General features: G+C 35.6%; 5 protein-coding genes and 1 pseudogene across 5 annotated transcripts; 4 read left to right on the plus strand and 2 right to left on the minus strand.

Moving 5' to 3' along the window:
* Nucleotides 1-906: 906 nt before the first annotated feature.
* On the plus strand, nucleotides 907-4,453 carry LOC130711074 (NF-X1-type zinc finger protein NFXL1-like). The gene is made up of 2 exons (XM_057560531.1): nucleotides 907-1,037; nucleotides 1,294-4,453. The coding sequence occupies exon 2, from the start codon at nucleotides 1,305-1,307 to the stop codon at nucleotides 4,182-4,184; it is 2,880 nt and encodes a 959-aa protein (XP_057416514.1). The 5' UTR covers nucleotides 907-1,037; nucleotides 1,294-1,304; the 3' UTR covers nucleotides 4,185-4,453.
* A 4,208-nt stretch (nucleotides 4,454-8,661) lies between these two features.
* On the plus strand, nucleotides 8,662-9,555 carry LOC130710555 (uncharacterized; annotated as a pseudogene).
* Nucleotides 9,556-15,537: 5,982 nt separating this feature from the next.
* LOC130713056 (potassium transporter 25-like) lies at nucleotides 15,538-19,868 on the plus strand. The gene is made up of 10 exons (XM_057562858.1): nucleotides 15,538-15,691; nucleotides 15,945-16,004; nucleotides 16,249-16,474; nucleotides 16,579-16,827; nucleotides 16,963-17,016; nucleotides 17,268-17,318; nucleotides 17,670-17,983; nucleotides 18,113-18,233; nucleotides 18,339-18,596; nucleotides 18,695-19,868. Exons 1-10 carry the CDS (start codon nucleotides 15,632-15,634, stop codon nucleotides 19,768-19,770), a joined length of 2,469 nt encoding a protein of 822 aa, XP_057418841.1. The 5' UTR covers nucleotides 15,538-15,631; the 3' UTR covers nucleotides 19,771-19,868.
* A 4,053-nt stretch (nucleotides 19,869-23,921) lies between these two features.
* LOC130713058 (UV-B-induced protein At3g17800, chloroplastic) lies at nucleotides 23,922-26,126 on the plus strand. Its single transcript, XM_057562859.1, has 3 exons — nucleotides 23,922-24,165; nucleotides 24,264-24,574; nucleotides 25,104-26,126. The coding sequence occupies exons 1-3, from the start codon at nucleotides 24,058-24,060 to the stop codon at nucleotides 25,921-25,923; spliced, it is 1,239 nt and encodes a 412-aa protein (XP_057418842.1). The 5' UTR covers nucleotides 23,922-24,057; the 3' UTR covers nucleotides 25,924-26,126.
* Nucleotides 26,127-29,509: 3,383 nt separating this feature from the next.
* LOC130713059 (purple acid phosphatase 3-like) lies at nucleotides 29,510-31,534 on the minus strand. Its single transcript, XM_057562860.1, has 7 exons — nucleotides 31,253-31,534; nucleotides 31,028-31,184; nucleotides 30,596-30,703; nucleotides 30,374-30,501; nucleotides 30,173-30,301; nucleotides 30,017-30,084; nucleotides 29,510-29,924 (listed from the first exon to the last, which is right to left on the minus strand). Exons 1-7 carry the CDS (start codon nucleotides 31,433-31,435, stop codon nucleotides 29,708-29,710), a joined length of 990 nt encoding a protein of 329 aa, XP_057418843.1. The 5' UTR covers nucleotides 31,436-31,534; the 3' UTR covers nucleotides 29,510-29,707.
* Nucleotides 31,535-32,223: 689 nt separating this feature from the next.
* Nucleotides 32,224-35,406, minus strand: LOC130713060 (annexin D5-like). Its single transcript, XM_057562861.1, has 6 exons — nucleotides 35,198-35,406; nucleotides 34,651-34,796; nucleotides 34,275-34,490; nucleotides 33,874-34,089; nucleotides 33,700-33,789; nucleotides 32,224-32,613 (listed from the first exon to the last, which is right to left on the minus strand). Exons 1-6 carry the CDS (start codon nucleotides 35,271-35,273, stop codon nucleotides 32,410-32,412), a joined length of 948 nt encoding a protein of 315 aa, XP_057418844.1. The 5' UTR covers nucleotides 35,274-35,406; the 3' UTR covers nucleotides 32,224-32,409.
* Between the last annotated feature and the right edge of the window lie 21,294 nt (nucleotides 35,407-56,700).

Genomic DNA, 56,700 nt, shown 5'->3' on the forward strand with positions numbered 1-56,700 from the left:
CTTATTTCTTATTATAATTGTTTTCAGTATCTCAACTTTTTCATAATCAAAGTATTGATTAATATCTCAAATAAAATAACAAATTTCGCCGTGCAACGCACGGGTAAAAAACTCTAGTATAATATAAATAGATAGATAGATAGATAGATAGATAGATAGATAGATAGATAGATAGATATGCTTAATTAAACTGTTCACTAAAACTCACCCTTAATCTTATTTTAATATTTATGCATTGTCAAGATTATTATTCTCGTAGTGCTTTCGTCGTCGACACCAGAGAGATTTGGGTGATGGACGTTTTTCATACATGAGGCCTGGTATTTCATGTTACTTGAAATATCAAGAATGTGACGAAACTATAACCACTTATTAATTACAAATAGTTTTGTTTCAATAAACTCTTGAAGAATTGCTGATGCATTATTTGGCATGACGCTGCCACTTAGATTTACAATTAGGTGTTTCGCAACTTGTTCCAATGTTCAACTCTATCTTCATGTTCCCTTGGCTCTAATTAGATAAGATATCATAGGTGTAGCTTTATCTTTTTTTTTCCTTCTTGTTTCTCTTCCATCTCATTCACACTTCATTTTATTTCCACACATTTCTTTTAGTATTTTTTTTTTCTATTCCTATCACACCATTTACTATATCTCTAACTTCTCATTCATTTATTCCTTATCTCACCACTTTGAGATGAATTTAATTATGTGAATGAAACACTATTCTTATAAGTATCATATGCGATGACGGCCAGGAATTAAGGCGTGAGGGGCACGCAGGAAGGAATGGAGTGGGGCCTAGTGTTTTACTTGAGCTCCAAGGAGTGGACACGCAGGAAGGAATGGAGTGGGGCCTAGTGTTTTACTTGAGCTCCAAGGAGTGGACTAAGGGTCCTCTTTCTTTGTTTTGGTATAAATAAATAAACCTTCGCTTCTCTTCTCCTATCTCACCTCAGTCAGTCCTCAATCTCATCCTTCTTAATTTCATTCTTCAAAGGATCGATCACACCCACTCTCACTGCAACCAATCAGGTTTTGAGTTTGACAGACTTGATTTCTTATTTCTTTATTTATTTGTTCAACTAATTTTATTTAATTTTCCTTCACTCCGATAACCTACATCTGTTATATGATTAACAATCAATAATTAATATAGACATACATGGTTTTTGAAAGTAATTGATCTTACTCAATTTGCTTTATGAATATTTACCTTTCCCATCTATATGTATATTAGGACGAAGCTAGCAATGATTTCTTTAAATTAAACTTTTTTAATTTTGTATAGTTGGAGGGCGGATGAGTTTGCAGAGGAGGGATGATAGGTACAGGAGGGTGCAACGAGTTCGTAATCCAGCATCCACCAAAAACAACCACTGCCAAACACAATTACATGAAAATGGTGATGTTGGTTGCTCAAATCCACCTAGAAGTCGTTGTGAAGAGGAGGAGAATTTACCTCACCTGCTTCAAGAGATTCAGGACAAGCTCACCAAAGACGATGTGGAATGCATGATTTGCTATGACAAGGTTTGCAGGTCTGCTCCAGTCTGGTCATGCTCCAGTTGCTACTCCATATTTCACCTACATTGTGTAAAGAAGTGGGCTCGAGCACCTTCTTCCATTGATTTGTCCGTAGAGATAAAGATTAACTGGCGCTGCCCTGGTTGCCAGTCCGTGCAACTCACATCATCCAAGGAGATCAGCTATGTTTGCTTCTGTGGAAAGATACCAGACCCACCATGTGACTTTTATCTCACACCGCATTCATGTGGAGAACCATGTGGGAAGCCTCTTAGTGATCTTAAGTTCAAGAATAAGGAGGAGGAGGATCATCTTTGCCCTCATCTTTGCGTCTTGCAATGCCACCCCGGTCCATGCCCTCCTTGCAAGGCATTTGCTTCACCATGTTTGTGTCCTTGCGGGAAGCAAACCATCACCACTCGTTGCTCTGACCGCCCCACCTGTGGCCACCGTTGCAATAAGCTTCTTCAATGCGCCCGTCATTGTTGTCAGCAAATTTGCCATTTGGGTCCTTGTGGCCCCTGCCGTTTTCCAATCAACGCCTCTTGCTTTTGCAACAAAAAGATGGAGGTTATTCTTTGCGGGGACTTGACAGTGAAAGGTGAATTTGAAGCACAAGGTGGAGCTTTTTCTTGCAGTTCCACGTGTGGAAAGAAACTTGCTTGTGGCAATCATGCCTGTACTGAGACTTGTCACCCAGGAAGTTGTGCAGAGTGTATCTCGTCAATAACTCATGTTAAAACATGTTGTTGTGGGAAAGCTAAATTGGAGGAGCAACGACATAGTTGTTTAGACCAAATTCCCACGTGTTCACAAGCATGTGGCAAGTCCTTGCCTTGCGGGATGCATCAATGTAAACAGGCTTGTCATGCATGGGATTGTGCTCCTTGTTTGGTTCTAGTCTCCCAAAGGTGTCGATGTGGCTCAATTTCCCGAGCCGTGGAGTGTTGTAAGACAACATCAGAGAATGAGAAATTCACTTGTGAAAAGCCTTGTGGGCAGAAAAAGAGTTGTGGAAGACACCGATGCAATGAACAATGTTGTCTTCTTTCCAATCCAAATGCAAATTGGGATCCACACCTCTGTTCTGTGCCATGTGGAAAGAAGCTAAGATGCGGCCAGCATGTATGTGAATCCTTATGTCACCGCGGCTATTGTCCACCTTGTGTTGAAACTATATTCACTGATCTGACATGTGCATGTGGAAAGACTTCAATCCCTCCTCCGTTGCCTTGCGGAACAACGCTTCCTTCATGCCAGCTTCCATGCTCTGTTCCTCAGCCTTGCCACCATCCAACCTCCCATAACTGCCATTGTGGAGATTGTCCTCCTTGCACAGTGCTAGTAGCAAAAGAATGTGTTGGTGGGCACGTAGTTGTCAGGAACATGCCTTGTGGTTCAAAAGATATTAGGTGCAATGAGCTCTGTGGGAAGACCAGAAAGTGTGGTTTACATGCTTGTGGCAGAGCATGCCACCCTCCACCTTGTGATGATCACTCTACCGTGGAAGGTGTCCATGGTTCTTGTGGGCAAACATGTGGTGCCCCTAGGAAGGACTGTCGGCACATGTGTATAGCTCCATGTCACCCTTCATCTCCATGTCCAGATATCATATGCCAATTTCAGGTCACAATTGCTTGTTCTTGTGGCCGAATAACAGCAAATGTTCCTTGTGACGCGGGTGGTAGTCGTAGTCGTGCCTTACATGAAGCTTCAATTATTCAAAAATTGCTACTTCAACCATTGGATGACAATGACAAAAAAAGTCCACTGGGACAAAGAAAACTTATGTGCAATGATGAGTGTTCTAAGTGGGAGCGTAAAAGAGTTCTTGCACGTGCTTTTGAGATTACCTCACAAAAGTTGGATTCTCTCCAGTTCGGTGAAAATTATGAATCGCTGGCTTATTTGTTGAGACGTGATTCAAAATGGGTTTTATCAATTGAGGAGAGATGCAAGTTTTTAGTACTTGGAAAGAGTAGAGGAACTACAACACGAGGTTTAAAAGCCCACATTTTCTGCCCCATGCTAAAGGATAAGAGAGATGTAGTGAAGTTGATTGCTGAAAGATGGAAGCTTTCAGTGAGTACATGTGGTTGGGAGGCAAAGAGTTTCATCGTGGTTCATGTTACCAAAAAATCAAGACCTCCAACACGAGTGCTAGGGGTAAAAGGTGTCTATGCGTCTCTTGACTCTCTTCCTCCAGCATTTGATCATTTGGTAGACATGGACCCTCGACTTGTTGTCTCTTTTCTAGAGTTACCGAGGGATGCAGATATTAGTGCACTGGTGTTGAGATTTGGTGGTGAGTGTGAACTTGTTTGGTTAAATAACAAGAATGCATTGGCTGTTTTTAATGATCATGCCCGAGCGGCAACTGCAATTAGGAGGTTGGATCATGGAACTGTATTCCAAGGTGCTGTTGTGATTGTTGGAAAATCTTCAGTTGTTAAGAATGCATGGGGAGGATCTGGTGGTGCAATGAATGGAGGAGAAACAAAGGGTAATTCATGGAAAAATGTTGTTGGTTGGGGTGAAGATGAGGATTTGGTTACTAATATCCAACCAACTATGTGGAAGAAATTAGAAGCCCCAATATCTGCTTCATTGAATCCTTGGAGTGTCTTAGATCAAGTATCGTCTTCAAGTTCATGAGTTGAAGCTGAAGTTTCTAGGAAACACACTGAAAGTAATGTCATCACTCATGATGGTGGTTCGTATCTGGAAGTGTTGCATGGTGGAAACTTTGACGCATAGGAAGTTTATGATGTTATAGATGATTGGGAGAAAACTTTTGATTGTGAATAATTGGTGCATTCCCATGTTTTGGAAACTTTGAGTTTTGATTGATTCACACCTACCTTTTTTATCTATCTTATTTTAAAATAACATTTTTTTAATATTACTAGTTTCTTTTCCTACCACATCACACATTATACATTTGATCTCTCTCTTCTCTTCTTATATCTCTTTAGATGTGGACAACCCATCCTTTCCCATGATTGTCCACAATAATTGATTTTTTCAAAGAAAATTAATTAATCAATGGTTTAAATATGTTATAGTCCCTTGCAATATAAGGTCTTATCTAAATTTGTCATTTCTATAGGTTTTGGTCCTAATTTTTAATTAATCAATGATTTTGCATCGAGTCAGCACTCACACGGTGGATCTAGGCATCTAGCTAAGAGAGTTTAAGTAGACTTTTAGTATCAGTTTTGTACCTCCAAAATTTCTTTCACGTCATCCTATTTCCTCAACTTACATGAAACCATTCTCCCTCTCCACCACACCAGCCACCCCTAACATCCTCTTTCTCACCTCATTCCACCCTTGATTTTAGCCACCAACAACCGCGCTTGATCACCGCAAAACCTTTCATCCCACCTCGACGACCACCACATCCCCAACCTGTATTTCTCTCTCCACCCCCTTTCTCATCCCTTCCTCAATTGGGAAAAAAATTTAATGGGCCATGTAAGCATTATAACTTCGTTGTCCTAATTTCAAATATTTTTTATTCTTTCATGTTGCATCAGAAGAAGTCATGGTGGTTGCCTCTTAAAAGAGATAAATGTAAGTGTTAGATGAGATAAAAAATAAAAAAAGTTGTCAGAAAAATAAAATTAAAATAATTACCAAGGTATTGAGTAATCTTAGCAATTGTCCAATTGATTAGCTCTTGTTTATTAGGACCCTACATATGCTTGTAAGGGGTTTTCAATTTTTATCTCCGTGATGGTTTTGTTGCCATCCACCCCTCTTCCCAAGGCATCCGATAACCTTACACCCAATCTTGTAAGAAATGATTTAAAGATGAGTTTATGTTTATCAAAAGTTGCTCAGGTATAACCCCCTCCCTCTCTTCTGGAAGATAGGAGATGATACTAATACATTTCATGTTGGGTAGATGAACATTCTAAATTTGTGATCGAAGAATAAGTCATGGAGCATATATGGACACCACAAACACTACAACATTTTTTACTTTTAACAACACTGAATTATGAAAATTTGTTGCCTAAAAATGCATCAAGAAACACTTTGTGTATGTTGCTATAAAGAATTCGTTAGGCAACACATTTTTCACAATAGTAAATAAAGTGTTATATGTTCCATATATAATAAGAATCAATTATTATGTGAATATTGTTGTAGGTCTTGTTCATACAATACGTTTCATTTTCTAACAATGTTACCAAAAGAGTACGAGAAAATATTATCAAAAATAATAAGTAACGTTGGAACATGAAACCGTGGAAAACTGTTTCATAATGTTTAGGATAATTTTCCGTAATTATGGCTATGCTTTTGAACTCTTGCGAAACCAAAACAAATGTTATAGTGAGAGAATCTATTTAGTTTCAGTGTTTTTTTATGTCTTAACGTCTTATACACACATTCTCATTCTCACACATACAAAAAAATATAGTTATCTTTTAAAAATAACTTTTTTTACAAATTCAAACTTCACTTCTCATCTGCAAGTATCACTAATCTTTTTTTGTCTTGACCAAGGTATCCCTACAGCTGACAGTCGTGAGACTAATTCCTCGCCCGCGGTCAGTGCACTAAGTGGTAGGGACTGACCAATGAGTTTTCTCTATTCGCGAGAGTTGAGATTCGAACCTCAACTACTTGCTTAAAGGATGAAGTGTTGAACCACTACATAACCCACTTGGTTCAAATATCACTAATATAACGGGTTGGTATCGTAAAAAGAAAAAACTAACACGTTGGTGTTATTTATAACAATAAATTAATAATTATACTCAATTTTATTTGAAACAAAATTAATAATTATAGTACGGGTTGTCTAAATGACCCATGATAAAGTTTGGGTTAAATAACCCATTATCCAATCACATTTGAGATAAATGAGTTGAAAATAAATTAATAAATAAAATATAGAAATTCCAACTCACTTATCTCCAATGTGATTGGATGATGGGTTATTTAACCCAAACTTTATCATGGGTCATTTAGACAACCCCATTATAGTACATGTTACTTCTGTTTCAGTTTCTCTACGGGGTTCAATATCTTTGGGCGTAGCCAACACATTTCATTAATTGTTTCCATTTCCTGTCCATAGAATCACAGTCAGAAATAGAAATCAGGAAATAAAAAAGCGGAAATTATTAAGAAACCATGTGATATGATTTGTCAATCATTTAATTAATAATTGAGAAAAAATGACAGTAACTATAGAAGATGCTCCAATCCAAAGTACTCTGATTTTGGCAATTGCGTGCATGTGCGCTTGTTCTTGTTTCATCCACTATCCTATGATTTCTATCCTTGACGGAAATCCATGTGATTCGATGTAAATTTTGTCCATCTCCCCCTTTATTAAGTTTTCCTAAAATATTTTGTTTGATTAAAGACAAGTCTATTTTTTTTTTCAAATAATCCAACAATGTTTTCAAGGACAAGTCTAAATTTATTTTTTTGAAGCAAACAAAAAAGTTAATTTTTTTCTAAGCAAGTTTGATATTTTCAATTAAACAGTAGCATAATTTTTTAAAAAACATAAGTAAAAGCTTATTCTTAGAAAAGAAGTTTTGCATATCATTTGAACTTTTCTTCTTCTTCTAGATCTTAACAAAATTATGGTCTGCACCATTTATATATTAAATTTGAGTACTCAATTTCAAATCTCAATTGTTTTCTCACTGAGCCATGAGCCACAAACTTCCATTTAAAAAATATCATATTAATATTATTTTTACATAAATATTCACAAAAATAATTTGCTAGTTTCTATAATTTTGAATACATTAAATTAAGTTTATTCAAGAAATCCAAATAATTAGTATTTATTATATTTTCAAACATTAAAAAAGTTACATTTTCAAAAATGTATTCAATTGAATATTTTCTTTCCATAATTAATATTAAATAAATTGAGATATTTATAAATGATCATTAAATTAAATATTTAAACAGTAGTATTCTTTGAAATAAAATTTCAAATTATTATAATATTTTACATTCAATAAAATCTTTTGCTAAAAAAATAAAATACTCGTACAATATTGCACGAGATACTTACTACTAGTTAAGGAATATTTAATGTTGATTGTTCTTCAAAAGGCAAGCTAAGCGCAAGTGGCATAGGCAAAGGTTCTTACTTCTTAGGAATCAAAACTGGAAGGTGGCTGGCTTTTTTTTAGGCCAATGGGAATTAAATGAGCTTATGAGGCTAGGGTGTTGGCTATTAGGCATGCTCTATTATTTTGTTAGCAGTTTAATTTCTATAATGTCGTTATTGAGAGCGACTCAATTTTAACTTTGCATGGGTGAAAAGGGCGGATCAGCGACCATGAAAGCTAATTAATAATTAAGCTTAACCTCATAAGTTACTTGATGTCAGTTGTGGGTTGTTAGAGCATCTCTAATGTTAGTTCTTATTTTTTAGTTTTTAGTACTATTCATGTGAGCTCGTATTGCCACATGTGCTTAAACAACTCTCAAGCAATTTTGCTTCAACCATGAGTTCTTACCACTATTTATTTGGTCCCACCAACCACATTATTTATCATTTTTATTTTCATAAAGTAAAAAACAAAACTCATAAAGTAATAAAGTAATTTGGATGAGAGAGAAATAATTAATATTTTAAGCTAAGAACTCAAAAAGTAAAACTCTTATATAAGAACTGAGTTCTTATTTTTAAGAACTAAGAGCTCCATGTCAGCACCTCCAATGGTAAAGTTCGTAGTTCTTAGTTCTTAACTCAAAAATAAGAACTAAGAACCTTGTATTGGAGATGCTCTTATGAGGTTAAGCATGTTTATTGGTAGGCTAATTGATGCTCTTATGCGTATCTGTGATGTTTGGGACAATGGAGTGTGGTGGTTTGAGCGGTTGTGGACTGTTATTCCAGAGCCTATTATTGATTGTATCAAGGGTTTTCCGGTGAGAATAAACTCTCACGTTGTAGATGGGACTCGTTGGAAGGGCCATGTTTCTGGTATCTACTCCACTGCATCTGGTTATGATTGGATGATTCAGCAGCGAGTTTTTCAAGACCCTGGTGATGTGGCAACTGTGGTATCTTGGGGATGGATCTGGCGGCTGAAGGTTCCTTTGAAGTGCATTGTTTTTGTGTGGCTAGCGTATCAAGAGGCGCTTCCTACGAATGCTTGTCGATTCCGTCGAGGGATGGCGCTTAATGCTACTTGTGTAATGTGTAATGCTGGGGAGGAGAACGTGCTTCACTGCCTTAGAGATTGCCAGCAAGCTCGTCGTGTTTGGCGTCATATGGGATTTGACACTGCAGGAAGCTCTTTTGCGTTTGCGGACTCGAAAGCTTGGCTTCGTGAGGTACTGAAGGAGAATTCTCCTTTGGTTATGTCGACGTTATGGTGGGTGTGGTGGCTGCGTAATGTCTGGTGCATGGAGGGTAAGTTGATTCCTTGGCAGGTGTTGAGAGGTGATATTTTAGCTATGTTTGATGATATAGCTCGTTGTTATGCAGTCGATGTTGATGCGCCTATGCATACTCCTCGGTTAGTTAGATGGACGGTGGGTCTGGCTGATTGTGTTGTGCTAAATGTAGATGGTAGCGTTCATGGGACTCCTCAGTGTGGTGGCTTTGGGGGGGTGCTTCAGAACTATACACGGGAATTGGCTTAGGGGGTTCTTTGGCTACCTGGATGAGTGTTGCATTCTGCATTTGGAGCTTCTTGGCATGTTCCATGGTTTATCTCTTGCTTGGGAGCAGGGGTATCGAATTGTGGAGTGTCAATCTGACTCTCAAGACGCAGTGACTCTCGTCAAGTCCACGCCGTCTTCGTGTCATCGTTATGCCGCTTTAGTGTGGGATATTAAAGATCTCCTGAGCAGGGACTGGATTGTGGAGCTTCGTCATACTTTACGTGAGGGGAATGCTTGTGCGGATTTGTTGGCTAAGCATGGGGCGGATCAGAATGATGACTTAGTTATAAATGAGAACCCAATTGCGGGGTTAGGAGTGCTTTTGTTGGCTGATGCGTGTGGTGTCTCCTTTGTGAGACCGTAGTTTTTGTTTTCTTTAAGGCAATGTACCAAAAAAAAACTTGTGATCGAGTCGATCCTCTTTGGGTACTCCTTTAACTTAATGTAAATATTTTTTTTTTTGAGGGAGATTACTTTTAATTCTCATCAAATAAAGTTGCGTTTTAAAAAATATATATGTGGCATTTTTTTCGTTATATCTGAAAGCTAAATTATACTCTCCAGGAATTGATTCCTAGACCTCTCCCGCCCCAACTCATATGTCTCATAGGTCTTATCATGCATTTAAGCTATCATTCGAGGACATGTGACATTAAATATTTGTACGTACTTATTTTATTTTTTTTTGGAAAATAAGTACATGTAAGTTGTAACTACTTTCAAAACTTATTTGCATAAAAGATTATTTGCATTTAATATATTGCATTAAACTTATTTTGTATTGTTTTTTTATAGGAAAATGTATGCTAGTTGTTCGTAAATTAATACAAATCATTTCTCCTCATGATTCAAACCCTGACCCTTTATTTTGTACTAGTATTTTTTACCCGTGCGATGCACGGGGGATATTCATTTTTTTATGGCGTAAAATTTTAAAATATGTGTTATTATTGTTATATGTATTAAAAGATAATGGACAATGATATTAATATCACCCACACCTATCATTATCCTCCCCCATGTGTATCACACTTTAAAGTGTGTTACATTTTCTACCGTTACACATTAGGGTGGTTGGTATTAATAAGAGTGTGTGTAGTACTTTTAACAATGACCAAAGATAATTTACAGATTAATAAAGGATATAGTTTAATTTTAGATGTAAGAACATATTAATTTGTAAATACTTTTTCATGATAAATGTGTTGGTTTTTGTCTTGCAGAAAAGAAACTATTATATATATATATATTTATTTATATGTGTTTTTATCTTATTTATGTTAATCAATAAACATATAAAATAAAATCTAAGAAATAAAAGGGAGTAAAAAAAGAGAGAAAAAATGAAAATATATAAGAGTTTTAAGCTAGGCAAATTTGATGTGAATTTAGATAATTTTCATATAGATTTTTATTTTTTGTTTCATGTAGAATGAAAGTAACCTTCCCCTAAGAGAGATAAACTCATAATGATATGAATGTTCTCGACTCGAATCCTTCAAAGAAAGACGTCTTACCCAAAAAGAAAGTAATTTTCATTTTTCTCTGTGGAGGTAACAGTAGTTTTCATATAGAGTAATTGTTTATTGAGCACAAAAACATTAAAAAATGGAAAATATAAATAGGTTCTGACTCGGGAAGTTTTAATTCAATTCCTAGTATTGTGATCCGTGAAATACATGGAGATATTCATTTTTGTTTATAATGTGTATTTTTTCATATTCTTAGTTATTTTTATAGATTTACTAAAAGAAGAATCATGAATTAAAAGAATACAATTCATTTTAAATATAAAAATTGTTGAATCTGCTTCACATTGGTGCTGTCATGCCTGAAGCCGATGAGTTTAGTGGATGTTCTTGGAAGTTTATGCATCTTGGAGTTCTGGCGGATTTGTTTTGCGTTTTTTTAAGGCAGGAAAAGGTTTTTACTTAGATATCCAAATAACTTTACTATGGAGTATGTATATGAATCTCACATAGAAAAGAAGAACTTACCTAGAACAAATTGGCGCCCTTGACTGACTAAATCCCAAAATAATTTGTGCACTTGGTATTTTCATCATTGCACCTTGAATTAATCTCAGTTGCAAGGTCTTCAGAACTTACACTTAAGCTACTTAACGCTCAATTCCTAATATGCTTCCACCAAACATGGTTCCTTTCAACTGTGTACCCAACCTCGAACTCCATCATCAACATCGCAAGTTTTTGGTCTTACACGGATGAACTATCACAACTAAAATTTCTTCGTTATTTTCTTGGCTTAAGTACACCACCATCTGGTCTGCGTATAAGCCTCAAAGTGTACACACCAGTTGATTGCCTCTGCAATTTTTATTCTTATTTTAACAAAATAAACCTAATGATTTAGGGGAGTCTAAAAAATTTAATATAATCAATCAATGTATGAAAAAGACTCACGCCGAATCGTGTAGCGCAACATTTATATGCATATTTGTCTTCCCATCCTTTTCACTTTCTATTAATCCACCTTTTTTCAACCAAATGCCCATTAACATCTAACATAAGAAAAGATAAAGATTAATAATAAACTACAATGTGGAGCATGCAATTGCTGTTGTATGAGAAGTAACCTAGCAAGTATTAGTCATTAGCAAAACCCGTTTTGCTAGATTTTTTTAACCGTTTGGTTAGGTTTTGGTTAGGTCTGCAGAATCCTAGAGGGTATTTTTGGCTGGTTTTGCTTTTTGGATCCCCTTTGAGGAGGGTGAATATCATGTATATCTCCTCATCTTTATTTCAATACATTTTCACTTTTAAAAAAAGTATTAGTCATTAGCGGTTGTCTGAATTTTAGGAAGTGGTAATTATCATATTTTGCTCCATAAATTGTGTCACTTGTAGTCTCTTTAACTTTAGAGATGTCCATTAAAGTAATCTTGTATTTATACTTTGTGACTCTACATTTTTTAGCAGATGTTTGAACCATAAAATTCTGAATCATATAAATTTGTCCTTCACACAATGTGTCACTAAACTGTGCTATTTGAATCCGGCCAAAGGTTTCATGGATCTTCGGGTGCTGTTTTATTTTCAAAATGAAAATTTCCAATTATAAAAATTCATGGTTTTGTATGGTAAAAATAAATAGTTTGAATTAGGTACCATGAGAATGGGAAAAACTATTAAAACAGAATACATGTTCATGGATTAAGAGCAACTTAATACTATTAACAACTTGAGGTTTTTTGAAATCTCTTATTTCCCACACATGGAGCACACAAACTCTGAAATATCGGATACCTCATACAAAGTTTGGGCCATCAAAAAGAAAATATTTTGTTAGGTGTTTCAATTTTACATGATGAAATCAAGTTGAAAATCATCATGAAAAAAAAAACATGTTAGAACACATATAAACATTATAGGCTAGTACATCAATAGTTACCCCTTGAATATATATACCTGAGAAAAGGGCTTGAACCTTGAGCCTTTGAAAAAACAAAAACAAATACATAAACAAAGATTATGTGAATAGCACATGTTGAATGAGTATTGACACTTATTTATATACTTTTAGAGAGAAGGGTTATCGTATTATTTTGGTTAGATGTTATTTAATATTAAGTTTGTCTTTTTGAATTTCATAACTCATAAGAAATAAATAATAATAAATTTATTTAAAATATTTTTGAAGTTAATAGTAGAACTCTATAGAATGACATTGATGAAGGAAGTTCAAGAGGAAGAGATATGAGAATTTTTTTTATTGAATGACCTTTAACTTTTAAAGTTTAGTATTACTATTAATTATCAGTTGATTAGAGCTTAAACAAATCTAAACTAATAAAATGTATCTTATGGAATGCCCTATATTTTTTAGTGATATCATATTTAATATTAATTTTGTCTTAAGAAATTTCATAACCAATATGAATTAAATAGTAATAAATGTTTTTAAAATAATATTGAGATTAATAGTAGAAAGTTATAGACTAACATTGATAGAGGAAGTTCAAGGGGAAATGGATAGGGATGTTTTTTTTTTCTTTTTCTATCATATGTTTGGGATATTTATTTTTATAATTATGTATATTTTTATTTAATATTAAATTTGTCTTTTTAAATTTCATAACTCATAAACAATAATAAATTTACTTAAAATAATTGTGAAGGTAATAGTAGAAGTCCATAGAATGACATTGATGAAGGAAGTTCAAGAGGAAGGAGTATATGAGTGTTTTTATTTATTGAATGACCTTTAACTTTTGAGGTTTATTATTAATATTAATTATTAGTTGATTAATGTTTCAACAAATATAAACTAATAATATGTGTCTCATAGAATTCCTACTCTCAAGCGGTTAAAACTATAAAGACGAAGAAATGAATTGAACTTGAAACCGAAAGTTAGTATTTAAATAACATTTAATATACTTATATTATGGTTGAGTTATAACATAAAAAATTAAGATTCAAATAATTTAACTTGAATGTCATTGGTCCTTCAATTTCAGTCAAAAAATTAAGGATTTCATTTCAATAGGGAAATGAACAAAAACAATGAAGTACACTCAACCAATATAGTTGATATTTATAAAAAAAAAAACCAATAGAGTTGATAGATAAAAGAAATAAGAAGGCAGACCAAAACCAAAAATTGAAAAAATAATGTAAAATTAGTGCATTTGTAGTGTAAGTGACACCTAAAAATGACAAAATAAATTAAACCTAATGTATTCGAAGAGAAGAAGGACGATGAAGATGACAATACTGTATAAAGTGAAATAAAATAAAGATGACTCTCATTCAGTAGACCAAGTTGACAATCAAACAATTAAAAAGTACAAAAGATGCAAGAAACTTACATATTTTCAAGATAGTATATTGGAAGAACGGTAACAATAGCAGTAAAACCTAAAAGAAGAAAAAATTGAAATGAAATCAATTAAATGTAAAATAAGAACAAAGACTTCATTGTTTTAGATTAGAAGAAAAGAAAATCAGTTAGTTGATTTAGTTGATAATGAAAATGAAAAGAAAAGCAAGAAACTTACATTAACTAAAGATTGAACTGTCAAAGAAATGGGAATAACATCATAAAATTGTGCATGAAAAAAAATGAAACACAATAAGAGAAATGATAAAGAAGAAAACATAATAGAAATTAAGAAAATATCATAGTAATTTTGTTAATCCATAGAAAACTCTTACCGGATGGACGATGATGATGGAGAAGAACATCAATGCCTAAAGAATGAAAACTGATGAAGAAGAAGAAGTGACTGATAAAAAAGAAGAGATGAAGTAGAAAATTTTCTAACCTGACAGAAGATCTTCTTATGTAGGGGATGATGCTTTTGGAGAATTCAAATGAGAGGGATTTCTTCCATAGAAATAGAGGTTCTGGAGATCAAGATGGGAAAGATGAAAGGAATATGAAAGTGGAATGAAAATGTGTTTCATATATGGGAGAAAAAGAAAGAGACTCTTGCTATTTTTGTCACCACATTCAAGAGTTACAAAAGCAATAAAGAAAACAACCAAGAATGTCAAAAGGTTTCTCAAAGGGTTTTGTAAGAAAATGATGCACGGTTAGGATTAGAAGCAATCAACGGTCAAGATTGATTTTATAATTAATTATTCACAAATTTACATATATGCCCATGAAAAAATATTCACTCATGTGCATTGATTTATTGAATTACTATCTTACCCTCAAAGTTGCAAAAACTCTCCTTTTATATAGTTTATAGATAGATAGATAGATAGATAGATTGTGTACTACTACATTATAAACAAGGCACTAATTAGGGGTGACAATATAGGTTGGCGGGGCGGGCCTGGGCAAACCCTTTTTGCGATTTGGATTCAAAGTTTCAACCCAACCTATATTTTGGCGGGACGGCGGGTTAGCCCCCTTATAAAATATAGTGAAATGAAAAAAATGTGCAATAAGAAATTTTAAAAGATCTTTCACTTTTCGTATGTTAGCACATGAAAATAAATTAGAATTATATTTGTTCGGAAGAATAGAGTCAATTGACGAAAAAACTAAAAAGTAGAAAGTGAGCCAGCTTGTTTAATGGTCTTTAAAGGGTGTGAGTTCAACATTAACTTTAATTAAAAAAAAAACCATTAACTTTTCAAAGGAGAAAGTCAATGGACGAAAAAACTAAAAAGTAACGGGTTCTTTAATGGTCTTTATGACTATGACTATGACTATGACTATGACTATGACTATGAGTTAGCCCGTTTGAATGCTTGTTAGAAAGAATAAAACCGAGAAAATATCATTTTTTTTGTTAAAATAATAGAGTTGTTTGTGTTATCTTTGTGTTTGACACTTGATAGAAATCCAAATGGGTCTAAATGTGGGTGTCTATGTCACCCTTTGCATTTCCTCACTACTATCTCCAATGAATTAATAAAATATGTAGCAAAGAGTGTTCGTAGCGTAGCGTGTTGGATATTCAGATGATATATTTATCACGGGATGAGAATAATAACAAGCCGGTGATTCGTGAAGATTACTATGTATCGTATACTAATTGTGTATTGAGCTGCTTCTGTTTCTGACACTGCAGTGTGTGTGTGTGTGTGTGTGTGTGTGACATACATACGTGTAGCCAGCTCCCTCATGATCTTCTTTGTGTGCTCCGTCTCTTATCTACTCTTCCCTCTTGCTCTTGCATTGCTTGAATCGCTCACTCTCATTCATCTTTCTCTCACCTCATAACTAATTAACTCTTTTTCCAACTTTACCTTTTGCTTTTACCTTCCTTCCCAGGGCATTGAAATGGCTTCTCCACTGCATTCCGATCATGCTATCTTTGAAGACGAGTTTAAGGTATAATAAAGTTATTTGATTTTCCACATTTTCTTAATTTGCATGCTAAATCGAATCCACTCCGTTAAATTTCCCACCCTGTTCTCTACTGTGTCTTACTGATTCAACATTAAAATTGATCTTGCATTTTAATTAATTAGATACCTGTCCTGGATAATTAGAACTACTTGATATGTCGTTGCTGTTTTGATTTGAATTTTGAATCTCATCATATCATATCATATATATATATATATATATTCAGAAAAAAACATGGAAGCAAACAATTCTGGTCTCATTTCAAATAGTTGGAGTAGTTTATGGTCAGCTGAGCACTGCACCCTTATATGTATTTGGGACAATGCAAACGGGAGATCTTACATCAGAGGAGGTTGTTTATGAACTCTTCTCCTTCATTTTTTGGACCCTCACAATTATCTCTTTGCTCAAATATGCCGTTATAGTGCTCCAAGCAGATGATAAAGGAGAGGGTAATTAATTATTTGTTAATATGTACTACTACTCTATCTGTCTGGACTGTAACTATATATGAATAATTAAGTTTTGAACTGAAGGATTAACTTTTCAATTGTAGGTGGTACTTTTGCTTTATATTCACTGTTGTGTAGAAATGCAAAAGTTGGTCTGTTCCCATGTGATAAAACTGCCAATGAGGTGATGCTTTGTGAGGAGAACTCTAAGATCAGTAGTGTCATTAATGTTGATTCAAGAGCACGAAGGACCATTGAGAAACACAAGATCTGTCACTATTTAATACTCTTCACAGCCCTCTTTGGTTCGTGCATCACAATTGGGGTTGCAGTGCTCACTCCAGCCCTTTCAGGTGACCGCCTGACTGCACAATTTTAATTTTAATTTTCTTACAAGTAATTGCAAATGTAATTAACATATACTCCTTTGTGTGGTTATACTATTCAGCTTCAATAACTTCTTTGTATATTTTGTGGTTGCTTACCAGTGTTATCAGCTTCATATGGTGTTCAGAGATCCTTGTCAGACATGGCTCACATGTGTAAGACCTTGCTCTGAGATTACAAATAAAACTCATAGTTTCTTTTAGACTCCTGCTGCGGATAAATATTCTGACGGGAATTCAATTTTAAAATCCTCTTAATTACTTAAGATTTTTTTTTGTATTTTTTTTATTATTATTTCCTGAATCGGTACCTAAAAAGTATTTTTTTGTATTTTGAATGTAATAAATATATTTTTTCTTAAACTTTCATTTTTTAAAAGAACTGGTTTCATGTTGTTTATAACCAGTTTCCTCGTCGCAACATACTAAGGATTCCGTGTCAGAGGCTCTAAAAAGATGTAAGTACTAGTATACTACTTTGCTCTTAATTTGTGTGTGATTAGATTAAAAGAAAAAGCATGTGACCTAATAGGCCTCTCACTATCACTTGCCATTAAGCACTATACATTCAAGTTGTATCCATAAATTGTCAAGCTAAGTTCATTCTACTTTAATATATATGTATAATTTCCATGCCATTACTGAATGTAGAATCAGGAATGTAACATGATATAAGATTTTCAATACTTACTATGTTGCATATTTGATTTGATAAGCTTATGTAAGTATATTTCTTCTATCCATAAAAATGGTGTTATTTGGAATTAATCTCTCTTTTAACTTTTTGTCTCTATATGAATTAATTGCAGATGTACCTGTTCCCTGTGCGTGTGCTATATTGGTTGGGCTGTTCATGTTGCAGCCCTGCGGTACACGGAAAATTGGGTTCATGTTTGCTCCAATTATTGCTTTTTGGCTGGTGTTTGTTGGTGCGGTGGAAACGTATAATATTTTCTACTGGGATGCAAAAATTATGTATAAAATATCCCCAGTATACTTGATCAGATTTATCACAAACATTGACACCAGCAGATGGAGGTTGTTAGGGAGCGTCATTCTATGCGCAGCAGGATCAGAGGCAATGTTTGCAGGCCTAGGCCATTTCTCCAAGAAATCAATTAAGGTACGTACACAAGTAACACAGCACAACTTGTCAGATGACCCCTGATAATTAATTACTCTCTAGCTAATGCATTATTGATTGTAATATAATTAGAACTAATTAACTTCGTAATGTGTCTTGTTTGTGTAGATAACATTTATATGCTTGATCTATCCTCTTCTCGTTTTATGCTATGCTGGCCAGGCTGCATATATCTCCAAAAATTTACACACTCATGATGATTTTAATCATCTCAGTGAATCCATGCCGCGTAAGTTTTGAAGATTATTTTCTATTATATAACCAGCAAATTCACTAATTGACTAGCTAATAAATTAAGTACTGAACTACTGATGGTTCGTGATTGATCCTGCAGGTCATTTTAAACATTTGTTCCTTGTATTGTCTCTGCTTTCTTCTGCTGTGGGAAGCCAAGCAACCATAACAGCATGCTTCTCCATCATTAACCAGTGCCTGGCCCTCAATTGCTTTCCAAGAGTAAAAGTTATTCACACATCAAAAACCACACATGGCCAGATTTACATCCCTGATGTCAACTGGTTATTGATGTTTTTCAGCCTCACTGTCACTGTTACTTTCGGAGGAGATTTGGTCAAGATTGGCAATGCCACAGGTATGAATTAATATTATTCCATTCTTCAAATATTGATCCATCATGGCACTCAGACTCAGTTATAAACTTAAAATCAAACTTTTGTTCTGGCATGGCAGGTTTGGCTATAGATTGTGGAATGCTGGTGACAACTAGCCTGATGTCAATTATCATTGCTTTGTACTGGGAAAAGAATTTGATTCTATCAGCTTGCTTTCTTGTATTCTTTGGCTTTCTTGAGGCTGCATATCTTTCAGCCTGCATGCTGCAATTTCACAGGGGAGCTTGGTATCTGGTTGTCCTTTTGGCTGTATCGATGACAATCATGATTTCATGGCATTATGGAACTATGAAGAAGTATGAATTTGATTTGCATAACAAGGTCTCAACTGAATGGCTAATAGATGTTAGTCCAGGCCTTGGAATTTCCAGAGTACCTGGAATTGGCTTCATTTACACTGACATAGTGGCAGGAATCCCAGCTTTCTTTTCACATTTCATCACTAATCTCCCTGCATTTCATCAAGTGCTCATCTTGGTGTCCTTCAAGTCTATACCGGTGCCTCACATCCCGGAAAGTGAAAGGTACCTCATAGGAAGGATTGGGCCGAAAGATTATAAAATTTATCGTTGTATTGTCAGGTGTGGATATTGTGATAATGTCAGGGATACAGATGATTTTGAGGAGCAGATTATTCGTTCTATAGGGGAATTCATTTCCATTGATCAAAGTGACATTGAATCCATGGTTTCCCAACACGAAAGAATGATAGTTGTGGGAAATTCTGCACCAGAAGAAAATGCTTTAGTTCCTCTGGATGAAATTGTTCCATGTATGGGCCCGAACAAGGAATCTCAGATTAGCCCCGTTGGTGGGGATGCAGCATTGCCATTGGAGAGTAGTAGTAGTGGTGCTTGCAAGAGAAAAAAGGTTCGATTCATGTTGCCTGCTAATAGTCCTAAAATGCAGGTATCTGTTAGGAAAGAGCTGTTGGAACTAATTGAAGCAAGGGAGAGTGGCAGTGCCTATTTCTTGGGCCAGTCACATTTGGTGGTGAGTGAAGGCTCAAACATTCTCAAGAAATTCTTAATCATGGCCTATAGTTTCAGTGAAAAGAATTGTCGAGAACCTCCTGTGGCTCTTAAAATCCCTCATGCTGCCCTTGTAGAAGTTGGTATGGTATGTAGCATATAACTAGTTTTGCTGTTTCAGACAGTAATTTAAGGTTAAGAAAATTAAACAGAATCAAGGAATGGTATACACTGCAAATTAAGCAAAGAAAGCATTATATCCTGTCTATAGAGTATAGTCTATAGAGGTATTTCTTATTGGTGCTAATTGAAATTGGTACCAAAGAACAAGAGAATATGAATTGGGGTGTTATAGTCCCCTTTAGATGATAATAGACATCATATTGAGTTAATGACCATATAAAATGTGATCTATAATTGTGTATCTGCATTTCAATTTGACTATTCTGTTTTCTCGTTTTGTCCTTTTTTTCTTTCTCCTTCCTCCGTAGCATTTTTTTTCTGGTTATTGACCCAAATCATGGATAGAGGAGAAATAAAGTAATTTTTGCATGGTTTGTTACTTTGTTTTGATGAATGAAATTTTTTAGGGACTAAATGTCACATGAAAAGAAGAAATGGTTCGAGGCCAAGCAGTTGTGAAAATTCCACGTAAAAGCTTATGTGAACGGGTGATTGGGTAAAAGAATTGTCACAAACTTTATGACATCATAAGGATAGAGAATTTTTTTTATGTATCATTTTTTTGTCAAAATTTTATGTATCATTTTAGATTCAGGCGTTGGAGACAAAAAAAAACCATACTCCTTTCAACACTTCATTTTAGGCTTAAAAGCATTTATTGCCCCTGATGTTTCATGTTTGTGCAACTGACAACCCCCATCTATTTTTGTCCATGTTTGTACCCTCAATGTTATAAAGAAGTGTAGCGAGTACCCCTCCGTTAGAGTGACGTTAAAAAGTTAACGGAAGGGGCTGACGTGGCTTTTATTTTTATTTTTTAGACCTGCCACGTGGAAATAACGTTTAAAATTGGGAAAAAATTGTGAGAGAGATTCGAACCCAAGCTCTGGAAGTGGCAAAACCAACACTAAACCAGTTGAGCTACATAAATAATTGTTGTATTTTGCAACACAATTTTATTTATATCATTTAGCCTCCTCTAAACCTATACCCAGATCTTCTTCCCACTGCTAACCAAAGCTCCAAACCTCATATTCTGGCAACAGACATAACCAAAGTAAACAAGAAGAGCCTAAGTGGGATGTGCAAATTTCTTCTCCCCCTTTCCTTTTCACAAATACCTGAAGCAACCCATAATCAAGCCCGTGTGAAGATCCAAGTTGCGATGTGCAAAGATCTCAGATCATCCTTCCCCCTCTCTCTCTCTCTCTCCTTCTCTTCATCTTTCACCCCCAATTTATGGTAAAACTCCCTTTGAGTGGTTACCGATTGGGTTTCTGGGAAGGGGGTGGGGTGGGTTGCGGTGGTGCTTGGAGGTGAGTGGGTTTCTGGTTTTTGGGGTGGAGGTGGGGTGGGATGCGGTGGTGGCCAGCAGTCGGTGGTGGGGGTTGGGTGATGGCGGTGGAGCAGAGCGGCGCGACGGTGAGGCTGTGGATTAGGTTTCCGATATGGGGGTGGGGTTTGAGAAGGTTTGCAGTTGTGGGTTGCGGTAGGGATGAAGTGAGGTTGGGTGTGGGTGGCTGTTTGAGAAGGTTTGTCGTAGGGATGAAGTGAGGTTGGGCTGCGGTGGCTGTTTGAGAAGGTTTGATTTTGCAGAAAAATGAGATCTATGAGTTTGTTTTTTAGTTCGATTTCTGGTTTTGTTTCCAGATCTGAGAAGAGAAGCACAAATTGATGGAGCGTTGGAGGATCACTTCAAGAGCTCAATGAGTGCCTGAGGTTGTTCCCTGGTTCTTCACTGTATCTGCTAGCTGTTCAAAATCAATCCCTTTTGAGTTTTGTAATTTTGGCTTCACTCTCATGTTAAATTACTGGCTGGTACCATTGTTAAATTACGCCATCGAGAGTGTTCCAGACCTGAAGGCTTACCTAGGTTCCAGGTTCTCCTTGAAGTCTAGCATGAAGCCTCACGAGCTTAAATTCTAGAGGGAAAAGAGTTAGAATTGTTTTTAGAAATTGGGTTTGAGTCTGTGGGTTTTTGAACGGTGTTTTTGGCTGGGTTGTTGGAATCTCATTTCATGGGGTTGTTGTTTATTTTGCTTTTTCGTGTTGCTAAGGAGAGGTAGAAGATTGGAGAAGGAGATGGTTTGGACTATGGAGGTTGGTTCTGATTTTGGGTTTAGTTGGCTATGATGAAGAAGAAGAGCAAGATGTTGAAATCTGGGTTTCAATGTGGTTGGGGATGGAGATGGTAAACACAATGATGAGATAAAGCAGATGATGAAGAATTGAGAAGAACAAGGGGAATAATGATATAAATAAATTTTTGTTCATAATATAACTAATTGATTGTGCAGCTCAAATGGTAAAGTGTGTGTTTTGCAAGTTTGAGGTCTTGGGTTCGAATCCCTTAACCATTTTTCCAAGTTTTGAGTTTTATTTAATGACGTGTCAAATAGGAAAAAAAAAAAAAACCACGTCAGCCCCCTCCGTTAGTTTTCTAACGTCAAACTAACGGAGGGGTACTCGTTACACTGTTCTGTTTCATTGAGGGTACAAACATTGACAAAAATAGATGGGGGGTGTCATTTACACGAACCTGAAACATCAGGGACACCAAATGCATTTAAGCCTTCATTTTATTTAGTAAAATATCAATGCTTTAGAAGTCGCACCGGTCATTGAACCAATGAACTGGTACATGGTTCAATGGATCAAATGTGATTCAACAAATAAGAAATTTAGTCAAATTAAATTTTAAAATTGACATTAGATCATCATATTATATATTCTATAAGATAATAATGAATAATAAAAGATAAAATAAAAATATTAGGGATATTCCAACTTGACATGATAGACATTTATTTGAATAAAATATATATTTTACTAAATCTTAAATAAAAAATAGAAAAATGATTTTTTGATGTATAGTCGAATGTGACTGGTTCGATACCATTAGTTTTGACTTGGTTTGTGTGGAGTAATGGTAGTTGAATCGTGTATCGAAAGATCTATTTTTCGTATCGCGTATCGTATCATATTATGTATCGTACGATACAAACACAAATAAAAATAAGTCATAAATGAAAAATATATGATATATATAATATAATTAATCAAAATATGACAAATGCAAGTCTTCATCTCCTTCAAAATCATCAATAACATGATAAATGCAAAGCACTTCCATACTTGCTAAACTATGCTTTGATCCTAAAAGGCTACAACTTAATAAAGAGTTGAAATTGAACCCTTGACAAGAGTTGAAAGTGGGGATCTAGGGTAATTTCAATCCCTAAATGGATTGGGTCAGGTGGTCGACCCACTTTAGCCCAGATTAAAGAAAAATCCTGTAAAAAACGCTAAAAAGGACAAATATCTGACCCGGTTTGTCTAGTTTTTGTATCGTGCGATACAACTTCGTATCGCGATACAACCATACATGATACAATACAGCCGATACGGACGTGATACAAGGACAATTCGATACACAGGTACGATACGTATCATTTACCTAAAATAACGTATCGTATCGCTTATCATATCGGTATATCGGCCGATACTTACTACCATGACTTTTAAGTTCTTCTAATTTTTTTTTTTTCGTTCCAATGCAACAACACCTCACTACTATAACACATTTACGCGCTTGTGACAATAAGTGTTTTGCATATCGAGCTAACGCCTACAACATCCTGGTTGAGAGGATGTGAATGTGTTTATTGGAACATCGTGAGTTAGAAGAATCGTAACACCATTAAATGATCATGAGGGGAATGAGAGGCACAAGAATAAAAAAATGGAAAAATCAATTTTAGAGGGTTCTAGACTTCTGGTGTATCTTTGAAACAGGAAAGATGAAGAGAAAGGGAATGAGAAGTTGAGAACTCAAACAGGAAAGATAATACAAAATTGCAGCATGAGTGGCAAGTTGTGGACCATAAAATTGGAACCCCACCCCACGTACCTACCCTGTCCACGCTTGCAAGTAAGTACCTTATGAATCACGGAAACTCATTTCGCGAACCCTCGTCTCCTCTCCACGCGTTCAAATATCTGGTCTAATTTTGAATTCAATTATTTGATTTTATAAGGTTGAAAAATAAAAGTGATTTTGGGGGGTGAGTGGTCATTTACTGACCTCACAGAGAAGTGGGCCTGATATGCATATAAAAACCTAACGTGGCAGCCCAAATTCACCGATTCAGTCAATTGGTTCGGTTCGGAACAACAATAGCAATAGCAATAGCAAAAGCAATAGCTAGGCTAGCTTTCTTGTCTGCCATCGGTGTTTTTTTGGTTGACTTGCATATCAATAATCAATATGGACGTGGCAGCGATTGCTGTCCGCTCACCGGCGACTCCATCGATCATCCTTCCAAGACCTAGTAACGCCGCTCGCCTTGTTTCTAATATTCGGTTCCCTCGTAAGGTATGAACAAATCGCTCACTCCAGTTATGATTGATTGATTGCTATTCAAATCATTTCTCTCCGCTGTTTATGATTGATTGTTTTTGTTTGTTTGGCAGCTATGCACAACTTCTGTGTCTATCCCCAAACAAGGTCATATGAGTTTCTCTGTTGGAACTAGAAGAAGAGCCTTAGTTGTTAGAGCAGCAGCGTCGGACTCGGATGAATCCGCTAATAAGATTGCTCCTCTTCAGCTCGAGTCCCCGATTGGACAGTTCCTTTCTCAAATTTTGATCAATCACCCGCATCTCGTGCCTGCTGCGGTTGACCAACAGCTTCTACAGCTCCAAACTGACCGTGATTCTGAATCTGATCCCAATAAACAGAATCAAGATCCTTCTTCTTCCTCCACTGATTTAGTTTTATACAGGTTGGTTTGTTGCATCTTTTCTCATTTCTCTCTAATTTCTAAATCTTATGCGCCCTGCCCTGCAAATGCAATTTTGATTTTATTATCAAGTATAATAGAATTTGTTTGATTCATGTCAAGTATTTTTTATGTTTGAACTGGATATGTCTAGTGTAGTGCTTTCACGGTATATGAGAATTTCACTTTTTATGGTTTAACCCGAGGTGATATGCCATTGCTGATTGCTGTCTCTTCTCATGTGAAAAACTGATTAAATCAATGAATATGACTTCAATTCTCAGCAATCAAATCTGTTTGCTTCAAGGATATTAGCTGTGTGCCATTTCATGATGTGGATTTGACTGTGTTCAATTTCAATCCTGCTTAAAATACAAACTCAGTATGCATGAATAGCTTAATGTGCTAGGGAGATGGTTTGTAACGCTGACTTCTTAATCTTCTTTCTCTTTCTGCTTTTTTCTAAATCTGATAGTTTTATTGTCAAGCAAGTCAGTTGTTGACCATTGTGCTGGATTGCAAACTTTTTTAGGAGGATTGCTGAGGTGAAGGCTAATGAAAGGAGGAAAGCACTGGAAGAGATTTTGTATGCACTGGTGGTGCAAAAGTTCATGGCTGCTAACATTTCCCTCATACCCTCCATAACCCCAGACCCAACCGGTAGAGTTGATTCATGGCCAAATGATGATGAGAAGCTTAAGCAGCTTCACTCATACGAAGCATATGAGATGATCCAAAACCACTTGTCTCTCATTCTGGGTAACAGAGCAGGAGATTTGACATCCATAGCTCAAATTAGCAAACTCAGGGTAGGGCAGGTCTATGCAGCATCAGTGATGTATGGTTACTTTCTTAAGCGAGTCGACCAAAGATTCCAGCTGGAAAAGACAATGAAAGTTCTTCCAAATGCAGCAGAAGACAGTAGTGTTCATAAACCTGTCAAGGACGATGCAAGACCCGGTAATGGAGAGAACACTTCTCAAGTGATGTCTCATCCTGAATTATCTCCATGGCTTGGCGGTGATGTCAGTCCTGGTGGATTTGGTTCTGGTATAAAGCCGACTAGGTTGCGTAACTATGTGATGTCCTTTGATGGTGATACCCTACAGAGATATGCGACAATAAGATCCAAAGAGGCTGTGAGCATCATTGAGAAGCACACAGAGGCATTGTTTGGAAGACCTGAATTTGCTATTACACCTGAGGGGGCAATCGATTCTTCAAAGGATGAAAACATCAAAATTAGCTTTGGTGGCTTAAAGAGACTTGTTCTAGAGGCTGTGACTTTTGGTTCTTTTCTCTGGGATGTTGAGAGCTACGTGGAATCGAGCTACCATTTTGTCTTAAACTGAGCTGGGCTTTTGTTCCCGTACATCCCAATGCATGGTTTTAGACTTTTAGGGTGTTGGTACTGACTAAGCAAAATAATTTAATGTAACTCGGTGTTAAAGGTCCTACTATTGTTCATTAATTGATGTGTATATACTATATAGTGATGTTGGCTCAAATGCCTCCCGATTAAGTTATTGACTTAATGTATTTTTTGTTTACTGTAGTGCATTTTTTAAGTTTTTTTTTCCATACTGCACTCTTCATAAGTTTATGTGCCTGAATACTTGCCAATTAAGTTAGTGACGGTAATTTTTTGTTTTATAGGTTTTTGGCATAAATTTTTCACTCGGCTCGAGCGCGTCCTTTTAAATTTATGGGTTAGAATCTTATTTTATATTCTCTCCGTTCTTATTTAAGTGTCATTTTAGAAGAAATTTTTTTTTTCATATTTAACTGTCATTTTGATGTTTTAAGGTTATAATTTGTCAATTATACCCTTACTTTTTTAATAGGCTTAATTGCACTTTTGGTCCTCCACGATTACAAAAGCCACGATTTTGGTCCCCAACAAAATTTTATTGCATGGAGCGTCCCCCACGTTATGCTCCGTTAGCAACTTTAGTCCGGACCCTCTATTCTGTTAGTTTTCAAACGTTTCTCTCTCCTAAAAAAGAATTAAATATTAAATATTAAAATTAAAACTCATAAAACATGAATACCATCCACACCTTCAACCTTCTTCAACTTTTCCAGAACCACCAACCCTTTCCTCACCCCCACCGGCCACCACCATCACACATGCCATACCACCACTGAACTTGATCAATATCTGGGCAGAGATCACTTCTTCACCTTCAATTTTTCTCCTTCCATTTTCCTTCCTCTTGCACCCCCAATTTCTAAAGAACCAATCATGAAAGCTTTACTGAAATTCCTATTCAGACATACCCATTGATCTTGATCCCGATCAATCTCGATCTCGACCTCTCTCCCACAATCTCCTTGTTTCTCATTTTCATACCCATTGATCTTGTGCCCCTGCTGCTTCGGATTCTTCTTCTTTTATTCACCCACCATGCCCATGCTTCAGATTCTTTCTTCTTCCACAGCAAATACCTTTATCTCCATCTTCACCACCAATGGACCCTTTGCTTCTGATATGATCAACAACCCAGGCCAGCACCACCACTCCCCTCGTCGATCCTTCTTCACGCACATTAATGGGCTTCTGACCAACACACGCATGCTTGCTTTGATGTCATCGCTATTCAGATCCAACGATTTAGCGAGGAGAAAAAGAGCTTCAGACGGAGACAAATCCAGGAAGAGAAAGCTTCGATTTGGAACAAAACCCAGGATCAAACCCCTTTGAACAAAGCTTCAACCTTTGAAGCGACAAAGCTCAGATCTGGTACTTGCATCTTTCGTTCTGGTGGCGCGGTGCGATTTGGGATGGGGCGTTGGAGTGGCTGTGATTGTGGAAGTTTTGAGTTGGTGCAGCATCTCGATTTGTGATTCTGGGTTTTGTAGGGAGAGGTGAAAATGGAAGAGGAGGAGAAGCGGAAGCAGAAGAAGGAGTAGAAGATGTCGTTTGAGATTTCATCTCAAGCATGGTCATGGAGGTTCATACTTCAGAGGTTGGGGAAGAAGTTGATTTTCTGGGTTGGTGTGGGGGAGGGGTTTTTGGGTTGCTGGATTGGTGTTGAGGGAGTGAATTTTCTAAATCATTGTATGTAATGCAATTCCATAGCAATCTTTATATACTTAAGCCTCTTCAATCAATTCATCTTCATATACTTAAGCCTCTTCAATCAATTTGTTCTTTAATAAAAATTATTTTTTCAATTAAAAAATTCACTTCAACAAAAAACCGTTAAGTTTTAGACGGAAAACCAATTCTGCAAACGGAGGTATTCGTTGGGGACTCGTAATGCAATTGATTTTTGTTGGGGACCGAAATCGTGGCTTTTGTAATCGTGGGGGACCAAATGTGCAATTAAGCCTTTTTAATAACTTCACATTTTTCATAAAATTCTCCTTTCTCAATAATTATGAAGAGCTTTATGACTTTATAATTGGGTGAGAGTGGTAAATGGTTTAATGATATGAGAGAGTGGAAAAAGAAACTAACAATCCACTATCTTGGTTGGAGAGCTTTATAACTTTATGATTGAGATGTAAGAGGGTAGAATGAGAAAAAAAACTCTAACAAACCACTATCTTATTTAGAGAGCTTTATGCTAAAACGACACTTAAAAGGAAACGGAGGGAGTAGGTTTTTAACTCGAATACTGCTAATTAAGTTTATGGGTCTGAGTGGTCACTCTTTAATCTTTATGTTTTGGAGCCAAAATGCTCATTGTCAAAATTTGTTTCCTAGTACATCCTTCTAAGCTTTTGGGCTAGAGTGCCCTATTTATAAGTTTTTAGGACCAAGCCATTTAAGTTTGTGGATTTGAGTGACCACTTTATTAGTTTTCTGACCAACATGCTTATTGTCGATTTTTTTGTGCCTGAGAGCTTCCTTTTGATTTTAGGTATTCGTGCACAATTTGTAAGTTTTTGTTCTCGAATGTCTGCTTTTTAAGTTTTTTTGACCTTAATGCCTGCTCACTCAATACTTTTTTACCCTAAATACTTGTTGTCGATTTTTTTCATGTGTGCATCCTTTTAAGTCTTATTGTCCATATCGATTGCACTATTTATAAGTTTTTAGGCTCAAATACCCACAAATTAAGTTGGTGGAGTTGAGTTTTCGCTTTGTAAGATTTTGCGCCACAATGTCCCATTTATAAGTTTTTGGGATTGAATACGTGCAATTTAAGTTGTTGATCAAGAGATTGTTGGTCCGTGAAAGGTATGAAACTCCAGAGGTCATCACATTTTGGCTAACAAGAGCAAATCACAAGTGATTTAGATACCACATCTTTATTTAAAAAAAAAAAAAGATTTAGATACCACATCTTTGCACAAAACCTTAAGGCATTGAGTTTTTTTTATAAGCAAATGTTAGTTGTTAGTAATGTTAGTAAATTAGCGTCTCATTAGGGTTCAAACCCTGGATCCTTCACCCTTTATTCCACCCAACAATAAAATGTTCAACTCTTACTACTTGAACTAACTCTTAGATGTATGATTTCTCTCACTTATAAAATGTTCAACGCTCCGCTAATTATCAAATTATCAAATGTGAGACTTCTTAACCCAAGTCATTAAGAGAAGAAAGCGCAGGGTGAAGCTCCAAGCAAGCTCTCCAACCCGTTTCTCAACACTGCAACAACGTGTCTGATTTCCACAGCTTCCTCCAACATTTCTTTTGTAACGCGATAGAAGAAGGCGTCGCACCAGAAGTAGCCTTTTGACATGATACCCAGCTTTTGAAGTGTAAGTTCCGTCGATTAATGTGGCCAAAAGAAGACGTCCTCATGAGGTTGCAAAGGTTGGATTGATAGTTGAAAGTCCTTTTTTTTGTTACGTACGAATCACTAAAGTATCGATGGTTAGAATCAATTCACATGCATGTGAACTGTTTCCGCATTGTCACCTTCGAGTTATGATTTTGATTTCTCAAGAAGCATCAGCAGTCAGCCAGGCAGCAAAGGCTAATTAAGATTATTCAGCAATATTATTATTTATGTTTAGACAATACAAGAAGGCTACACGCGTTTATAATCCTAAGAATACACGAAACTTAATAAAGATAATAATCAACTAAAGCAGGAAATAAAGAAAGACTATTACAAATAACTACGCGGATTTAGATAATTATAATATTATATACTAAATATTTAGCAGTAAAAATTACTAGGCGACCATGACAGGATAGAACCCCTTGGATAGATTCTGAAGATGCAAAACTTTGCCAAAAATATCATAATAAACAACTTTGGCATTGATTTGTTGAAGCTCCAGAGACATGAATCCTTGTCCGTCATAGTAAAACTTGACCCCATTTGTCTTATTCTGAATGTCTCCTTTCCATGCCTTCGAACCTCCACCACTGGTTAAGAACAGGATTTGGCTGCAAGAATTAATATTAATTTTCAATCTCATCAAATTAATATTTATCATATCACGATTTAGTTGAAGGCTATTCAGCTAACAAACACACACCTATTGGTGCTAGTTATATGTTCCAAGCAATGGTCGTGCCCATTAATGTACATATCAACATTGTTTTCCTGCAATGCAATAATAAGTTTATGATGCATGGAATTTAAATTTCTCAGTAAATGGTATTGAATGCAATTATATGTTTGGGTAAATGACCTCAAGGATTGGCAGGAGCTGTCTTATGAGTTCTTTGGTGTCACCGTGGTGTCCTATGCTTCTTATAGGGTGATGTCCAACAACAATCTTCCACTTGGCAGTAGAAACCTTCAGTGCTATTTCCAGATCCTATGTTTAGACACAAAAATTTGTTACTTGTGATGAATCTAATTAATGATGATAATTTCTCCCTATGTTTACCCTTAAGAGATTTGATAAATATTTGTCCCTTGGAAGTACTCCTCTCCAATCATACTTGTGATCCTTTGGCTTAAAAAAATATTTGTCCACAAAAGGTGTTGTATCAACGAAGAAGAACTCAGCAATTTCTGGGAATTAAGTTTCAAGATTAGAAAAACAGTTAATAACGTGCTATATATGTTGGATATAATATGCCTTTAATTTATAAAGAAGCTAACTCACCAGTATCAACAATAAATGATCTTTGGCAAAACCATCTATGATCAATATTATGAAGGATAGGATTTAATTGTGCTTCAACATCTCCTCTGTAGTCATGATTGCCCAAGACTAGATATAGATGACATACATTTAAGCGATGTACACACGAGATAGAAAAATTAGAGGAATGATACCTGAATGGACAATTCTATCTTAGACTATGTTAAAAACTGATTCACCCATTATCCATGTTTTTCCTACTAACATTTAATACATCTTATTTACAATATACTCCTTACATGCTAAAATTAATTTGTAGAGAAACCATTTTAACTTTTGCATCAAATTTTTCTTGGTCCAACTATAGACAAAACACAGACGTATAAGCTTGTAAATAGGAGTAATTTAGTGCTTATACATGTGTCGATTTGTTGGTATGAGAAGAGAACTCACCGTTATACCATTGTTTTTGGAGGCTCTTGGAAGTGTAGATTTGTGAGAAGGAAGATTCAAATGCAGGGTCGTGTATACCGGTTAATCCATCGTCATAGAAATTGTCTCCGGTAGATATCACAAAGTCAATATCTAACTTTTCAGCAACTCTTGCCATCTGAAATATATTATAGAGATGAGCAGAGAAATTATTTTCTTCGAACAATAAATAATAAAGTAATAGACCTGATTAGCAACTTGAGATTGGTTGTATGCTCCTTTCCTTCCCCAATCTCCAATGACCACTAAGCTAAGTGAACCATCAGCTTTGACAGGGTGCTCTAGGCGTTGGAACAGAGCTGATGACGCAGGAACAAACAACAGACTAATAAAATTGAAACCCATCCATAGACCAGCGGCACCACCCATGTTTATTGTTTTTGTGTGACGCGCGTCTAATAGATTAGATATAGTATACGATGAGTGTTTCTTTCTAGCTCTTCATGCACTAATATTATTCATTCACATTCTTATTCATATATATATATACGAAAAAGAGAAAATGAGCAACATATATAGATTCTGATTCCTAAGGAATATTACTATCAAAATAAAAATGGCATGGATAGTTTTATCTTGTACGTGCTAATTGGCACGGCATGAATAATTGTGTAACCAAAATGCTACTATTGGACAAGCCGAGAAAATGAATTGCTACCATGTGGACGCCAACAGTTGGATGGTGTCACTGGGTTGGGCCCCATATTTTTTAGTACTGTACACGCAGCTTCGTAGCAACCTCCTAGTTCAAGACAAGACAAAATTACAGTACTCTGATGCTTGATTACGTACACGCAAAGCTAGCTCCATTTAATCAGAACCAGTAAATTCAAGTGGCGAAGGAAGGCAGAAGCAATGGGGTTGGATCCTCTCCATCAGCTTCTCTCCATCTCCTCTCCATCCAAAATCTGAGCCATTGATTTTGAATTTTAAAGGTGAGGATTAGTTCGTGTTTTCTCTCTCTTCTTAAATTGATCCAAGCCTTTAAATACAATTCATTTTTTCTCTCTCTTCTTAAATTGATCCAAGCCTTTAAATTTCAAAATCAATGGCTCAGATTTGGATGGAGAGAGAATGGAGAGAAGCTGGATGGAGAGGATCCAAATCTTGTGAGCAAATGATAAAAAAAAATGCACATCTTTTGAACTACTCATAGATCTTCAGCATCACACCACATAATTCTATTTAGCTATTAATTAAAAGATCTTTTGAACTGCTCATACAATATTCAACATCACACCACATAATTCTAATTAGCTATTAACTAACACATCTTTCGAACTGCTCATACAACATTTCAACATCACACTACATTAAACAACATCCAACATTTTGAGTTTTGACTACTGGTTGGGACCTAAAAGTGAGAGGAGAAAAGCCCTGTAGTTGCCGGATGTTTCTGAGTGAACTGCATCGTTCAGAGTCTTCTTGTATTTCTTTAAATATTCAGCTTTAATATTATGTAAATCAATCTCTGTCCTTGTTACAATCACCCTTATAAGTTTTGTGTCATCAGTCCCCAAACCTTTCATTGCCTTATGTAAGACCTGCATGGATTGGTGGCAAAAGCGAAAAGATTTATCCTTGTCTAATCTTAGAAGTAAGATTTATCCTTGACTATTGGTAGATGAACAAGATCTAGAAAATGGAGGGTATCAGTAGATGCAAATGCAATCACTAATGCAAACACATATGACTGCAATGGCAATAAATAACCAAAAGATGCATATGTCAAAATGAAGCATGCACCTCTACAATGGCTTAAGAAAATATGTTACTATTCCTTGCATAAGCAGATATAGATTCACAAAAAGTGCACAAGTTTAAGTCCATCCAAAAGCTTAAGGTTGGCGTCAGAAAGGATATATTTCGTTGCTCTTATTAAATATGAACAATTTATGCAGAACATGTTGAAAGGAAATCAGATAGAGAGAGAGGGAGAGAAACTTCTTCATGCCATATTTTGACAAATTGAATGATTACCATTACCAAGTTTCTCACATTATCAATTGCATAAGTTTCTTTAAAAAATTCAGTGCTAATGTTGCTTATAGACGTTCAGTGAACAAAGAAAAATCTTCAGCGCCAGGGGCAACATATAATCCACATAATAAAGTGAAAGAAAATTTATGAATAACTTCCAATGAATTTTTTATTTATTTCAGTAAGACAGATAAAAGGCACAAACTGGTAGAGAAAATACTGAACAAGTTTATGTGCAACCTAAGGTGGCATTGGGTAGATAGGTTAGAACTTAGAGCATAACATAACATATAGGTTCTGTTCTATGTTTGTTATATAAATAAAAACAAAACAAAAAGATATAAAGGTAGGAAAAGTTATACATTTTGGTTCCATATAAAAGAGCAGAACCAAAAAAACAACATAGAACAAACGGTTCTGTTTCTTGCTATCTATGTGACAAACGCTACTTAATTGTTCCATAACAAGTAAATACAAGCATACAACTATTTTAGAGAAAAACTTCAACACTCTCCACCACAACCCATCCATACACTAAGTATTTTAAGAAGAGTTATACCAATAATACACTCTCTAACACCAACACACTTATTTCAGCACACGATTTACTATTGGGTATAGCATCTAAAATTGAAGTAAATGGGGAATACCTTTGCGAAATACTTTGCAGGATTCTCAGCACATTGGACCATTGTCAAAAGTGCATGAGCAAAATTCCCTGATGTTTCTTTCTTTACTGCCTGATATACTTTCAACTTGGTTAAGAACAAAAAATAAGACCTCTATAAAGCCTACGTTCATCGAAATAAAAGTGGTAAATATACCTTCTTCAATGAATGTCCATAAATGTCACGGTAAAAATAGTTTATGGCAGCCAAATGTGCCGCACTACGTTCGCTGAATATTTGCACAAAAGTTTTCTCATCAGTTCCCAGTTTCTTCTCCCCAGCTTTGTAGAGAACATTTGCATCCTTCTGAGCCATTTCTCTATTAACCTCAGGACCTTCATGACGTGGTGTGCTTACATATGCAAGCAGAATCTGAATTGAGGTTTTTCCATAAAAGTATCAGTAACAAAAGCTCCATTGATTGAATATCTTGCAAGGAATTCATAAATGAATATAGAGAACAAATTGTCAATTGAGACAAATTTTACATCCAATGGGAATCAGGAGACATATTAAGTAACACACACTTGCACCAAGACAGAGAGAAGAAGAATCACCTTTTTATGATCCCCAGAGGTGTTTCTTTCAATGTCATGCTCAAGATAAGTGCCAAATTTAGAATGGTATATCTGTCTTAAATATTGTAGTTGAGATGGTGTGCGTGAACATATTACTTCAGTAGCGGTTTCAAGATTTTTTGCCACAGTTAGAGACTGCTTAAGGATTATTGCATCACGGCCTGCAGGGTCATGCATCCAAAGCAGAACTGCAGTCTGAAAACCAGAAAAATAACTAGAGATTGTTAGAAAAGTGAAACATAGCCCCTTCAATTGTCTAAACTCTAGGATACATATAACTCGATTGATAGTGGCCAACAGTTGTCTAGTTGATGAACTACAATTGAGTTCATCACAATAACACAATTGTATATACCTCCAACTTTCCAGAAAGCTCAGAAGATAAACGTTTGAGAAGGTCCCCAGAATACATAGTTCTGTATTCTTGTTGGATGTAGGCACGCTGCGTAGCATCTCTATGTGCAAGTATATTGATGACTATGCTAGTATCACACCCAAATCCTGTAAAAGGATTGAGTTAGAACAAAAAGTAAGGGTTCCGAGGATGAAAGGGGCTTCTTAATTCTTATTAAAGTAGAGCAAGTCTAAGAAGAATTTCAACAGCAATATCTACATGAGAATAACGTAAGGACATGTTACAATTTTGTCAAGAAAAAAAAACCTAGTATTCTTTTAAATAGAAAAACAAAGGTGTCTGTCTCATTGACTTAGTTTATGAATTATGATAAAATGGTTCCATCCCATGACACAGCAATTAAACCCCCTTAACTGCAAAGAATCTTAATATTGATAGTGTTGATCGATCAACATGGTGATAGAGAAATTTCGAACAATTATTACCAGGCAAAGTTCCAAAGTTATCACCAGAAAGATAAATTTGAAGAGAGAGACAGAGAGGGTACCCTTGAAAGCACTGTAAAGTTGGATCGCATCATCTCTCGGGGAAGGAGGAATAGGGGGCACATTGAGCGTAGACATTTTCCTGTATCAAAACACAAACTAGAAGAAAAATGCAGATGAAGAAAAAAAGACGGGCAACGTAATAAAATAATCACTTGATTCCATTTAACAATTCAGAGCTTGTCTTCATCTTTGCGTTCAAAAAGCTTGAGTATCGTGAGAGAGTTTTTTTTTTTTTATAAGCAGTGAGAGAGTTCTTAACTACGGCTCCTTCAAAAAAGTTACTACAGTATTTATTTAATTTTTTTCTTATATTCTCATCTAATAAATTTTCTTTCACTCATCATTTTTCATATTAATTAATCACAAGTTCACAACTTATCTAGTATTAATTATATTTCTTTTCTATTTAAGGTAAAATTTAATAATTTCACATTATATAATAAAACTAAGTAAAAATAATTTATTAATATTATATTAATAATAATTCTCATCTTACTTTTTTGTCACACCACCTTAAACAATAAATTTTATAAAATGAATGAAATATTATCTTCAATCACGTGCTTTGCACTTTCATAGGTGTACTTGCAACCAATTAATATAAGTTTAATTAGTTTTGCGCGGATATTATAACATTGAAATTCATGCATTGTCATAATTACTTTTGAATTTAAAAAAAGTAAATATGGAGAATAAAGAAATGCGAAGTTTAGAGCCAAGTTGAATTAAATAATAATAATATGTTATGATGTATAAGCCGTAAGAAATAAATGATTTTTTTCTTTAAATCATCTATGTCTAGTAAAATTATAGTTGGTGAACAACTTTTCGGGAATATCCTTTGAATTCCTATTAAGGAGAGATCTTTTGCTATTCTCGTCAATATGTCCCTAGTGTCCTACTCGATAGTTTGAGAGTGGTTTCTCTCTATTTTATCTTCATTGGACACAAAAACGTGTGATGCTAAATTTAATAAAATTGCACGTGTAAATATGAATGTAGATGTTAAAATACTCTTTGATTAATTATAATGTCAAATAAACATTATTATATGGCGGAGACAAACTAGACTTCTGAAGAGAGTGATGCTAAGCCTAAAGAAGGTGACTATGACATGGCCAAGTCCCCCCTTGGTTCCGCCACTTATACCTCATTAATTTTTTTGATTTTTTCTATCAAACCAAATTTGTCACGCATTAAAATAAGTTTTTATTTGTAGAGACTAACTAGTGTTTTTACCCGTGCGCTGCACGGCGAAAAACGATTATAAATTTCTTACATTTGATAACATCATCGTTTTGAGAATGAAAATGAAATCTTAAGACTTTAAATAGAACAGATTTGTTGTGATGAACATAAAATACAATTGAACCAAAATTGAAAAAATATCCACAACAATAAAATCTCAATTGAATCACAACAAAATCCCAATATTACAGCAATACAATTCAGCAACAATAAGAGCTTCCTCGTGCATTAGAGTTGTTTGTTCTCCCACGTTGAGTTCAAATCTATTGTATCTGCAACAATTTGGAAAATGATTAAAATAAGACAAAATAAAATACAACATGTTAATTACAATGCGCATGATACAAAGAATTATAAAATATAACATAAAAATTCTAACCATTCATATGTTATGGAATACTTCTTCGTACACGACATTCTGAGTGCAAATAGATACTACCCTTTTCATCCACAATAAGTATCTTCAACCTTTTTTTATATTTAACTCTCGATAAGGCTACATATAGCTGACCATGCGTGAATACATGCCTAGGAAGATATAATCCAACATGGGATAAGGATTGACTTTGGCTCTTATTTATAGTCATAGAAAAACAGACAGTTATAGGGAGCTGCCTTCTTGAGAATTTGAATGGAAGGTGACGAACGCACTGTCGCGGGTGCGTGTCAAAGTATTCTGCTTTGAATGCAGTACAAGGTGTTGAACACCAGGATCGATCTCACAAGGACTCGGTGAAGTATTAATTGATATTAGAGTAAAACAAAAGCAAATTAAAAAAAGGGGTTTGGTTGAATTGATTGAAAAGTAAGTAAACAGAAATTAAAAAAGATTTAAATCAAATAAAAGAAAGTGTTAGTCCTCGGATTATAACATTCAAGTGCAACAAACCTTCATTGGTTACAAAAGATTAATTCTTCCTTATTGTTTCCCTAATTTGTGAGAGTTGATTAACTAAGCGAAAATCAATTCACAGTTTCCTAAACTAAGCGATTAAGAAACAGTTACGAACTAACATGAACTAAGCGAACACGCATCAACTCTTATTTCTAAAACTACGGAATTAAGCAAACCCTAGATCAGAAATAGAGATGAAGAGAATTAATAAAGAATAAATTTGCATTAAGAACAGAACCTCAAGTTTGCAAACACAAGAATATTAAAAATCCTAAGACTAACTATGGAGTTTAGCAACTCATAGTAGAAAAGATGGAGAGAGATATTAGGAGAAGGTGGAGGAGGTGATGGTGAGATGTGGTGAGGTGGTGAGGTCTAACAAAAGCCTAAACTCACTTATTTATACTAATAAATAAACTTGTTCATCAAGTAACAATCTTTGTTATCTAAATCTTTTTTAAATCTTCACAAAATCGGGCTCACATAAAGGAGTAAGCTGCTGAACAATCAGGCATTCGCGGGTCCCACAAGAAGTCTGAATCTTCAATTGAGGTAAACATGAGATTTGTAGCCCTTTAAGTCAGCTTCGCGTGACTTCAATCGGATCCTAATTCGGAGTTCTGTAGCCCAAGATATGATCATTTTAGTGCAGACTGTTTCAGACTCGCATGATTAGCGACAGCAACTTTGCAAGGAAATTATGACCACGTTAGAGGCTGATTCTCAAATTGTGCTGAACATAAAAGTTGTAGGGCTTCGAGTTAGCTTTCCAACGACGTATTATGGGCCTTATTTTGATATTTCTAGCTCCATATGCAATCTGTTCTAGCAAAACAGTCATAGAAACTAAAAAGTGTAGAATTAAGCACTTTTTCATGAATAATCCAAATAAGCACTAATGGTCAAAACATGGCTAAGTCATAACAATTAAGCACAAAAATGTATATAATGAAGCTTAGAAAGACACATGTAAAGTGCATCAATTATGCGCTTATCAAATACCCCCACACTTAACCTTTTGCACTCCTTGGCAAAACTTAACTTCAAAGAAGATTCAGAAAATCAATTATGATAACAAGTACTTCCTAAAACATAAAAACTCAGCTCACACTTATCTTTGAGAGGTAGAAATTCAGATTTATGAGCAAGAAAACAACCACTTCATTTTTCACAAAGATTAGACAAATTAGATTCCATCATCTACATTCCAAGCCAACAAGAAATCGCAAATTGAACATCAAAGTTGGATGCAAGTGTTATACTCTCTACTCTCAAGTGTTTGGACTTGTGTTTAATCATGCTTAAGCAACTCTCATCATCTCATGAAAACATGCATCTATCATAGGCTTGACAAGATTCTAACACACCAATTAAATTGAACAAATGCATACAAAGATCAAAGGACTTTTGAAGGTTGTAATGAGGCTAAGGTCAAGGAAGGATTTATGAAAGATATTTAGAGTTAAAACCTTAGGAAAAATAAGAGCAATGGGGAAAAATTCAAATTAAACTTACTCACAACCTCAAGAATTAACACATTCTTCCTTTTACAACTTCATTTTTTCAACTTCCACTTCCTTTTCTTTCTTTAGTACCTTCCTTCACTTTGTAACTTCTCTTTTTTTTCTTTCTTTTTCTTTTTTGACATTTGCATATATTTTTTTTTTCAACTTCTTTTCAGCTTGCTTACAATTTATCCTCAAGGAAGGCACCTATTTTGAGCAACTTAGACCATGCATTCAAATAAATCGCCCCCGCACTTGTTGAATACTCATTCCCAAGTCAATTCCAAAGCTCTTACATTTCCTAGGGTAAGGTATCATCATTGTTTTTCACTTAGGCTTGTAATGAGCTACAAAAGAATGGAGATATTAGGCTCAAAGGGGTTAAAACAAAGGTTAAAACATGCAAGGTAAGCTTTTTAGGCCAATAGCTTATTGAAAAAGAATGCCTTATCACATCAAAGTATGAAAATGAACAACAATTTCAGTCAGAATCAAGTCAAGTTCTGCAGTGCATATAAACATGAGGAAATCACACAAGAAAGAAGAGAATCATGACAAAGATATTATCATTCAAGTGTTTGGTCCAAAATCTCACAAGGTAGTCTCACATGGCAAGCATATAACACAACGAATCCAACAAATCAGTTCTCAATGCAAATCATGATGAACTCAAAATGCAAGCAACTTCATCCAAAAGAGACATGAAACTTAACAAGCAAAAATGGTTATATTGCTCACAAACTCAACATCTCTAAAAATCAATGAAAAGTGTGAACTATTTTATTGAAAACAATAAAAACAAAGCAAATAAATTGAAATTGCAAACTATCCTAACTGAGGTTCTACTACTCCTAAATAAGATTCCCACCCCACACTTAAATCACACATTGTCCACAATGTGAGGCACAAATCATCAAATAAATTAGACAAGTGTAATAAAAGAGAAAGGTTAGGAAAAACCAGGGATCAAGGGAGCTGGCGAGGCATGAAACCTGGTAATGCTCTGAATCTGCTATCACCTGGGTCTGGTGGAGGCCTTGCATTAAGAGGAAGCTCATAGTCTTGAGGCACAACAACAACAATCCACAAGTCAAGTGGTTTTGGAGGGATCTCATCTGCAACAGTCTTAACAAACCCAAACTGTTTTCTAGCACCTTCAGCATGACTCATGACAATGTTCAGTCTGAGTGAAAACTTTTTTCGAGCATGTGTCCAACCTGAAATAAGAGTAAATGAAAAAGTAGTACATTCAACAATCAACTCTTTGTCTGGAGGCTTTGGTAGAGGTTTCAAAAAGTATTCCTCCATTGAGGTTGACTCCTTGCAATCAACGGACTCTTCAATAAGCACGACTTTTTCAAAAATATCTAGATTAATTAAAAGCGGCTTATGTGGAAAAATTGCTAATTTAGATCTACGTTCTACATCCATCTTTTTAACTTCATCCCTTGCAAAACATTTCTTGAAATCATCCAACAACTTATTTTCTTCTTCACCACGATACATCTTCTCACTCTCATAAGTTCTTTGTGGAAGAGGAAGATGTATTGCTTGTTGGTTGGCTTCATCATTAGAATCAGCATCAGAAGCAACATCGACTTCAAAATCGTTAACATCACCAGAACCATCAGTGCTAGCATCAAGATGAGTATCAACACAAGGATTAACTTCATCATCAATCTCCGCATCAACTTCATGTTGCAATGTAGGAGCGTGTGCAACTAGCTCGTTAACTGGAGCTTGTGAATTCGCAGTATCTTGCAGGTGTTGATTAGCATTTGCATTGAGATTTGCAGACATTTGGTTCAACATGTCTTGAATTTCTTGCAATATGGAAGGTTCCTCATGTCGAGGTTGTTGAAATTGGGCTTGGTTTGCTTCATATTGCTTTGAAAGGTCTTCCAAAAATTGGGGTGGATCATTCCAAGGTTGATGGAATTCCTCTTGTGAATGATGTGGATCAGGAAAAGGATATTGAAATTCCTCTTGCAGGTAGTAGCATGGTGGTGAATAAATAGGCTGCTGGAATTGCCCTTGTGGATGATAGCAAGGTGGGTCACACCAAATATTTTCAAAATTCTTTTGTGGATAACATTGAGGTGACTCAAACTGTTGTTGATGGCTCTTGAGCAACATTTGTATAACAGAAAATTGTATCTCGTCGAGTTTGGCTTCTAGCTCATCAAGTTTAGCTTCCATCACTGCAAAAGCTCCACAAACCAACATTTGTGATCCAATATTATCTTCTTTTTTTTTTCAAAACAAAAAAAAAGAAAAAAAAACACGTTAGTAAAATAAAACAAGAAAGAAATGAAGAAAACAAAAAAAAAATAATTTCAACGAGACCTGAAACAATAAAAGGAAAAAAAAAGGTTAGTAAAAGAAACAAATCTAGTAATAATAATAAGAATAATAACTATGAAGGGAAAGAAGACAGAAAAGATAGCAAAATAAAATAAAAGAGAGAAAAGATAGAGAAATAAGAAAGAGATAGTGATATAAAAATAAAAGATAAGAAAGAGAATTAAAAGATATGAGATTGAGGTAAAAGATATGAGATAGATATAGAAGATATAAACAAAAAATAAACTACAATCTAATAATAGTAAAAATCAAAAGGTGTATAATGCTGTTACGTTGGTTCCAATTTTTTTTTCTTGATTTTTTTGATTTTTTTTTGATTTTTTCTTTGTTTTCAATACAAACGAAAAATAAATAGAAAAAAAACTCTAAAAACAATTAATAATCACCGAAGTTCCCCGGCAACGGCGCCAATTTGACGAACGCACTGTCGCGGGTGCGTGTCAAAGTATTCTGCTTTGAATGCAGTACAAGGTGTTGAACACCAGGATCGATCTCACAAGGACTCGGTGAAGTATTAATTGATATTAGAGTAAAACAAAAGCAAATTAAAAAAAAAGGGTTTGGTTGAATTGATTGAAAAGTAAGCAAACAGAAATTAAAAAAGATTTAAATCAAATAAAAGAAAGTGTTAGTCCTCGAATTATAACATTCAAGTGCAACAAACCTTCATTGGTTACAAAAGATTAATTCTTCCTTATTGTTTCCCTAATTCGTGAGAGTTGATTAACTAAGAGAAAATCAATTCACAGTTTCCTAAACTAAGCGATTAAGAAACAGTTACGAACTAACATGAACTAAGCGAACACGCATCAACTCTTATTTCTAAAACTACGGAATTAAGCAAACCCTAGATCAGAAATAGAGATGAAGAGAATTAATAAAGAATAAATTTGCATTAAGAACAGAACCTCAAGTTTGCAAACACAAGAATATTAAAATCCTAAGACTAACTATGGAGTTTAGCAACTCATAGTAGAAAAGATGGAGAGAGATATTAGGAGAAGGTGGAGGAGGTGATGGTGAGATGTGGTGAGGTGGTGAGGTCTAACAAAAGCCTAAACTCACTTATTTATACTAATAAATAAACTTGTTCATCAAGTAACAATCTTTGTTATCTAAATCTTTTCTAAATCTTCACAAAATCGGGCTCACATAAAGGAGTAAGCTGCTGAACAATCAGACATTTGCGGGTCCCACAAGAAGTCTGAATCTTCAATTGAGGTAAACATGAGATTTGTAGCCCTTTAAGTCAGCTTCGCGTGCCTTCAATCGGATCCTAATTCGGAGTTCTGTAGCCCAAGATATGATCATTTTAGTGCAGACTGTTCCAGACTCGCAGGATTAGCGACAGCAACTTTGCAAGGAAATTATGACCACGTTAGAGGCTGATTCTCAAATTGTACTGAACATAAAAGTTGTAGGACTTCGAGTTAGCTTTCCAACAACGTATTATGGGCCTTATTTTGATATTTTTAGCTCCATATGCAATCTGTTCTAGCAAAACAGTCATAGAAACTAAAAAGTGTAGAATTAAGCACTTTTTCATGAATAATCCAAATAAGCACTAATGGTCAAAACATGGCTAAGTCATAACAATTAAGCACAAAAATGTATATAATGAAGCTTAGAAAGACACATGTAAAGTGCATCAATTATGCGCTTATCAGAAGGCCAGTGTCAGGAGGAGTTAAGATCTAGGGACCAGTTTATCTGATTTTGTACCTGAAAGAGTTGTTGCAACAATAATATACGATGTCAAAGTAGTCACTATCAATCTAGTTCCATTACACAATCCAGCAGACTGATCTAAATTCTGAATCAGCATGATAGGAACCCCAACTTTCAGTACAATTCGGTGGTTTGGAATGTCAGAGCATTTAACATCATTTATGAATTCAGAAGTGAATCATCTTGCATCTATATCAGAATCTTGATCTTCCACATGGAAGTTTACTACTGCATTTAATTCATCATAAATACTTTGATTATAAAAGAACAATCATAATAAGGATGCAGATATTAACTTTCAAAAAAAATGTAGATACTAAAAAAATATAAATTCAAACATTCAATTATAATGTTTTGTTCTCATAGACCGATTTAATCTATATAAAAAATTTCGGGAAAAAAGGAATTAATTCAATTATGCACACATATGATGTATAAAAGGAAGATTAAAATACATATATTTGGACTTTTTAGGTTGGAGACTTACAAACAAAACCAATATATATATATATATATATATATATAATTACTCATAAATTTAATTTAAAATTATGAACATTGCACCTAAATTATTTGAAAATAATTTTTTCTATTAGTTTTAATATGAAAGTGTGTTCATGTTGAATTTTTTTACTCGTACACGGTGAATTTCACTCTTATTATTTAGACATGTACTAATTCAATGATTCAAAACAAAATTGATATACTAAAATCAATATTTGTCGATTTTTTTAGTTGATAGAATTAAGGGACAAAAAAATGAACATTCAACTAAACAAAACTGCAAAAATCATCACACAACCTGTAAATTTCCTAAACTTATTAAAACAATTATGAAGAATATACTAAAGTTTTATGAAAAATTATATTTTTATTAGGTTTAACATGATCGTATTTTCTTGTTAAAATGTTCCTCCCTGTAGGAGAATATTACCCTTCCAGTTTGTATAAAAAATAAAAGTGGACTATATTATTATGTTGTACAAATTTCCTATAATACTTTATTGTAAACCAGTGAAAAGTTGTTAAAATTTATTTGTATATTTATTTTTAATGTGTTTCTCATCCAATAATATATATCTTTTGCTGTAAAATAAATATGAATTTTTATGTGAACGTTTTTTTCATTCAAAATGTTCCTCCCAATGGGAGCTATTAACCTTGTAATTTAAATACAAATAATATAAATTATATATGTATTAATTTATTCTAGTCTCAGTTTAAAAAAGATGTCTTCTAATCTTTGCACGACATATTTTCATCTTCAAATTATCACAGATATATACAATTATATAATTATGAAAAAGTACTAAAATTATTATCTTTAAATTAGTTTTAACTTGAATTTATTTTCATGTAAAACCTTTCTCATGTGAGAACTTCTTACCGTGTAATTAAAATATTTAAAATTGTAACAATATATATATATATATATATATATATTAATAATTTTTAATCTCAGTAAGAAATTTTTAGTATCAAATTGATCTTGTAAATATCAGTTCGTGTGTTATACTTGTACTTAAGATAATATATTACTACCTTCGTTGGAAGAGAAAGTTCACATGAATTAAGGAAAAAATTTAATTATATTGATTTTCATAAAAGTATTATTTGTTTTCCTATTTCAACCTTTAGAATGTATTTTATCTTTCTTCATTTATTGTTTATGTAAAGACATTTCTAGGAAAAACATCAATAATGCTCACTTGAAAATCTAAGTGAATATAGGAACAAATTTTTTTCTTCAAAGTAGACAGTTAATAAGGAACGGAAGTAGTATTATTAAAGCCAATATATTACCAATTTTAAAAATAAATAAAAATAATAACCTTATTATATAATTGTAATTATTTATAATTTTAGATAATCAGTTATTATTAAAAAATAATTACTTTGAAATGAGTATTTCTTTTAAGAATAATCATTTTAAATTTTCTATTACCTGTATGTGTTTTTCAATATCATTAAAAAATAATAAGTTTGAAATGTGTTAGTCTTCTAAGATAAAAAACTTGAGATACTAATTATTGATTCCCGTGCGTTATATTTTTCAATATAAATGTATTACCCGAAGTTACATGTTGTCATTTTTATATTTTCAATTCATGTTCAACATTACTCATAAGTTTTTTTTTTTGGTACATCTAAAAGATAAATTGCACCCGCCAAGAATCGATCTCTGGATCTCCCCATACCAACCTTATATGTCTCCAACTCCTACCACTTGAGCTATTACTTTCACAATCAAATTATAATTCTTCTGTATATATAACCTTAAATTATTTACACAGTTTGAGAAGAGTACTAAAATTAAATTAAAACATATTTTCTTTTAATTCCAACTTAGAAGTATTTCATGTAAAATGTTCCTACCCGTATGAGCTTTATAATATGTAACTTAAACATAAATAAATAAAAGTTATATATGTTCATTTATTCCAATTCCCATCAAAATATCATATTTTTATATATATTTAACTTTAAACTTATGAAAAAAATCTAAAATTTATTGAAGTTTATTGTTTGTTATTTTTATATTGAAAATATTTTAATATAAATGTTCTTCCTTGTGGAATCTATGTTTTCACAATCAAATTGAAATGGTTTTGTATATCTTCTCTTAAAATTAATTAAAAGTTTGGGAATATTACTAAAATTATATTGAAACATTTTCTATTGGTTTCAACTTGAAAGTATTTTCATGCAAAATCTTCCTCATGTAGGAGCTTTTTACTATATAATTAATAAATATTGAGTAAATATGTTTATTTTTCTCTAATTCCCTGTGGAAGCCCTATAATCACAATCATATAATGTTTTTATATATCTAGTCTTAAATTATTTTAAAAGTATGGAAAAATTATTAAAATTATATTAACACATTTTCTATTAGTTTCAACTTGAAAGTATTTTCATGCAAAACATTTCTCATATAGGATACTACATAATTAATAAATATAGACTAAATACGTTTATTTTTCTCTAATTCCCTGTGGGAGCCCTATATGATTATATTCACAATCAAATTATAATGCTTTTGTAATTATTTATAAAGTATGAGAAACATACTAAAATTATATGAAAACATATACTCTATTAGTTCCAAATTGAAAGTATAGACTATATTTATTAGTTTATTCCAACTCCAGTGTGACTAATATTTAGATCAAAACTTCATATTTTTTTTATATATTTACTTCTAAACTCATGCAAAAAAAAAATGAAAAATTACATTAAATTTTATTTTATGTTATCTTTACTTGGAAATATATTATTGTAAATGTTCTTTCCCGTGGAATCTCTATTTTCAATGTTTTTTACAAATCTACTATTAAGATTATTTAAAAGTCTGGAAAAAGTACTAAAATTGTATTAAAACATGTTGTATTAGTTTCAACTTGAAAGTATTTTCATGCAAAATGATATTTATGTAGGAGCTTTTTAGTATTATAAATAATAAATATAAACTAAATATGTTTATTTTCTCTAATTCCACATGGGAGCCCTATATTCACAATCAATATGTTTATATTTTCTCCTAAAGTAATTTAAAAAATCAGTTTATTTTTCAATTAATTTAAACATGAAAGTATATTAATGTAAAATATTCATTTGTGAAAACATTTTATCATATAATCCAAGAATACATAAGGAACCAATAAACACTACAACTCTCCTTTTAATGATCACTATTAGTTTAATTCAAAATTGGATTCAGATTTCCTTTATAATAGTTTTCATTTTTTTATGATGAACTTTGTTTAGTAAAGAAAGCTGATTCTTTTGTCAAAACACCCATTGACGACATACTAATTCAACACATAAAATACAAATAAGTTTAAGTAAGCAATTCAAATTCATAAAACATAATCTTCCACATCATCGTCAACTGCATTATAGCTTCCACCAAGGATTTTTCTTTTTTAGAGAATATGCCCAAAGCTCCAAGCCTTCAATTCTTTCAGTTCTTGCATTTCTCCAAATAATTTTTAACATTTGCAAGATATAATTCCCCAATCATCTTTCTGTTACTCGATCGTTCAATTTCTCTATTCTTGTCTTCTTTCATTCTAGAAAAATCCACTTCTTTGGGCTTCTCAATTGACATACAAACATAGTATCATTAGTAAGGGCTTGTTGTGTCAATAGTAGACATGAGACTATGCTTCAATACTGCAAAATTGTATGCCACATTCCATTAAAAATGATATTGGGTTATGTAGTGATGAAAAGTCAAGCATAAATGATTAAATGTATACAAAAATGAATTAGAACTGAATGATATAAAAAGTGAAAAAAAAAACATGAAAAAGATAGAAAAGTAACAAATTACTTTGTAACACATAGATTGTAACAAATGACTGTAAGATCAAGTTTTGATCTAGTAGTACAACTCTATGTTTTGATGATTACAAGTTAACCTTTTGATATGAACAATTGTGGTACTCTAACGTGTTTTTCTGAGTGTGCTATTTACAGGCTCTGACCTCAACTCAATCTCACACAAATCAGAAGCACTGTGTATAAAGGGTAACCCAAGCAACGCTTTCGCATTCACCATGTTCAGTATGAACAGTGGAAAAGCTTCAGAAGTTCTGAAGCTATACAAACTCTGATGTGGACTCAGTCGCTAGAAGCTCTGAAGATCCAGAAGTTCTGATAACCAAGAAACACTGAAGGTTCAGATGTTCTGATGGTGTAGAAGACTCTGAAGATCCAGAAGCTGAATAGTGGAAACTCTGAAGTCCAGAAGCAAGAAACTCTGAAGGCCATGTTCTTCCCTCTGAGTTCAGAATCAGAAGATACAATGGTCAGAGGATCTGTGCTTTCCCTCTGACTCTGATCAACCGGCTTCACAAGTTCCAATATGAAGTATTTCCCTGATCAGAAGTCTCCTAGGTTAAAAGGTCAAGTCGCTATCCAAGTACAAAAGCAAGTGTACCTTCCTGACGACCTACCTAACGTTCTCAGCCACAGCAGAAGCTGGATTTTCCAGAACTGCCCTCCAACGGTAGCATTTCCCATGCAACGCTCAACCCTAATCCTTGGAGTATATATATAGAGGCTGAAGATTGAAAGAAGCTGAAAAGAAACTAAGAAGAAAAGAAATACACACGCGCAAGACATATTCAAAATATTCTAAGCTTTCTTTCATCTGAAATTCATTGAGTTTACAATTAGCTTTTTAGAAGCAAATCTCTTGTAAACAATTCTTTGATAAACAGTTTGTTTAGTTCCTTTAGGAGATCAAGGTTGATCGGATCCTAGAGAAGACTAAGAGAGTGAATCTTAGTGGTGATTCCTTTAGGAGATCAAGGTTGATCGGATCCTAGAGAAGACTAAGAGAGTGAATCTTAGTGTGAGCTAAGTCAGTGTAATTGTTAGTCACTTGTAGGTTTCAAGTGCAGTTGTAACTCTTACCTGATTAGTGGATTGCCTTCATTCTAAGAAGGAAGAAATCACCTTAACGGGTGGACTGGAGTAGCTTGAGTGATTTATCAAGTGAACCAGGATAAAATCCTTGTGTGCTTTTCTATCTCTTATCTTTAGCACTTAAGTTCTCGAAAGATTTGTCAAAATCTTTAAGGTGGTAGTTTTGTACTGAAAACGTTATTCAAACCCCCCCCTTTCTACCGTTTTTCATACCTTCAATTGGTATCAGAGCGCAACTTCTGATTACCACACCTAACAGTGTTCAGTGATCCGGGCCGGTGTGAAAAACAATGGCTGCCACCACCAGTGAAACTCAAAGAGATGGTTACAACGCAAAGCCTCCTATGTTCGATGGTCAAAGGTTCGAATATTGGAAAGATAGACTGGAAAGTTTCTTTCTGGGTTTCGATGCAGATCTCTGGGATATTATTGTGGATGGCTATGAGCATCCAGTTGATGCAGATGGCAAGAAGATCCCAAGGTCAGAGATGACTGCAGATCAAAAGAAGCTGTACTCACAACATCACAAAGCAAGAGCAATTCTTCTAAGTGCTATTTCCTATGAGGAGTACCAGAAGATTACAGATCGTGAGTTTGCTAAAGGCATTTTTGAATCTCTGAAGATGTCTCATGAAGGAAACAAGAAAGTCAAAGAATCAAAGGCATTGTCTTTGATCCAAAAGTATGAATCCTTCATCATGGAGCCAAATGAGTCCATTGAAGAAATGTTCTCCAGATTTCAATTGCTTGTAGCTGGCATACGACCTCTCAACAAGAGCTACACAACAAAAGATCATGTCATAAGGGTCATCAGGTGTCTTCCTGAAAGTTGGATGCCTTTGGTGACTTCAATAGAGCTCACGAGAGACGTTGAGAATATGAGTTTAGAAGAACTCATCAGCATTTTGAAATGCCATGAGCTGAAACGCTCAGAGATGCAAGATCTGAAGAAAAAGTCCATAGCCTTGAAATCCAAATCTGAAAAGGCTAAGGTTGAGAAGTCAAAGGCTCTTCAAGCTGAAGAAGAAGAATCTGAAGAAGCATCAGAAGATTCTGATGAAGATGAGCTGACTCTGATCTCCAAGAGACTCAACCGCATCTGGAAGCACAGGCAGAGCAAGTTCAAAGGCTCTGGAAAGGCAAAAGGAAAGTATGAGTCCTCAGGCCAGAAAAAGTCTTCAATCAAGGAAGTCACATGTTTTGAGTGCAAAGAATCTGGGCACTACAAAAGTGATTGTCCAAAGTTGAAGAAAGACAAGAAGCCAAAGAAGCACTTCAAGACGAAGAAGAGTCTGATGGTGACATTTGATGAATCAGAGTCAGAGGATGTTGACTCTGATGGTGAAGTCCAAGGACTCATGGCAATTGTCAAAGACAAGGAAGCAGAGTCAAAGGAAGCTGTTGACTCTGACTCAGAATCAGAAGGAGATCCTAACTCAGACGATGAAAATGAGGTATTTGCTTCTTTCTCTACCTCTGAACTGAAACATGCTTTGTCTGATATCATGGATAAGTATAACTCTTTATTGTCTAAGCATAAAAAGTTGAAAAAGAACTTATCTGCTGTCTCCAAGACTCCTTCTGAACATGAGAAAATTATTTCTGATTTGAAAAATGAAAATCATGCTTTGGTAAATTCTAACTCTGTGCTTAAGAACCAGATTGCTAAGTTAGAAGAAATTGTTGCCTGTGATGCCTCTGATTGTAGAAATGAATCTAAGTATGAAAAGTCTTTTCAAAGATTCCTAGCTAAAAGCGTGGATAGAAGCCTAATAGCTTCAATGATCTATGGCGTAAGCAGAAATGGAATGCATGGCATTGGCTATTCTAAACCAATTAGAAATGAGCCTTCTGTGTCTAAAGCTAAATCCTTGTATGAATGCTTTGTTCCCTCTGGTACCATATTGCCTGATCCTGTACCTGCTAAAGTTGCTAAACATCCTCTTAAAAAGGGATCTTTCTCTATGACTAAATATCATGCAAATATTCCTTTAAAATATTATGTTGAGACACCCAAGGTGATCAGAACCTCTGGGGTAACTAACAAAAGAGGACCCAGAAAGTGGGTACCTAAGGACAAGATTATCTATGTTGCAGATATCCTTGATAGCTCCACTGAAACACCAATCATGGTATCTGGACAGTGGATGCTCGCGTCACATGACGGGAGAAAAGCGTATGTTCCGAGAGCTGAAACTTAAGCCTGGAGGCGAAGTTGGCTTCGGAGGAAATGAAAAGGGTAAAATTGTTGGTACTGGTACTATTTGTGTAGATAGTAGTCCATGCATTGATAATGTTTTATTGGTAGACGGCTTAACACATAACTTATTGTCTATAAGTCAATTAGCTGACAAGGGTTATGATGTTATATTCAATCAAAAGTCCTGCCGGGCTGTAAGTCAGATCGATGGCTCTGTTCTGTTTAACAGCAAGAGGAAGAACAACATTTATAAGATCAGATTATCTGAGTTGGAGGCTCAGAATGTGAAGTGCCTTCTGTCTGTTAATGAAGAGCAGTGGGTATGGCATAGACGGTTAGGACATGCCAGTATGAGAAAGATTTCTCAGCTGAGCAAGCTAAACCTTGTCAGGGGCTTACCCAATCTGAAGTTCGCTTCAGACACTCTTTGTGAAGCATGTCAGAAAGGCAAATTCACAAAAGTCCCTTTCAAGGCAAAGAATGTTGTCTCAACCTCAAGGCCGTTGGAACTTCTGCATATCGACCTTTTTGGACCAGTGAAAACTGAGTCTATAGGTGGCAAAAGATATGGGATGGTTATCGTTGATGACTATAGCCGCTGGACATGGGTAAAATTTCTAACCCGCAAGGATGAGTCTCATGCTGTGTTCTCTACCTTCATTGCTCAAGTGCAAAACGAGAAGGCTTGTAGGATTGTGCGTGTCAGAAGTGACCATGGTGGAGAGTTTGAGAATGATAAGTTTGAGAGTCTGTTTGATTCCTATGGAATTGCACATGATTTCTCTTGTCCCAGAACTCCTCAACAAAATGGTGTTGTTGAGAGGAAGAACAGAACTCTTCAGGAGATGGCTAGAACCATGCTCCAAGAAACTGGCATGGCTAAGCACTTTTGGGCAGAGGCAGTAAATACAGCATGTTACATTCAGAACAGAATCTCTGTGAGACCAATTCTGAATAAGACTCCTTATGAATTGTGGAAGAACATAAAACCCAACATTTCTTATTTTCATCCTTTTGGCTGTGTTTGTTATGTTCTCAATACTAAGGATAGATTGCATAAATTTGATGCTAAGTCTTCTAAGTGTCTATTACTTGGTTATTCTGATAGATCTAAAGGTTTTAGATTTTATAATACTGATGCTAAGACTATTGAAGAATCTATTCATGTTAGATTTGATGATAAGCTTGACTCTGACCAGTCAAAGCTAGTTGAAAAGTTTGCAGATTTAAGCATTAATGTTTCTGACAAAGGCAAAGCTCCAGAGGAAGTTGAGCCAGAGGAAGATGAACCAGAGGAAGAAGCTGGTCCCTCTAACTCACAAACTCTGAAGAAGTGCAGAATCACTGCAGCTCACCCTAAGGAATTGATTCTGGGTAACAAAGACGAACCAGTCAGAACCAGATCTGCCTTCAGACCTTCTGAAGAGACCCTGCTGAGTCTGAAAGGATTGATGTCCTTAATTGAACCCAAGTCCATAGATGAAGCTCTTCAGGACAAGGATTGGATTCTGGCCATGGAAGAAGAATTGAATCAATTTTCCAAGAACGATGTTTGGAGCTTAGTGAAGAAGCCTGAAAATGTTCATGTTATTGGAACGAAATGGGTATTCAGAAACAAGCTAAATGAGAAAGGAGAAGTAGTCAGAAACAAGGCAAGGCTAGTTGCTCAAGGCTACAGCCAGCAGGAAGGAATAGACTACACTGAAACATTTGCTCCGGTAGCAAGACTGGAGGCAATTAGACTGTTGATCTCCTTCTCAGTAAATCACAACATAGTTCTACATCAGATGGACGTAAAGAGTGCCTTCCTAAATGGTTATATCTCAGAGGAAGTCTATGTTCATCAACCCCCAGGTTTTGAAGATGAAAAGAAACCAGACCATGTGTTCAAATTGAAGAAATCACTCTACGGTCTGAAGCAAGCTCCCAGAGCATGGTATGAGAGACTTAGCTCATTCCTTCTGGAGAATGAGTTTGTAAGGGGTAAAGTAGATACAACTCTTTTTTGCAAGACTTATAAAGATGATATCTTAATTGTGCAAATTTATGTTGATGATATTATATTTGGTTCTGCTAATCAATCTCTATGCAAAGAATTTTCTGAGATGATGCAGGCTGAATTTGAGATGAGTATGATGGGAGAATTAAAGTACTTTCTGGGAATACAAGTTGATCAAACACCAGAAGGAACATATATCCATCAGAGCAAGTACACTAAAGAACTTCTGAAGAAGTTCAATATGCTGGAATCTACAGTGGCCAAGACCCCAATGCATCCTACATGCATTTTGGAGAAAGAAGATAAACGTGGTAAAGTATGTCAGAAGCTCTATCGTGGAATGATAGGTTCACTTCTATACTTAACTGCATCTAGGCCAGACATATTATTTAGTGTTCACTTATGTGCTCGTTTCCAATCAGATCCAAGGGAAACCCACTTAACTGCTGTTAAGAGGATCCTAAGGTATCTGAAAGGCACCACTAACCTTGGCTTGATGTATAAGAAAACATCAGAGTATAAGCTTTCAGGTTATTGTGATGCTGATTATGCTGGAGATAGAACAGAGAGAAAAAGTACTTCTGGAAATTGTCAATTTCTGGGAAGCAATCTAGTCTCATGGGCAAGCAAGAGGCAATCAACCATTGCACTATCAACTGCAGAGGCAGAATATATCTCAGCAGCAATATGCAGCACACAGATGCTCTGGATGAAACATCAGCTGGAGGACTATCAGATCCTTGAGAGCAATATCCCAATCTATTGTGATAACACTGCTGCAATCTCATTGAGTAAGAATCCTATCTTGCATTCAAGGGCAAAGCACATTGAGGTAAAGTATCATTTTATTAGAGATTATGTACAGAAGGGCGTACTTCTTCTGAAGTTTGTTGATACTGACCATCAATGGGCAGATATCTTTACAAAGCCCTTAGCTGAAGATAGATTTAATTTTATTCTGAAAAATCTAAACATGGACTTTTGTCCAGAGTGAAGATGGATCAGAACCTCTGACTATGATACTTCTTGATCAGAAGATGTCTAGTCCAGAAGGTAACTCAATCAGAGTGTGTGTGCCCACTGGTACTGACTCTGAAGCTGAGACAACAACACGTGCGTCAGAATTTCTGATGCATAATTCCTTGTGCCCGTGTGACAGTCTGTTATGATTGCGTGTAGATATGCTTATCTCCTGTGTGTGATTGTGTATTTTACTGTTACTATCTATCTTTAATTTTCAACCGTTGATCTTAAAGTGCTTTTTGAATCAACAACGGTTATTTGATAAAACCCACTATACACACACGTTCTCGTTCACTTTCGGTTTTCACTCTCGCACTCTCTGCTTTTCAAAACCGCCTCTTTCTTGATTTCTCTCTCGATCTCTCTTCATCCTTCAAACTTCATCTTCTACCTCAAACCTTCAACCTCTTCAAAATGGTGAGACAAACCAGAAGATCTACTGCAGATGCACCTCAGTTCCCTCACATGGTAGTTGGTTTGGCAACGGGTCAAAGGGGCTCTGAGAACCCGGCACAAGAACAAGTTCAAGTTCAAGAGCAGATTGTTCCTATTGCAGAACGGGGCTGTGCCGTTCACTGCGTATTTGCTCCTGAGGAACTCCAAGTCCTAGCAGAATGGAGATTCGACCTCGATAACTTGGCTGCAAATGGGTTTGATCTTCGTCCTGAAGTCCAAGCTCAAGGTTGGGGAAACTACTTCAATCGACTTCGAGGACCGGTATATGAGAAATTGGTAAAGGAATTCTGGAAGCACGCAGACTGCGATGATACTCAAGTGGTCTCTCACATTCTTGGCAGGAAGATCATCATCACTGAGAAGTCATTCGTGAATCTGCTAGGTGCAGAAACTGCTTATGGGTATCGGTTCCAACTGACGGAATCGAAGCTGAAACCCAGCACCAAGGACATAGTCAACCAGGCTCTGTACACCACCTTCAAACCGGGCAAGACGAGTTACAAGGTGATGGATCTTCATCCCAAACTCAGGATCTGGCACAAGATCCTGCTCAACTGCATAAACCAGAGACCGAAGGGCAGTTCCCCAGACTACATCAACTTCAACCAGAAGGCGATGTTGTTCTTCATCCAAAATCAGGAGAAGATCTGCCTTCCCTACTTCCTGTTCTCCTACTTGAAGGAATGCATCAGGAAGTCTCGCACCACCGCCTCCATCAAGTCTGCAATCAAATATATCCCTTTTGGGAGGCTGCTCTCAGACTTTCTCATTGAAAGCAACTTGGTGCAAGATTTGATCAATGCTGGTTGCACAGAGGATTTGAGCACAATTGTCAGTGATGTCTTCACTGCAAACTCCTTGAAGAAGATGGGCTTAATCCAGAAGAAGATTGCTCCTGCTCATGAAGACACATCTTCTGAGATCAGAGGAAGAAGAATGCCTCTGAATGACTACCCTCTGTGGACTCAAGCGGACAATCCTGACGCCATCAGATGCTATGTTGAAGACCTCAGGGCTCAAGGTTTCGAAATTGACCTTGATAATTTTGTCAGCAGACTACCGCCAGCTCTAGAGTTTCCTTCTCCTCCCAAGAGGAAAGCTCAGAGGAAGATGGTTCTGGACGAATCTTCTGAGGAATCTGATGTCCCTCCGGTCAAGAAGACGAAGAGAAAGCCTGATGATGGTGATGATGATGATAGTGAGGATGGTCCTCCCCAGAAGAAGAAGAAGAAAGTCAGAATCGTGGTGAAGCCTACTCGGGTGGAACCAGCTGCTGCAGTGGTCAGAAGGACTGAACCTCCTGCCAGAGTGACTCGATCATCAGCACATTCAAGTAAGCCTGCACTTGCTTCTGATGATGATTTGAATTTATTTGATGCACTTCCTATTTCTGCCTTGCTTCAACACTCCTCAAATCCCCTCACTCCTATTCCTGAATCCCAGCCAGCCGCACAAACCACCTCTCCACCACATTCCCCAAGATCCTCTTTCTTTCAACCTTCTCCTACTGAAGCACCACTCTGGAATTTGCTTCAGAACCCAACCTCTAGGTCAGAAGATCCAACCTCTCTCCTTACCATTCCATACGACCCATTATCTTCTGAACCAATCGTCCAAGACCAACCTGAGCCCAACCAAACAGAACCACAACCCAGAACGTCTGATCACTCTGCTCCCAGAGCATCAGCACGTCCTGCTGCCAGAACCATGGATACAGACTCTTCAACAGCCTTCACACCTGTATCCTTCCCAATCAATGTTATTGACTCTCCTCCCTCCAATACCTCTGAATCAATTAGAAAATTCATGGAGGTTAGAAAAGAAAAGGTATCTGCCTTGGGAAGAGTATTACCTTACCTGTCCAAGCCCTAGGAGATATCCTGGCCCTAGACCTGAACGTCTAGTTGACCCAGATGAACCTATCTTGGCCAATCCTATCCAAGAGGCAGACCCCTTAGTTCCACAAGCTCACCCTGTCCCTGACCAACAAGAGCCCATTCAACCAGACCCTGAACCCGAACAATCAGTGTCTAACCAATCCTCGGTTAGATCACCTCACCCTCTGGTTGAAACTTCAGACCCTCACCTTGGAACCTCTGAACCCAATGCTCCCATGATTAACATTGGTTCTCCACAAGGTGCCTCTGAAGCTCATAGCAGCAATCACCCAGCCTCTCCTGCACCCAACCTCTCCATAATTCCCTATACTCACCTTCAACCCACATCTCTCTCTGAGTGCATCAATATCTTCTATCATGAAGCCTCCTTGAGGCTCCGCAATGTGCACGGTCAGACTGATCTTAGTGAGAATGCTGAAAATGTGGCTGATGAGTGGAACAATCTGAGCACTTGGCTAGTGGCTCAAGTTCCGATTATGATGCAGCTCCTGCATGCAGAGGGCAGTCAGAGCATTGAGGCTGCAAAGCAAAGGTTTGCTAGAAGGGTGGCTCTTCACGAACTAGAACAGAGAAATAAGCTTCTTGAAGCAATTGAAGAAGCCAAGAGAAAGAAAGAACAGGCAGAAGAAGCTGCACGTCAAGCAGCAAGCTCAAGCTGAACAAGCCAGACTTGAGGCAGAGCGTCTTGAAGCTGAGGCTGAGCAGAGCGACTTGCACCAGTTGTATTTACTCCTGCTGCTTCTGCTTCCA

Source organism: Lotus japonicus, chromosome 4, assembly GCF_012489685.1.
Source record: "Lotus japonicus ecotype B-129 chromosome 4, LjGifu_v1.2".
In the NCBI taxonomy this organism is placed as follows: Eukaryota; Viridiplantae; Streptophyta; class Magnoliopsida; order Fabales; family Fabaceae; genus Lotus; species Lotus japonicus.

What these genes read in the sequence shown, in the direction of transcription:
- LOC130711074 (XM_057560531.1), top strand. Translation starts at nt 1,305, where the DNA reads ATGAGTTTGCAGAGGAGGGATGATAGGTACAGGAGGGTGCAACGAGTT.
- LOC130713056 (XM_057562858.1), top strand. Translation starts at nt 15,632, where the DNA reads ATGATATATTTATCACGGGATGAGAATAATAACAAGCCGGTGATTCGT. An exon ending in TCTTTGAAGACGAGTTTAAG is followed by an intron (nt 16,005 to 16,248) that starts GTATAATAAAGT and finishes ATATATATTCAG; the next exon opens with AAAAAAACATGGAAGCAAAC. An exon ending in CAAGATTGGCAATGCCACAG is followed by an intron (nt 18,597 to 18,694) that starts GTATGAATTAAT and finishes CTGGCATGGCAG; the next exon opens with GTTTGGCTATAGATTGTGGA.
- LOC130713058 (XM_057562859.1), top strand. Translation starts at nt 24,058, where the DNA reads ATGGACGTGGCAGCGATTGCTGTCCGCTCACCGGCGACTCCATCGATC. An exon ending in ATATTCGGTTCCCTCGTAAG is followed by an intron (nt 24,166 to 24,263) that starts GTATGAACAAAT and finishes TTTGTTTGGCAG; the next exon opens with CTATGCACAACTTCTGTGTC. An exon ending in ACTGATTTAGTTTTATACAG is followed by an intron (nt 24,575 to 25,103) that starts GTTGGTTTGTTG and finishes AAACTTTTTTAG; the next exon opens with GAGGATTGCTGAGGTGAAGG.
- LOC130713059 (XM_057562860.1), bottom strand. Translation starts at nt 31,435, where the DNA reads ATGGGTGGTGCCGCTGGTCTATGGATGGGTTTCAATTTTATTAGTCTG. An exon ending in ATCATTTATTGTTGATACTG is followed by an intron (nt 30,502 to 30,595) that starts GTGAGTTAGCTT and finishes CTTAATTCCCAG; the next exon opens with AAATTGCTGAGTTCTTCTTC. An exon ending in AGCTCCTGCCAATCCTTGAG is followed by an intron (nt 30,085 to 30,172) that starts GTCATTTACCCA and finishes ATTGCATTGCAG; the next exon opens with GAAAACAATGTTGATATGTA.
- LOC130713060 (XM_057562861.1), bottom strand. Translation starts at nt 35,273, where the DNA reads ATGTCTACGCTCAATGTGCCCCCTATTCCTCCTTCCCCGAGAGATGAT. An exon ending in ACTTTACAGTGCTTTCAAGG is followed by an intron (nt 34,797 to 35,197) that starts GTACCCTCTCTG and finishes ATCCTTTTACAG; the next exon opens with GATTTGGGTGTGATACTAGC. An exon ending in ATGGACATTCATTGAAGAAG is followed by an intron (nt 33,790 to 33,873) that starts GTATATTTACCA and finishes AAAGTATATCAG; the next exon opens with GCAGTAAAGAAAGAAACATC.